Below are 72,089 nucleotides of genomic sequence, written 5' to 3'. Positions count from 1 at the left end.
TCAGTCCTCTTTACAGTACCGGTGAGATGTTGCAAATGCTCTGCCGGTGTTTTACTTCCCTGTGCTAATGCCTCTGAGATTTCCTTTCGTAGAGATGCTAAATAATCCAATCTTGGACTCAGTTTAGATCTCAAGTGTTTTGCCTTGTTTATTATTCTTTCTTTCTCTCTTTCCTGTTTGAGCAATTCTTCCTCAAAATTGCTAACTTTTCTTCAAAAATAGATAATGAATCCGGTGAGTTGACAAAATTGTCTGCAAGCTTATTTATCTCATCTTGTGTCTTGCTTATTTTCTTGTCAATATCTATAGTCAAGAAGTTTGTTTTACATGTATCTTTATACAGATTTTTATACTCTTTCAACAAACTACATAGTTCCGGTAGAAGTGTGTCAAAGTCTCTGTTACACTTCTTTATTTCTTCATCAAAGAATTTTTGTTTCTCTTTTTCTACCTTGTCCTTTACTGATTCTTCCTTTAATTTCTCAATATTTCCATAAATATATTTACATAATGTGTCCAATTGTCCTAAAGAGTCTTTATTATCTATATTACATTTAGGAGCAATTAACTTCAAAAATGGTATTGAATCATCTATTGCTTTATAAGCCTGTGAACTGCAGTCAGTTATTTTCTTTATAGAATCTAATAATACCTCAGTCACATTAGTTGACTTGAATGTTGATGATGATCCAAGAGTCTGAGTGCCGGTGGAAATAACCATGCTTGTATTGACCTCTGGCAGGTCAGTTTGTGTTTGCGTTTCTTTTAGCACTGGTTTCCCTGCTTCACTACTTACCGGTGGCACTATTTCCTTGTGAACTTGTTCCGGAGCCTTTAGCTCTATTGGTTTCTCTATTTGTGTCTCAGATTCTATCTTTTTCCCTGTATCCTTTGGCAGTTTCTCTGTATCTCCTGTTACCAAAGGCTCTTTAGCCATATCTGACTTGTCAGTTGTATCTTTATCAATTGTTATGTTGATCTTTTGGGTATCAACATTTACAGTGTATAGGACTTCAGGATTTGGATTGCTATCCTCTACATCCATACTTTCTGCTGCCCGTTGGTCTTCAGTGGTTATAATTTTCACAGGCGGGGGTAGGTTGTCTTTAACCTTTATGCTTGGAGGTACACCAACTTTGCCTTTCCCTTTGTCCCTTTCCTTTTGATATACTTTATTAGGCTTAGGGTTCCTGTATTCTTCTTGTTTTTCCTTTTCAACCAGGAATATGTCCCAACAATCTTTTGTTTTCTCTGTTACTTCAGTAACTCTTCCTGCCATCAGTGAAATATGTCGATGTGTAGTAGAGAATACTATCTGGTTTGCCTGAGCAATCAAATCATCAATTTCCTTTGGAGATTTTATCGGATATACAACAAGTAGTTTTTCTATTTATTTATTTTTGTCTAATTCAATCACTGCTTGCCTTCTGGCCTCAAGTCTTTTGTACAAATCATCAGGAATTTCATTGACTATTTCCATCAAAAACTTTTTGCAAATGTCCATATGCAATATTACACTTTCCTCAACTTGCCCTTTCTCATCAACAGATAGAGTGTCATAAATTTTCTCTATGTTTTTCAGTTTTCCTTCCTCTGCGATCTCATTTAGCAATATGTCTAGAGGTGCCAAGTTAGTTTTTGTCTCTTTTTTTTTCTTAGGGGTTAGCTTCTTCTTAGGTGTGACCTTTCTAACTGGAGATCTCACTGCTTGTTGCTTCTGCCTTGTCCTTCTAGGTGAAGGATTGGTTGCCGGTGAGGGATCTCTTTTCCTAACAACTCTTTTAAAAGTTGCTAGCATGTCACCTTCTGAAGAAGTACCTACCGGTGATAAATGAGCTTCAGGTTGTGGAGCTGCCAACTCATCTTCTATTATGTCGGTTTTCTTTAATACATCTTCCTTAATGTCCTTTGCTTGTCTGGATCCTTTCCTCACAAATGCCTCTACCTTCTTTACTCTTTTCTTAGACTATATTTGGCTTTCTATGGTCTCAACACTACCAAATACTTCTTCCTTAGGTTCTTTGGGGGCTTCTAGAAGTGCTTTAGCATAAGTTTCAACTATGTGGTCATCTGTCTCATAGCCCATTTCGGTTACCCAGATTGTCCTTGGGATGATTGCTTCCATCCATATTTCATCTTTCTTAATAACAAAGCATATATCATCTTTGTATTTGTCTACAATTTTCTGAGATAACCTTATCCTTTTCTTCATTTTTGTCTTCAATGCTTGAAAAAAGTCATGAATGTTGTTTTCCTTGTTCTCACCCATGGTATTAAACAGTTCTGTCAATTGCTTTCCTACCGGTATGTCATATCCTAGTTCTTTATATCCTATACCAGGAACCTGTTTTGTTATATGAAGCATTAGGCATACTAACAAATTTCCAAATCTGAAAGTTCCTTTCTTATCCTTCTTTATCTTTCCAAGGTTGTCTATCAGTTCATCTTTTAACCATTCACAGATGTCAATTTTTGCATTGTCTGTTACCATATCATAAGCACTCTTAATGCATAAACTTGAAACTGAGTTAAGTCTATTAGCATGAGTGGCTTTGTAACCTAATATCATACTTATGAATCTCACATTGATATCTTTAACATCGTCGACCCTTAGAGATCTTTTATCGAATATTGCACCTGTTAGGTCTATTACTAGGTCATTGGAAACCTTCTTGTTTTTGTCTGGTATTTTATCGGTGGTCGGTAACCCTGTGACAACTTTTACCGCTTCCTTGGTGATCTTATGAATTGCATCTAACCAGAAAAATTCTCCATGAACTCTACTTAACACTATCCTAATCACATCCTTAGGAAATTCAGGAATGCTAAGGATTTCTATGAATCCTAGGGTTTCAATAACCTTGTGTTCAGCTTTAACATTGTCGGTATCATCACATATCTCGGTTTTATACATGGTTTTGATTTCCTCATCTCCTAACTCTTCAATGTTGCAGTGGAGGTACATTCTAGGGTCTTCAACATATACAACACCTTTAGGGATTTGAGAAAATGCACCTAAGGTATCATCCTTCTTTGCTATCTCGGGGACTAACTGAAATACGAGCCTAGGTCTTTTAATTACTTCCACAATAGTAGGGTTTGCTATGTATTCAATTGTAGAGGTGGATGCCATGATTAAATACCTTTTTTCTATCTTGGATGGATGATTGCTTGGAGTGTGCTTGCATCTTGCTCGAAATGCCTTAGCTTGAAATCTTCGTGCTCTCTGAAAGTTTGAAATCACGGTGAAATGAAATGGAGCCAAAACCTTATTTTTATAATGTCTTTTCGCCATCTACCACATTAATTGCATGCCGGTTAAGTATTCACTTAACATTATTTTCTGGTGATAAGTAATTTTTGACTTCTTATCTCTAACCGAGGGAATAATAGCACATGTATCATTAGATTGTCAAACCCTCAAGGAAATGTTCTTCAATTGGATGAAGAACTTCCTGCCGGTGGAGCACTGCTCTGTCCTGCTGGTGAAGCATCACTCTGTCCTGTCGGTGAAGCATTTGTTGGTTCTACCGATGGAGGAGTATTCCCACTATTTAGATCAGCTTTTCTAATTCATTATTTTGAGAATTCTTGCTTAACCTCTTCAACCTTTTCTTTACCTTTCAAGCTAGCACTTTTGTTGTCTACCGGTGTACCTTTACTTCTACAAAATTTAGCAATATGCCCAATCTTGTTACATGCATAATAAGTTACGTTATTTTTTTGAATAGCTTTCCCATAACCTATGCCAGTTTGTGTTCTGCATTGATTTGATAAATGTCTAAATCTTCCACAAACATAACATCTCACATTCATTCTGCAGTTTTCAGAGTTGTGACCAACTTTGTTGCATTTTGAACATTGACCGATGGGTGTGTTGATATTCTGATAATTCTTAGATCTACATTCATTTGCCCTATGACCATACTTATTACAGTTAAAGCATTTTCCATTGAATTTATAAGCATTAGGTGGTCTTACTGGTTTGCTGTGATCCTGAGTATTTGCAGTACCGAAGCTTTCACCAACTTCAAAGCCAATTCCAAAAGTGTCACCTTTAGGTTTTTTATTCTTCAATAAGGTACCAAGTTCTTCTGAGCTTTTCTTGAATTTTTCTTTATGTTGATTTGCAGTTTCCAATTCCCTTTCCAAGATTTCTTTTTGTCTCATCAGTTCATTTGAGTCATTTTGAGTATGCATCAGATCTGTTTTCAACATATCATTTTCATAGCTAAGTCTTGTGTTCTCATTTGCTGCATCACTTAGTCTTCTGGTCAATTCTTCTTCATTCTTCTTCCTATCCTCAATTTCTTTGCAAAATCTCATAGTCATATCCTGCATTTCATTTTTTGTTGTCATGATCTCTTGTTTCAGCTTGCTTATCATGTCATTAAGTGATTCCTTTTCATCATTCTCATTTTGCAATTTTTCACAAAGTTCTCTTCTCTTATTTCTTGCAACAGTAAGATTTTCTTGAAGTGCCTGAATGATATCCTGAGCTGCTCTTAAATCATCTTCTAATTTGATATTTTTCAACTTCTCTGCATCATAGTCTGTAAGAGCTCCTTCAAGTTGCTTCATCAGATTTTTCATCTTTACCGGTGTCAAGATCTTCCTCAAGCTGTTAGGCTTTTGAAAATAGAGGACCAAGCTTTGATACCAATTGTTAGGATTCCCACTGATACTGAGAGGGGGGGTGAATCAGTATCTAACCGGTGATAAGTATTTCTTAAGTTAAAACATGCAGAACATAAAATAACAGTATACCAGTATGCAAGAATTAATGCAATAAACAGAATCAGAAACATCCACATGAAAAGAACACCATAACACAAGACGTTTAATGAGGAAACCCAGTGTGGGAAAAACCTCGGTGAGATTTGTGACCCACAACATTCACTCACTGGCCAATAAGAGAATATTACTTACAATAGGGGCCTGCACGTGCAGGAAGGCCAACTGCCTAGAGGTCACAACTCAATGAGAAGTCACACTGACTTACAATAAGGATTATACTAATCCAATGACTTGTACTGCTTTACAATAGCATCTCTAATGCCAGATTTAGTACCGGTTCTTACTCTGTTCTTTACATATACCCTTGACCTATAATTCGCATATTAGGTCTGCCTAATAATTTTCTTTATGCTTGCTTCCTTCCCTCTCTAAATGTCTACAATGATCTCCTTTATATACAAGAGTCATTTTACAATTTACCAAGTCGGCTTACAATAATAAACAAAATATTACATAACAAAAATCTTGTCGGCTTCTATGTCGGTATACATCTTTTCTTCTGTGCCGGTGCCGGTGCCGGTGTAGAGTGATCTTGTTGATGCTGGTGCACTGTCTTGCCTGTGTAACGCTTTGCCGGTATGATATCTTGCCGGTGCCATAGGATTGCAAGGTTGCCATCAATGACAAAACCTTCAATCACATACAATGTCTCATTGGAGTGTCCATATGCCAACAATTACCTCCCTTTGGATCTTGCTTATCATATCTGCCTCCTATCCAAATCTATTCCTTGATCTTGATCAACACTATGGACAAAATGCAAAAAACATGCTTTCCACAAACCTCTTGACATGGCCACTTCTTTGGACCATATGGATTCGTTACGCTATATCCTTGCTTTACATTGCTAAAATCCTTGGTTTACATTTCTATATTTGGACTCTGTGCTTGGATTAATGTTGTGAGATAGTCCTTGAAAGCATCCACCATCATTCGCTTATCCATTCATGTACTCAAAATTCCTTTTACCTTGCTAGACACTAGGGGCAAACATCAAAAATCATAAAAATCATAAAAAGTCCTGAAAAAAAAAACCTAAAAATCATAAAAAGTCCTTAAAAAAATCCTAAAAATCATAAAAAAGTCCTGAAAAAATCCTAAAAATAAAAAAAAGTACTAAAGAAATTTAAAAAAAAAAATTAAAAAAAAAAAAAAAGGAAAAAAGAGAAAAAATGCCCTAGTGAAAACCTAGTAAACAGGCACCTTGGTAAAAAAATACATGCATCTCTGCCAAACAGGTGAAAACCTGGCAAACAGGCGCCTCTTGTACTCAAGCGCTCCATCTATCAACGCAACGTTGACATTCCCACTTTCATGCATCTTTGCTTTCACTTGTACATATCTTTTGGTCACTTTCGTGACATCCTGGTTCGTTGGAACCCTCGTGGTTTGAAACTGATCATTATCCTAGTCTTAGGTTAATCGACAAGAGCACATTACATGTCCTAAGCAGTATCAACCAAGTCAAACTTAAGTCAGTGAAACCTGGTCATCCACTCTGAGTCAGTTACCTGTCTCCTGACTACTGAAGATTTTTATCGCTAAGTTAACAATCACTAAACAGTTTGAGCTATGCATGAAAATTTTCTTTGTGTGTTGTCTTTTATATTGGTTTTCGATTATTATCCCTCTGAGTAACTCGAGGAAGTCTATCTTGACTAAGAGAAGCAAGGATTGGGGGCATAATATTTTCTTTTTTTTTTTTGCTTGTAGGAATGATCCCAATGATCTGGAAACATCTAAATTAGCTGGGTGTCTGTGATAAGAACCTTCACATTAAGGTGAAATCGTCTCACATACCTCGACTCTGCTTATTTGAATGCTATAGGGAGGTTCCCATCATTTCTTTGTCTATTTTGAGGGCATTTCTTTATTGTGCAATCCAGGTCCATGCGTAATTTGTCCAAGGATATGAACGAAAAAAGAGTCATTGCAGACAAGATAATTAATATTGCACATGAAAAGAAATGAACTCTATTCTGCCTACTATAATTGTAAAATGCTCAATGATGAAAATTAAGCTTTTCAAAGTCCAATGACTAGGTTTAGGATTGCATATCATTTTGTATTTCATTCTGCATCTTGTGAATTTAGAGTGATTTCGGTATGGTAACAATGATATCCTTATTTTCTGAATGAGAGTTGGAAGCATCATCATTTCTCAATTAAGTGGTCTCTTCTTCATCATTTCTTCGATCGAGTACTTGTGTTTTGAGATGTTAGCTGCATACATAAGCATCTTATATTGATTCATACATTTCATTATTACTCATTTATTGCATAGAAAAATGAAAAATTTGCATTGCTCATTACTCATTCACACTCATTTATTTGCATATAAAAAGGAAGAAAAATAGACATTCATGATCATTTGCATTCATTCATATATACTGAAAAGAAATGCATACATATAGAATAAAGCATATAGAACAACATCTCATAATCAATCAACACAAGTACAATGAAATCAAATTATGAGCTTGTAAATCGGTTGTCCTGAGTCCATTTTCGGGATCGAAATCGAAATCTGACATCAATTCTCTCATTGAAATTTCACGATGTTGACCACTTAGCACTTTCATCACAAACTCATTCTCTCTTCTAATTGCGCTCAATTTCTTGCTAAAATTCCAAAAATTTCTTTGATTCAATTTGTGCTCAAATCATTATCATCGCTCAAAATTACCTATCATCATGAACCCTCGCTATCTTTCGATTTCGCTCCCGAGGGGGCATACTCGTGACCTTATGACCTCACATCTTCAAATGTCGAGAAAATTTTCAAATCTTCATCGAAAGTCGAGCAAAAATATTTTTCAACTAAAGAAAATCAAACAAGACCTCATCACTAGGGGCATCTCAACTTCATCACTTTCTATCAAGTTGAGATCTCTCGATCATCTGAATCGAATCAATCACTAGGGGCATATCAGTTTCATCGCTTCATATCAAACTGATATTTGTCTTCATCTGAATCAATCTCTTAACGTTAGTCAGTTTCATCGCTTTTCATCAAGCTGATTATTCGTTTAAACTCAATCAAGGGTTTAAAGAGTTTCTTTAATCACGCTAAATCTAAGCAGGTGTTTAGTATTCATTGCTTTGGATCAAGCTGAATAGTTTATCTTTATCGTATCTTGATCAATCAAGTTCAAGATCGATTTTTATCATCACTCACTATGTCTAGATCAGTAAGATCCGCTTCTTGATCAATCAAGTTCAAGTTCGGTATCTTTTGTTTTCTATCGTTCCTAGTTCAATCAAGTTCGGGAACGGTATCGCTATAATCAGACTTCATTCAGCTTTGTCGCTTTGAATCAAACTAAACACCTCGCTTTCATCTAGTTCGTAATCAATCAAGTTCAAAACTGGTATCTCCTAGACATCAACTATTCTTTGAACCAACGCGTTGCTCGCACATTAATTCAAAGAGGGGCAAATTTAATACCCTAAAAATGGTCATCTAAACCATGGGCCCCTAATCTCGACAACGTCACCAATGTCCTAACCAAAGGCAATTAAATAAATATTGAGCACATAATTAATTCTTTAATCATCAAATGTGACATGGCAAATTAATCAATCAATATTAATTAAATATTTATTTAATTAATTAAATCATTCCAAGTAAATCATTTTAAACAATTATCTTGTTTATTTTATTGAATATCCTTGCATATTTAATTAAATAAATCAATTTGCCATTAAATCATCAAAAAGAGGAATTAATTTAAATTAAATAAATCAATTGAGCACAAATCTTCAAAATGGAAATAAATCATAAAAGGGAATTGATTGACCAAAAAAGAATTAAAAATTTGAGAAAAGAAATCAATTGGAAACAATCTTGATAAACAAATTAAAAATTGATAAATAATCTCAAAGAAAGCAATTAAAACAATTAAATATTAAAATTGAATGAAAGAGAGAATAAATCAGTTTTTTTTAATTTTAATCTTAAATTTAGTTCAATTTCCTTTAAAGCTGATAAAAGCATCCAATCACATCAATTCACCTGGATTGTGCTTCCTCTTGGCAAATCTTGACCGCTCATCATCATTTGATCTTAGACGTTGGTATCTTTCTAAATTTTCTATAAATTCAGGCTCATCTCTCATTCAAAAGAAGGTTGGAGAATACATCATTGTTATACTGTTTTTGCTCTAGGATTTCATTGATAATTGCATATTAATTATTTCATATTGATTAACTCATTTAGCTTAATATTGCTTAAATCTTGTTAGATTAATCTTGCATCCATCTAGCTAACATCATGCTCATATAGATTAAATCCTTCGTCTTGGTGTAGTCTAGTCACTGGTATTGCTTATAATCTGAGAGCAATCATATACTCGCATCTTTTAGAAGGCAATGGGTCGATTTGGTATGGTTTTTATTGTTTATGATATATCTATCTAACCATGCATGTAATGACTTGATTGAAGTGTTGTGCTTGCAGCTTAGTCCACTTTTCACACGCACACAAGACACGACATCTTATCCTCTTAAAAGTCTATAAAAGTAGGAGTTTGAGTTGAGAAAGAGTTAGTCTTCAAGTGAGTTTTCAAGTTAACAATTTGAGAAAACTTATGCATCCATGTGTTTTTATCTTGAATCAATTAGCAATTTAGCATAATCATTTAGCTTTAAATCATTTGCATTTCATATCATAGTATCAGTTAACTATCAGTTATCAGTCCATTCTTCATATGCCATCTTGGAAGCTATCAGTGCTTGACTGAGAGCAAATCATCTACAACTAGGAATAGTGGAGTTAGGACACAATGAGACTTAAATCATGAAGGTAAAAATAATGTTTTCATTTTAATATTCAATTTCATGTAGTTTCATTGGTTAAATTTGGATTTCCTGTAGCATTTCCTTTGTATTTTGTGAAACTAATATGTTGCAGGTAGTATTCTGATGATGAAATTCCAGTCGACACAATAGGAATGATATAGAGGTTGTTTCAATGGGTTGATGTAGGTAGATGGTTGGAAGGTGCTCAAAGATGTGTGCTTTTGTTGATCTTAATTGGATTGTGAGGTAGGGATTATATGAATAGTAGACTGAGGGATGTGGGGTTCTGATATAGATGGAAGGGAGGAAGGCTTTGATTTCAAGATAAAAGGATCCAAAATGGATTTGAAGAGTGAAGGAGGATGGTTATGTTGGGATTTAGAAGAAGTTATGGAAGAAATGACATGATCATGAAGTAGACCGGATCGAGATTCATGAGCAACTTGGATAGATGCAATGAAATTTGGTGGAATATTAGGAACATGTGAGGGATAAGAAGAAATGACGAGATCTTTAGGTGTATTAGGAGGAATATGACATGAAGATAAAGGGAATTTGTGATCTTGACTTGGAATAGGAGCATTGGACTTGTGCTTTGCTCTTGATTTTGAATTATATCGTTGGAGTTTGCGTTATTCTCTTGATTTTGAATTAGATCATTGGAGGGGATAGAAGGGATATCACGGTCTTGCTTAGGAGGTGGGTGTTGAATGGGATTTGTAAGGATACATTGTTCTTGATATGGAAAGGGATCATTGTAAATGGGACACAAAGAGATGTGGGGATCTTCATAAGCCTCTTAGTAGGTGGGATCTTGATCAAAAATAGGATTAGATTAGAGAGTCGAGGTATCCTAATCTTGATTTATGTTAAGAATAATTTCCGTTGACTTTGGATCATCATCTTGACACACGGTAGGAGTTTGGATATTTATAGGAGACTCTTGGTAGGTTTCAACACTTTGGCTTGATAAGAAATGATTTTGAATGGGACTCTCATGGTGTGATTGGGTCTTGATTTTTTTAAGCATGAAAAGGTCTCGCATCATGAATTGCATTAGCTTGGAAACTTATTGTGGATAGCCCTTGGGAGGTTGCATTATTGGATAAAGATGGTGTGGTTTTCTCTTGTGTGACTTTAATGTATGAGGAAATGGTGGAAGATATGGAGGCTACTCGAGGTGCAAAGTCTTGATGGGAAAAGCTAGTGCGAGACATAGGCAAAATTGATTGTGTAATTTTGTAGGACCTTGGTAGTGGTTGACTAATTTGCACAATTTGTGGTGCTGAGAGTTGTGTTGTTTGTTGTGTTGGTTTTTGGACTTGTATTGGTGGATGTGTTTGTTGTTGATATCGGTTTCTCATGTTTATTTGTGTGAGAATAGTTGGTATGTCTGATTGCATAATAAGAGCTCGCACATCAATTGGCTCTAAGTTTATATTGCGAACTCTAAATTTTTGAAATAGTTTGGACATCTGGGATCTACTCTCTTCACTTTTCTTAACTTTTTGTTCCAAGATCTCTATTTCTCGAGCTAGTTTCTCTTCAAGTGATGGAGAAATAGGTATGACAATTATTTGTTCCTAATAAGTTTGATGCACCTTTCGGGACATGTATATGTTGGATTGAGATGATTGATATTTTGGTTGCAGTGACATGGTCCCATGAAAGTTGAAAGTTTGATAAGGGTAAAGTTGTCTCCTAGAAGTTTGAGAGCTTGTTTCAACCATTGCACTATATGCCATTTTTTTTTTTGGATTTTTGAAGTTTAGGGATGAAATGGAATGCAACCAAGGGATGAAAGTGCAACCCTATCTTATTGGATTTTGAGAAATTTGAAAATGGATAAATGCAATTGAGGATGACAAATGCAACCTATTTTTTTGACAAATTGGATTAAGGAATGACAAGATGAAATCCTAAAGAATAACAATGCAACTTTGGACTTGGACTAGGGAACAACCTAATTTTAAAGATGATGAAAAATGGAGATGATGATTTGACCCTATGCATTTTGAGGGTGAAGACTATGCAAGGACTAAATTATATCCTAAGACGAACATAATGGTGACAATGCAAAGGCTATTTTGAATGCAACCGTTGACAAAGTTTGAACTCATTTCTAAGTGTGAAGTGAGGACATGTGCAAAAACTTTGTTAGACACAATGCACCACTGAGAGGGGGGGTGAATAAGTGGTTCTCAATCTTTTCCCTTTAAGTGTTATAGGGGAGCACACCGGTTAACAGATTCTAACTCAATGTAGACTTACCGGTAGTGAGGAGACTAAACACAAATGCATTCACACATAAAGGGACATCACATAACACTATCATATACAAGGAAAACCCAAGATGGGAAAAACCTCGGTGAGAAATGTTGTTGGACTCTACTGATCCAATCCAGCCTCATAATGAAATCTATTACAAAGTTTAGGGTACCAACCCAAGGAGCACCAACCCCTGACTGATTTATGGGCTACAACCCAAAGGAGCTACAACCCCTGATTTAGGGCACCAACCCAAGGAGCACCAACCCTTGACTGATTTATCGGCACCAACCCAAAGGAGTTACAACCCCTACTAGTTTATGGGCTACAACCCCTGCACCGAGCTACAACTCAGTGATCACAATAATAACATCAAATACAAAAGTAGTCATATTGTTACAAGTGAATCTTGTAACCATTTCATATACCTTACTCTGTAGGTGAGACACCTTCTCTGCTACACTGGTGCACCTATCTCTCTATTGTTGTATTGTTGGTAAACTCTACCGGTTCACCTTTCCTTTGTTCTGCTTTACTGGACCTCCTCCTCACTGCTTTGCTCTTTATCGGTACTAAACTTTGTCAGTTCTATGTCTGCCTTCTCTACAACTTCCTTCACTTTTGCTCTGATGGTATGGACACTACCGATTTTGCACTTCTACTGGTTGAACACTTCAACCTCCTTCTCCCTCACACTCAATCTCACCTCTATCTCCTTGATGAGCACTTGACTGATCTACTCTCACATGCAACAGCCATATCTTCTTCTGTTCAGGAGCCCTATCAATATCTTTGGCTTGCATATATATAGCCTGGTTTTCTCGCCAAAAGCTAATTCAAATCTCAAGCGATTAGGGTTTCCTCATCAACCTCAAGGCAAATGAAATCCAATAAGATCCTATCCGATCTGATTGCCCAGACAACTATTTGCATAATACCAACATTAACGTGCCTTCTAATACATGTCTTCTAATCTTAGCAACCACGACCTTGTCTCTCAACCTGCCTCTGTCAAAATGCCATTAATTTTTCTGTCGTTTCCTTCTCAAGGTCTTCTCATAATCTGATTTTCTTGCTTAGATCCAGGCGCCAACAACTCCTTGATTTGTCTTTGTAGCTCATTATTCCATGAGCCGCACTCTTCTGATCTGATCCACAAATCACGGGATCCATATTAAATGCACACCCATAGAAACACCTATCTCTACACGACACTTCACTGACCTCTGCATGCTTGCCACCTCATCTCTTCATGGCATCCCCATTGACATCCACCTCTGCTAGGTTTTATGTGTCAATATGGATTGAATAACTGACCAAGTACATTACCGGGTTCATCTACTAGTATACTAACCCTGCCGATTAAACCCTCAAACCAGTTTGTCATCAACTTTGCACTCTGCTTCTCTTCCGGTGGACTACTAATTCTATCAGCACTCTTGCTAACCTACCTTATGCACATCTTTATCAGATGGGGAGTCTTCTTCATCTGCACCTTGTCCATATTATCGATGAACATTCATACCGATTAAGCCTCTTGATGACATTGTGTCATCAACCCTTAATAGACTCTATCTTTAATCAAGCCATTTTCCTCTATCTGCATCTACTTAGCCTTCCCTTCTCCCCAATAAACTTGGACCATATCTCAACCGGTTTGTCAAAGTGACAAAATCATCATACTTCAACTGCACCGACATCCCAACATGCCTTCTCTTTTGGTTCAGTGCATAACCTTGATTTCATGCACACTAGGCATTCCTTTGTTTCACCGGTAGATCCGGTGTGAGCACATTCACCGTCAATCATCTCTTCACATGGTGACTGCATCTTCATCTGGTGGGAGTCTTGTTGTTCTGCAACCTCACAACATATCGATGACATGTTCATTCTTCTCCTCGTGTGTTGATGTGATTTAGGTAGCATTTTGCCTCTTCATCACAAACAATAGCTCAAGAACCTTGCCCATCCTACTTGTACACTGGTCATGAGCTTTGTCGATTTGCAGCTATCATCTCCATGTCAACACATCACTTACTAGTTGACATCCTTTCCTTATCGATGATACACTGTACTGGTAACCTATCTACCTCATCCACACAAGTCAGGCACTAACTTGCGTACCGGTGACCTCAGTGATCATTCCTCTGAGTGGCATGCTCTTTCTTACCTTGCCGGTGTTCTGCAACACAAGGTGATATCAAAGATATCTCAACCTGTACTCCTCCATAACAATGTTGCACATACATCTCTCATACCAGTAATCATCCCATATCAATTGACATCAATGACAACACAATGCCAACAGACTTGTGCAATATGAAGATGTAAATTATGAGTATGCAAAATGGGAAGACTATGCAATGAGACCTAAGATCACTAGAGATAACATGTTTTGCTCATCATTCTGAAAGTGGTAATCTTGTTTGATGTGTTAAACTTGACAGACTTGATTGAGGTGAGATTGTGTTTGACTGATTTTCTGATTGTATCTTGGATGTTTGACATATGATCTTTTAAAAAATGATTAAAACACATCACCAAGTAAGAAGACACTTTGTTTGTCCATAATCTCAACAAAAGAGTGCATGTTTGATCTTTTAAAATCCCTTTATTTCTAGGATCTTTTCAAACCCCAATGTTTTCGATAGGTTTTGGCTAGATGAAAAATAAATCAAGCAGACTCTTCTAATGTCAAAAGGTCATTCATAATACCATAGCCCAAATCTTGATACTCTGTCAACTCAAAAAACCTTGTCACACCCTAGGGTGCACCCATTTATTTGCCTTTTGCCAAAAGCTGACCCAAAGAGAATTGCTTCTCAATTGGATCATTTTCTTGGGATATATATGGTGAGTATCTTGGGGGTGGATTCTTCCCCACCCTTGCACTATGATGTTATAAATGTTTGCTTACTAACTCAGTTTGGCTTCTATGCTTAAGGTTCATAGAAAGGGTTTCATTCAGTGCATCAAAGATAAACTCCCCGAGGAGGCTTCCCAACCTTTAGAACAAAGGCTTTTTGCATGTCAAGGATACTAGGAGAAGGGTATCAATGCAAAGCTATCATTGGACATGATTTTCATCACATCCATATTTGATTATAGTGGGTTGGATTACTTGTCTTTAGTCATTCCCACTTAGGTCATTCCCCTCTCACTGGCCTTATTGGATTCTCGGGAGGGCAGACATGCTAAAGGTTTTAGCCTAATTGCAATAAAAGAAAGAAAGCACAAATAGTGAGTGGCTTTTTTGGTCACCCAATTAAGGGGATTACTTGTCTTTAGTCATTCCCACTTAGGTCATTCCCCTCTCACTGGCCTTATGGGATTCTCAGGAGGACAGACATGCTAAAGGTTTTAGCCTAATTGCAATAAAAGAAAGAAAGCATAAATAGTGAGTTGCTTTTTTGGTCACCCAATTAAGGGGAGATCATATGCCTATCACTTTCGAAACACAAAAGACAAAGATTGTTCTTTTTATTCCCTCATTGCAATGTTAGTGTTCTTTTTAGTCCAGATAGCAATATGTGAGTGTTCTTTTTAAGCCCAAAGAATTGCAATAAGAATTTGTTTCTTGTTTATTTTAGATAGCACCAAAAGAAATGTGAGCTAATCTAAGCCCATGGTACTTGCAAAACCCATTAAAATGTTAGTTGACATTGTGGGCTGACAAGCCTATATTTTCTTTTGGGTTACAAGAATCTGTTCACTATCTGTCAATGATCTGCTAGAAAACAGAACACTAAAAGACCAGAATATCAGAAAGAAATCGAGAAAATGATAAAAACATAAAGATTTTGAAAACATTCAGCGAATGTGAATCACAATAAAGTCATTTGCGCATTTCTGTAACATCGAATGCGATTTTTTGTCATAGCGATTGCGGCTCACTTTTTGAGCGAATGCGATGCAGTGTCTAATCAAATGAAAATCAATTATAAGACATAATTTAAAAGATAAAAGAAGAATTTACAAGACAAAGGCTTCACTCATAATGAAATTACCCTTGACCTCAATCTCGTCATATATGTCATACTTCTACAGGTATTTGTGCATGATGTTGTAGTATAGGGATAAAGTTGCCTAATCCTCTAGGTCTTGGAGCCTTTTCTGCTCCGAGTATTCGTCGGTAAGCTCTATGTTGTCTTTTGTCTTATGATCTCTTCCTGGCACCTAAAATCTTGAATCTTACCTTTCATTCCATGAGGTTAGACACATTTTATGCAGAGAAATAAAATTTCCAAAATTTAAAAAGAATGATGGGTTAACTATGGAATCAAATCGGAAATCAGAACGACAAAAGAAATTGCATAAATGATAGATCAAGGCGATTGTGAATTGTTATGAGTGATTGTGAATCAAGGTGTTGGCGATTTTGAATTTCTATATAGACAGTTGTGTAGCATTGTGAGCGATTGTGGATTATTGTGTAATCAAATACATAGTGTTTTCCTATGCGTCTGTACAGATCCTACAAAACACAAAAAGTCATGCCAGAAGGTTAGAAAAGTTGTTGTTCACGTCAGGTTCACCATTTGTTTTCGTGCTTAAAATCATATTAGGAATCATAGCTAATTAGGAAATAAGGAACAATTATGAAATCACTTAACTAATTAAGCTAATTCTAAACATAAATCAATAGAAATGAATGCAAAATAGAATCAAATAATTAACAAATAGAACTCCCTATTCTGCATTGTAGCTTCCATTGTCCTTCTCCAAAATTGTGTGGTTGGCTCTTAAATATTGCAACCGACAACCTACATAGATTTGACACAATAATTTCGAAGATCGTGATTGTTGGGAGAAAAGAAATGAGTTGTATTTATAGATTTTTGGGACAGATTGGGTGGGAAATGGAACTGAAGTGTTGATTGATAGTTTAACTGATTTGATTGATCAGTCAACTTATTTTGATTGATTTGTTAAGTGGATTGATTGGATAGATAACTCAATTGACTGAGTAGATGACTCAATTGATTAGTTGGTTGACTGAATTGATTGATTAGAAGACTAAATTGATTAGTTAGTCAAAAAAGGTGATTGGGAGTGAAAAGGGGAGATTGAAGAGTTAATTGAGTTAACTAACTAGTTAACGAATTTGATCAATTAGTCATGATTTTCAACATGTGTTGTAGGATTTTGAGATGAAATTCAATTTCATGTTTATTTGGATTTGAATTTTGATTTTCGAATGTTGAAATGCACATGAAATTTATTGAAATGGGATGAAATTCAAATTTGGTTAAATTTCGATTTGGGAAATTGGAATAAGTTGAAATTAATTGAAATTTGAATTTGGGAGAATTGGAAGAATAAATTAATTAAATAATTTAAATGAAATTATCTAATCATTAGAAATGGAATTAATTAAATAATGAAAATTATTTAATTAAAGGAATTAATCATAATTAATTAAATAATTAGTAATGTGTAGAAGCTGATGATTGAGTCAGTTGAGAAGAATAAGATTAAATTAATTAAATAATTACTTATTTAATAAGACGAATAATTAGTGTGCAATTAATGAGATATTTTTAGGTGTCTACAATGTCTCAACCTTGTTTTTACATGAGGTTACTATTTATAGTAAGTTTTCATTTGAGCATGAAATGGTGCAAAATTTTCCCCAAAGCTTTGGATTGGCTAGATAAGCATGTTAGTAAATTTTCGTCACGAGATAATAACTACTTTTGAAGATATTAAAGTTTTTTTGTTTTTGAAGGGTGTGATAAAAGGTTTAAATTTAATTTTGAGGACTTTAGAGGCTTTGAAATTTCCTTAAAAAGTGGGCATAACTGGAATAGCAAGTTACAAGGTGATAGAGCACTTTGCGAGCTTTCTGATGCTTTAAACGATTCGTCGATCAGATACCTGATTCACAAGTTATGGCCTTTGGAAGTTTGGACTCTTGAAATAGGAAATATAAAAAAACATCAGACACATAAATGAGCTGTAAAAAGGAGGTACATGTGTTGATGTGTGTTTTGACAAATCATAGGGCATCTAGATTAGAGATAAGGCTGGCTCTACTTTATTGTGTGGTTTTAGCCTATAATTTTATAATAACGTTTGGCGGTTCTTTTTATTGTATCTCCTATATATGAGATGTGTGAGATAGAGTTTGTGTGTAAGAGTCTTATGGCTATTGAGTTACCTCTGAATCTCTAATTGGTGGTACTCCCGTGAAGAGATTTTTCTACAAGTATGTTGTAATATGCTATTGATTTCTGAATAATATATTGGGAGACTTTTGGAGTGTGGGTTTTTCTCCCGAAAGGGTTTTACCCACTTAAATCACTGCGTTGCACGATATGCATGTTGTTATGTCTATTTTTATTAAGTTTCTATAAATTGTTGTAATGATTTGTAAAAGTTTTTGCATCACCCTCCTCTCAAGGTTAGTGTAGGAAGTTATTCCACTACTTAACTTCCTTAAATTTTTCTCATCAACATCATTCACTGGATGACACAAATTGTGCATGAGCATGGGATCCTTTGGAGGTCATAAGAAACCAGGTGCTCATTTTTTCTCTTTGACATCATTAACACAACAAGACAATTTATGCACAATCTTGAGGTAAGTCATTAGTCAGGGTTTCAGTGAGTTTCTTTGGGAGTCTGTTGGTGGCTTGATCATTTTTTGTTGTGTTTTATTTCATAAATGCAAACTAATTGACGAGGTCAAACTTGAATTGCCGAGAAACTTGAATTGTTGATACCCTGGTTCACGTGAGAACAAAATGTCACTTGACTGACCCTAATTGTTTGGACAATCATGATCTATAATTGTGAGATCTCATACATGGGTTCACAATAAATTTGTGGTACAATTTGGCTTTCTTACCATGGTACCTAGAAGAGTGTTTATATTTGAATGATAAATGGCTAGAAACTATGTAATATTTGAATATTTGTATCATAAATTTTATTCTCAAGGGATGGCCTTTAAGGCACACTTGTGAATTAGTTTATGTCTATTATAAGTAGCACGAAGCTCATATCAAACTATCTTAGATTTGGTTGGATATTGTTGCGAGCACTCAAAATCTATGTGTTTAGTTGCTTTAAAGATTTGGTGACTTGCACAAATGGGTCATTATCAATTCTGGTAGTTTGAGACCTCATTTTTCAAAATTTTGAGCATTAAGGCCACATGAATTGAAAGTAATTCAAGCTCTCTCTATTTGGGGTTGAAGTCTGCTATGGCTATACCACATTTTTTTGTCTTCCCTCTTTTGTTTAGGGTTTGTAATTGTTTTTTATAAAACTTTTTTTAATATAATTTTGGTAATTTTTATAGCACACGACAAGAAAGCATAGTAAGTGCATGAAGCGAATGTAGTACATGCACATGATGATTGTGCAATTGTTCTTCCAATGTAATATGTTGCAAATTTATGATTGTATATTCCAAATGGCTTTGTGTGTGACTGCCACGCCTTCATTGATATTTTATGTATAGTTGTCCCATTTTCAAATTTTTCATGATCAATGGATTTTAATTTTTGTTTGGTAGTGGTTCTTTGAATCAAATCCAATTTTACTTAGTGAATGGATTGAAATAGTGGTCGTAGGGAGATTAGTTTTGATTTGTCTTATTGTTGTGATACTGAGGGTTTCATAAAATTTTCTTGCAAACTTTGCCCCTTTTTTTCATCAGCATTTTTCACTGCATGACACAAATTGTGCATAAGCTCGGGGTCCTTTGGATGTCATAAGAAACTAGGCATCACAAAAATGAGAGTTGGCAAAAAATGACTCCCATTCTCCTTTGCAAGCACTATACTTACCAATACAGTTTGCAAATTAAAAATGTTGTGATCATGATGTGTGAGCAATATCATACTTTTTTTTGTATATCAATCTCATTAATATAATTTCAAGTGGGCAAAAAAATTCTATGACAAAACAAATATAAAGGTTTTACAAGCATTCCTTTTTTAAATGAAGGATTACATTTAGGTCTTACAATCGAAATTGAATCCAAGTGAAAATACCTCACAATAATTCAAAAGAACAACCAGGCTCACAAAAAATATATTGAAATGTTAGCAAAAGGTTGTTTTGAAAAATTAGCATTGCAAAAAAAAGCGTTTATTCATTATGCATTTATATGACATTACAAATATTTCATTATACCCTTCCTAGAAGCTTGGTTATTACCACCTTTGAGATTTGGGATCAAATTGACTGTAAGGTGTTTTCTCAAAATGTAACTAGATAACAAGATGTGAAGGTAATTATTTATTTTTATTGTAAGGAGACATCTTTCTAATTAGTGTTTATATATTATTTCTTCTCAAATATTTTAGTGCTTTCTTGAAAAGGGTTAATAAGATTTAAAGATCCATTATTGAACTATCTTATACATTAAAATTTTAAAAGGAGATAAATTCTATGCTACCTATGAATAGCATCCCATTACATTTGTTGTTTTTCACTATCATTTTGTCTATTTGCATAATCATCCTATATTTCCATGCTTGTAAATAAAAAATTGAAACTTTCTATAGATGGAAAGAAAAGAAGCTACTAGGACTAAAACATCAATCAATTGAACATGATGAGGAAATCAACATTCTTAAGAGCCATCTACCCCCCACTCTTCTCCTTGTTTGTGCCTTTGTTCATGATTGCATGCATATTGCACTAGTACAAATTGTCTACAAAGTCTAGGAAATGCAAAGTTGCACTTTGAATTCAGAAAAAATAGAAGATAAAGTAAATTACTAAATTAAGGTAGCTTAATTTGGTAAATTACTAAATATAGACAACTTAAATTTGATTCGAATGGCAAAAAAAAACATCCACGGACCCTTGTTTGCATCATATTTGTATGCAAATAAGCTTCATGTAGGTGGACCAAATACCATCATAGCTACATTAAGATGGGATATTCCCCAACAAAGTTTATGCCAATTGTTCCATCTTACCATTAGATCATGGTCCATTAGATTTTAATTTGTGAGTGTCTTCCAGGCTAGAAATGTTTGATATAAAAGTGCATCAGTAGTGATTTGAGCATAATATCAAAATCACTTTAAAAAAAAAAAAGATCTTTATAAAGATGTTGAATTATTTGATTTCAACTATGTTTGCAACTTCTTGGAGAGACACAATTTAGGCCATGATTGGAGTTACTCAGTTTCAACATCTTCATTTATTGTGACTATTTTGTATACATCCTTCAATGTTTTGGCATATTGTGATTGTTTTGTACATCCTATTCACCTTTAATATTCATCAATTGGTTTTAAAAGTAAAATGCCACTTCAAACCTTATAAGAGCATAAATTAGGGGTTTAATTGGTTTTCATCTTTAGTGTATCCAAATAGACACAGTTTAGGCTATGGCTGAATTACTTTGTTTAACTCTGATATTGGTCATCTTCTTATGTGTGATTTTGACAAAATATTATAACAACTTGCCTTGTTTATAGTTTCTAGGTTTTAGGTTTAATTGGAACCAATTTTCTCATACATGGGAGCCTCATTGTATACTCTATCAACCCAAGATACTCTTTTGCCCATCCAAAAAGCAATCAACAATACACTTTCCAACACATCCTTTAAAATCTACATATTATTCTTCAACTCTTCATCTTCAAACCATTCTATGTTATCTCGTATGACTCATAACATCTTCATTTTGAGGACTATTTGCATGGAAAACTAAGGGAAACACTTTTAAAACAAACATGCACATGACACCCTTTGTTGTAGTGCACAAATGATACCCTCTTGGTTAGAATCAAAACTAAAATTAAAAATCATATATTTCAAGATTCAAATAACTTACTTTTGGTGAAATAAAGAGATGAATCAAACAACGACTCTGAATTTTTAGTCAAACTCTATTAATTCATTACCACTAAATTTGCACCAATGATTGATTAATTTGTTTCATAAAGGGCACCTTTTAAGACACCAGCGTGTCTTAGTTTCTCAAGCATAAAGCAATGGTATTAGATTTGTACAAACCCAACAACTGATAAATAATTAAAAAAATGTTTGTTGTTACAATTTTGTTTGCTAAAATATTTAGCCATTCATAGAAATTTGAATAAACCTAATGCTAATTCATATTTTATATTTATGTAGAAAACAAGTTCATATAAAAACATACTCGACAAGACAAACAATAGACTTTCAACTAAAAAGAGCACTTCTTTTAATAAAAAAGAGGACGTGGTTGACAATTATGGTTCTATAAATTGAGAAGTCTCGTGTTTGGTGCTATGTTGAGCAAAATCTCAATGGGAATTTTTTTGACAAGATGTATTTTGGTTGTAGGAAGGAAATCAAGTTCACGTTTTAGAAGTAACAATGCAAGTTTTGATAGTTTAGTTTCTTTGTTTAAAGAACAACAATTTTTTGGAATAAAATGCAGAAATATGGTACAACACCCAAACCATCTAACTCTCATGCATCAGAAAATAGTAGATATTTATTTGGTGGATGGTCAAAACAAAATGAAGATAACAAAGAATTCTTGGATAACATTTTGCAAAAGTTCCCTGTTGCGTTGCATGTATAAATGCCATTTACTTTCTATGATGATAATTGTGAAGACTGTAAACAAAATATAATTTTATTATAATTTGATTATATCTACAACACTGCATATTAATTTTGCTAATCATTCATGTAAAAATGTTTTTGCTTATTAAGAATTTTTTGATTTTTTTATTAATTACTCACATATGAATAATTTATTAATATTATTACAATCAATCATAAATTATATTGTACATTAATAAAATATAATTTTATGATGAGATAATAATAATTATAATCAAATGAAGTCTTGGAGATGAAAAACACATTTCATTTTTTAAGTGTGTCATATTTAATCATTTTCCACTTTTAATTCTAAAAGATAACAAAAATAAGTTCATATTATTATAGTGAGGTTAGGATTAGGATTACCTAATTTAATAATATAGCAATATAATAATAATAATAATAATAATAATAATAATAATAATAATAATAATAATAATAATGAGGTGATAAGAAGTGACATTCGATCAAATGGAAATGGTGTTGCTTGAGCAAGAAGATGGGCAGGTTGGGTTTCAAGGATCTTATGATGCAAGGGATTGCATTAGCCGCCAAATGGATTTTTCATGCTCTAGAGGGTAATGAACCATGGAAGGTCCTAATTAGAAATGATATTAGGCTCGTTGTTCCTAAACAAGCCAAGACTTGGAAGTTGCTCCCCTTTAGTGACCTCATTGTTGGTAGTTTCCCTGTATCCTCAGTTGGCTCTAATGTCTTCAAGGTGATATCGAAGGCATTGGAGTGTATTAGAAGCCTAATTTATCACAATAGAATCTTCAATGATAGTGATACTTTATGTAGTGAGAGTTCTATATGGTGGAACCTATCACACAAAGGTAGGCCTCTTGCCCTTGTCCAAGGATGTTCTACTAAGAGCTGGACTATTAATGATATTTGATGTTTCAATGATATTATTATTAATGGTCAATTAATTTCTTGGAATTTTCTCAGTCAGAAGTATCATCTACCTCCCTCCAATTGGAGAACATAATCTAATCTGAGGGAAGCCTATATCAGTCTACAACTACCCAAGCAATGTTCTATGGTGGAAGATAGGTTCAAATCGTTCACATGGGTGGATGGTGTTATGTTGATGAACACCAAAGCAAAAGTGGTTTATGACACTCTATTTTGTAATAATGATTTGATTGCTCATATTAACTTTGTGTGGAATTTGAACTGTAGTAATGATGACTACCATAAATATTTTACCCTTCTACGAGGCAGTAATATCACACCCAAATTGAAAGGTTTTAAGTGGTTGTTTAATCTTCATAGAATACCTATTAAAAATAAGTAACATATTAATGATGTTTGTAGTATTTGTAGAGTTGCTAAATCTACTATGCATTTTTTTTTTGCTACGTTGTGGCTAAAGAAACATGGAACATCTTTGAGATCAATTGTTTTAATAAATTCTCTTATTATGATGTTGTTTTTATAAATCTATTATGGTCTCTCTTATCATGTGAGATACTTTGGATTATTTGATTCATTAGGAATGAGGATAGGTTTTAAGGTAAGGGTAGGTTGCTTACTAAGTCTTTAAGAATACTCATTTATTTACAATGTTGAAATGCAGGTCATCGTTATTATGAGGCTTGCAAAGAAGAAATTTGAGAGCTTCATCGAGGATGCCACAACTAGAATCTACCTTTTAGAGTTGTCTCATAGGTACACATGGTCTGGGTTCAAGATAGAGAGATCTCCATTTGTTAATGCTTTGGAGGCCTTCATGAATGAGCTTAATGAAGCCAAGAGAGTGGAAATGTGTCACGAACCCTATTTTCCATAATTATTTAATTAGGAAAATAATGTTTATTTTACAAATGAAATTGAAATGAAATGAAAATAGAACTGTTAATGAAATAAGATAGGAGATCGAATGTACTGAAATGATTTATATGCAATTGAATGATCAGTAATAATTTTTATTGGGATCGTCATTGCTGATGAATTATTGAGTGTAAGTGATGCAGGGACGGGTGAACGGAGTTGAAGGTGAGAATATGCAAAGGTGGCGGGTTTTGAACTAGACATAATTCAGCGACTGTGTCGCATGTTAATTAGGAAGTCGATGTAGGTGACTGACTAGGCACGTAGACCTCAACTAAACACAGACTTATAGTTTGGATATCCATCGACTGGATAATCAAAGCGTAGACTTGGCAACAAAGGCGATAATCTTGCACATAACAAACACTTAAGTATTTGTAGTTGGATTTAACATTGCCGACCTCCCCACAAAGCAAGTGATCAGCCACGTAACAACAGACACTTCTCACTCTTAGCTAGTGATTGTAGTCGATTGATAGTTTTCCACAGTGATAACTTGGAAGTAGTCCACGATATTTGGCATATAACCGTAGAGGGAAGAATTAGCAGGCACGTGGTGCCATAGAGTTAGAGGTGCCAGCGATAGGAAGCTGCAAACTCCTCGATGCATGGTCGACTCATCTACTCCAAACTGCAAAATATGTAATTAAAACTGCCATCTCTCCAAGACGTGTAGACTGGAGATAAAGATAAACTGATAGCACAATGAAGACTTGAGATAGTTAAAATTGAAGACCTATCGTAATGCAGGAGAAGACTTCAATTTAATAACCCCAACCGAGCCTTAAATTTGGGAGAGATCATAAGGGAATTTAGAATAAATAGAGGCATAGGATAGATAGATGGAGACACACTGAGAGAGGAAGATAGGAAGGAAGAACGTCAAGAAAAGATTAGAAAGAATGGAGAGAAAAGATTAGGAAAGGATTGGAGAATGGAATATAGAAGAAGATAGGAAGTTAGTGGGAAGCAAGACAGAGGAGAGCAAGAATGTAGAAGAGCGACAAAGAGATTAGAGAGAATAGAATAATAGAGATTTTGATGTGTTCACAACCGAGTCGTAAAAGATCAATGATGATCATCTCCAATTTAGTGTCAAACTTAGAGGTTTCGCTCGTGAATGAGTGTCAATTACTTTATTATTATCAAAGGAATTCTTAGAATATAGAAAGGATAAGGACTAGGAATAGAGAGCTCGTGAGATAGAAGAGCGTTGAGGAGGAAAGCATTGGAATCCGGACATATTGCAGACAATTTGAAGTTATCAAGGATCGTAATAGCCATGGATCACGCTTCTTAAGGTAGACTCAAATCTAGTATGTTTTGTTGAAGAGATTTAAGAGATAAATAATGATCCAGATTTAGATTTATGAAATATTCTAATGGAAGAGTTAGAGTCACAATACAAATCAATTTATAATTGTTTAAATTACGATCATGCAAATATAGATGCAATAATGATATATTTTATGAAAGTTTGTTGATAAAACTTAGTGAAACTCTTAGAAATTAGATCACCCAATCCTCTAGAAACAGAGTAAGAGGATAGAGAGAGAGAAACTCTAAAATTGAACTGCGAAGAAGATGAAATATTAGGATTGTGACTTATTAAATAGTGAAGTTTATTTTGATATCATAAGAAAAGACTTACACTTTCAAATTAAATCCTTGCACAAAGAGAAAAGAGGGTTATCAGGTGTCTCATTAAAAAGGCCATATAGATAGGCGCTTTATGAATTTTCATCATGTTAGATTGTTATTATGGTAATTAGTAAAATTAGTGAGTTGAGTATTTAAATCATGAAAAGTTACATATTAATATTAAACTAAATATTTTTTTTTGAGAAAAGAGGTAAACAAACCAAGACACATGGAAAGATAGAGAGCTTAGACGATATAAAACTTAGATTTCTAAACCATAAGAAATGGAATGCATGTTAATGATTACGCTATTTAAATGTTTTGATAATTGAATTAAAGAATGTGTACTCATTTTATTCAATTTATATGTAAGATACATACATGTGTTACACCTTATTTTTACTTTGTATTTATTAGAATAATGTTGATGAAATTATACTCGCTTTTCAAATTACGAAATATTGTATTCATTTAGGTGAAATAAATGAAATAGTGTTTAATTTACGAAAGTAATAGGGAAGATGTTATTTCAATTAGTCAAAAGATTGTATTCGTAAAATGTATTCTTGTTTGTGGGAACCAAGCTATGGATAGGCTTGTGTAGATAAAGTTACATTCCGGGACGGGTGCCGAATATGGAATCTTAGAGAGAATAGTTGTTTTTTCCAACTATTTATTTTTGCTATGCATGGCATTATACTCGACTGAGTAATGATTTGAATTATCCATAGAAATAGATGAAATTTTTTATTTTATACTCTCTACCATATCCTTGATTGATAATGAATGCTTGTTTCTTAAAATAATTAGAAAAATGAAATGCTTGTATCATCTAGGCATGCACCAGATTCCCTCTTGTCTTTCAAATTCTTTGGTTAAAACAATTCGTGCAGGGTCGGGTATTCTTGATTGACCAAGAATTCTGAGGAAGCACAAACTTCAAGGTTGGGCAGAAAAAGCGCCCGAATCTTGTTCTCGTCTTCATTCGATGGACTTTAAGGAAGCGACTCAGATTGGAGATCGACGGATGTATCTCACTTTCTTTATGATTGTATATTACTTAAGGCAATGTGAAAGCCCAAGTAGGCTATAAGGATATGTAATGAGAAACATGTACCTTTAACTCTTGGATATCTATGATTGTTTTATCAACTTATTGATATTTCTTTATATTGTGTATGAAATATACTTCTTAATTGACCTATGAGTTTATTTACGAATAAAGAGTAGATTATGTCTTATAGAGTAATTTATGTCTTTACAAAAGGTAGTATCAGGATCAACAAGTAGTTGTAGTTAGAGTCGTGCAGTGGAATAGGAGTATTGTATGGATAGAGGGACCCCTTGGGTGGACATCACGTATAAAGGATTAAGAAGATGTTAACAGTCTATGCTATAGTCTCTATTAATAGCTACATACAGTGTCTCAAATATATGATGTTAATTTCAATATTTTGTATAGGAATCGACTGGATGTATACGTGCATGGTTCTTTATGTATACGTTCCTTATACGCACATGGCTCTTTTTGTATATTAGTCAATGCATATGGCTTTTTTGTACTCGGGTCATTGTATATGTTTTTTTGTTCATGAGCATAGGGCTCAGTATTGTGATAGTATGTTAGTCGTGCATATTGTCTCCTTGGGATAGAGTGGTTGATACTGATATAGTCTGAGATGTTATTGTAACTGTTTTCTCTCAATGATGACGACGACGACGATGACGACGATGATGATGATGATGACGAGGAGGAGGAGGATGATGATGATGATGATGATGATGATGATGATGACGAAGATGATGACGATGACGATGACAAGGAGGAGGAGGAGGATGATGATGATGATGATGATGATGATGATGATGATGATGATGATGATGATGATGATGATGATGATGGTGATGACGACGAAGATGATGACGATGACGATGACGAGGATGATGATGATGATGATGATGATGATGATGATGATGATGATGATGATGATGATGATGATGATGATGATGATGATGATGACGACGACGGCGATGATGGTGATGATGATGATGATGATGATGATGATGATGATGATGATGATGATGATGATGATGACGAAGATGATGACGATGACGATGACAAGGATGATGATGATGATGATGATGATGATGACAAAGATGATGACGATGACGACGATGATGATGATGATGATGATGATGATGATGATGATGATGATGATGATGATGATGATGATGATGATGACGACGACGACGAGGATGATGATGATGATGATGATGATGATGATGATGATGATGATGATGATGATGATGATGATGATGATGATGAGGAGGATGATGAGGATGAGGATGATGATGATGATGATGATGAGGATGATGATGATGACGATGACAATGATGACGACGACGACAACGACGATGAGGATGATGATGATGACGACGACGACGACGACGAGGATGATGATGATGATGATGATGATGATGATGATGATGATGATGATGATGATGATGATGATGATGATGATGATGATAAGTGATAAAATTTTAACAATAAAATTAACAACATAACGATAAAATATTAAATGTTGATATAATATAACAATGATGATGATGATGATGACGATGAATGATAAATGATAAAATTTTAACAATAAAATTAACGACATAATGATAGAATATTAAATGTTAATATAATATAATAATAACTACAATTATGGTTTAATTACAAATATGTTTGTAGTTAAGTTTATAAGGTTATGGTTTATTATTATTTTAATTATAATAATAATAGAGGGGATCATTTCACTTAAGATATTATTAATAAAATAATAATAAGAATACAACAAGAATACAATAATAATATAATTATAATATAATAAAAATTATTTTTTTATTTTTTTATATTTTTTTGCCAAAATGTAATGCGTTGCTTCTACTACTAGGATATGTATAAATATCTTTAGACATTTGCAAACACATCCATCACTCCCTTGTAGGCTGCCTAAAAATGAGCATGCCTTGAATTGTCATCCAAACATATTTTGTAAAAATGAGAACGTAAAAAAATGTTACACAATTTATGTACGCATTCATGTCTTCTATGTTTCAATTCATTGCAATTGTAAAGTCGCGTTCTCCATACATGCATATTTATTTTAAAGCAAATAAGATGACTCGTGCTTCAGGTTTACTTTATAGTACAAAATGAACAAGTCTATAAACTATTCTTCTTAAAATTAAATATTCAATATTATAAGAGAAAGATATCTCTTTACACTCTATATAAGTGCACACTTGTGAAAAATTATATTTAGATTTAGAGGATTTGCTTGGATACTCGTTGAACATGAAATTAAAAAACAATATTTCAATTTTAATGACATTACATGTTAGAAAGTCTATAATAAACCACTAACATAATAGGATTTCACTATACTCTCAGAAATAAAGCTATGAAATGACTTACCTGATATGTTAGACTGGAACGAGATAAATCCACCACAAATATGTACACATAATTATCGTTCCTCTTGACAAGGATCCTACCGAGATATCAAAAATTAGACCAATCAAAATACCAAGATAATAGTTAATGATCTAGTAGTAGTATTGTTCATATGTCATAAAATGTAGAGAAGCATATGGGACAATTATAGCAACACTAGCCTTGTTTCTTTTAAAATAATCATAAAAGAATCTCATAAAAATCATCAATCAACAAAATACTTATAGCTATTGATATCAAGTACATTAGAAACTCACGAGATTCCTCAACCAACAAAATGCTTATAGTTATTGCATATCGAATTTAACACCAAAATTCAAGTTGCATCTAGCCCTCTTGACAAATTTCTACTTCTCATTTGTTATGATCATTTCCAATGGAAAATTGAGGTGTCTAACATTATCCCAAGCATTACTACACAAAGAAATAAGTAGTATAGTGTTGTTAACTTGGATGAAAATATCCTAGGATAACATGCTTGAGAATACAACTAAGAAATAACCAAGAAAATATTTAGATTGATTACCTTTCTTTATATAGATTAGTTGTAAAAAATATAGAAATTGGGCTTCTAACATGCATTGATCAATCCATTAATGAACTTTGAGGTATAATACTCTATCAAATTAAGATATTTATATCAAAATAAAACTATTACTACTTTATTTCAACAAATAACAAAAACTCATGTTTCTTTTAACTTCATTTATATAATGGACCCTTTGTAGTGGTTTTCAATTAAATTTTACCTTTGATTTCCTATCGACGTATCTCTTGAACCTCCTATAGGTACAAGTGTTAGTTTTATATTATTCTATATTCACTTCCACCTCTCATCTCCCACTTACTCTAAGTTTAACTAATTAATCAATTATGTCTATCTTCATCATGCAATCAATTAACTTCGTAATTATCTTAATCAATTCATCTAATAATGACGACGATGATGATGATGATGTAGTCTTAGTAGATTTTATTTGCTTTGATTGAGACTTTAATAGAAATATAATAAAACAACAAATTTTTAAGTGGAATAATGAACAAATATGATGTCTTGTTTTCCTAGGTAGGTATGCTAGTACATATTCACTAATATTCAATACGTAATATAAAAAACAAAAAACAAAAAACAAAAAAAACAATAACCATGAAACCTAAAAATCTAATTACTAATTCATATAAAAATTAGATCATAACCCCATTCATTTAAGTTTTTATTGGCTAGAAAAGAGGCAAAATGAGAGGAAAAATAATTGACCAGTAGTTACCTTTAAAGGGCATAATTCTTTTAACTCGTGTGAACTTACATTCAAGAATTCTCTTAAGAGGTTATTTAAGGAGAAGAATCCCCCTTTGCAAGCTATCCATAATCATGGGCTAACATATTTGATTCAAGGTGCACTCAATCAATGCAAAAGAGAAAAAAACAAGAAATCAATTTAAGAATTTTTTTTGGTTAATGCTTGGTTTGATGAGGAATTTAAAATTTCTAGTAAAACATTGAAATGGTCATGTTGGCATTTGATCATTTGGTCAACCGGTAATGTAATGTGATGCTTGGTGCAATCGGTACTTGTCTGTAGATCAAAGAGGTTAGACTTATGTGTGATGACTATTCTGCATGTTGTTATTGATGGCAACTATGTTTTCTTGTCATCCATATTATACAATGCAACCGGTAAGAGTTAACCGGTAAACAAAGACAATTTCATCAAAACCGGTAAGAAGGTCCTCAACCGGTAAATTGACAGACAGAGTCTCAAAGCGATAACCAGTACAAGAAATCCATGAAGGATGAAAGGATGCGGTTTTGAAAGAACATCAAAGACTACTAGATGAAGCTGTATTCATGACCTCACAAGCAAATTTGATCGGGTGTATGGATTTTTTTTGACAAAACAATTGTGATGGCATAAATCTAACTGGTAGTGATGTAAGTCATTGAGATCAGAAAAATGACACAGATTCAGATTAGTTATGTCGGTGGTTGACCTAATTAATGTGTTCATTGCAAGATTGTCTAGGTTCATTAAACCTAGGGAATTGTAACAAAGTTATAGCTGACCTAATGACATTTTAAAAACGTGTGATAAAGTATGGAGGAAAATACATATAACGAAGAATGAATGTGAATGAATAAATGTGTGAACAAAGATAACAAATCTTGTATTTTCTGATAGTGCGAATATCAGAGGAGTTGAGAGATGAAATCTTTGTGATATTGTAATATTTTGAAATGGATCTTATCAAACACGTAAGGTGTTATACTGAGATCATCTGTACTTGTTGTCTCCCTAACAGTTGCAGCAAGAAAATCATCTTACAAGGTCACTCCTAACAAGGTGCAGTCAGATCCTAACGGTTCTGGTCATTAAATCCTCTAACCAGGCGACACATTAACTTGTGTTTGCAAATCCTAGTAACTTGGGTAGCTCCTAACAGGGTTGGTCTTCACAAGCCTTATTGTATATCTCTTAACCGGGCTTAAACACTTCTAACAGGGTGTTCCCCTAACCGGGTGTTGTAGACCTTGACCGGTCAAATCTCTATATTGCAAATAGTGGATCTTGTGGGTACTAACTCCCACCGTGGTTTTTCCCATTTGGGTTTTCCACGTAAATGTTATTGTGTCATGTGGTGATTGCATACTTGGTATTATTTCTTTTATGCCTATTGAGTTTTAAGAGTAAAGTTGTTAATCAATTTTGCATTGTTTTTACTTGTATTGATTCACCCCTCCTCTTAGTGCCTTGTAAGTTCATCAGGTCACTCAAGAATATCAAGCTGTATAAGCAGATTTTGAGGAAGAAAAAAGTTGATTTCACAAACACAAGATGTGAAGAGCTAATTATCTTGGAAAGAATAATCCCAAGTCTTTTTGGAAAGAATTCCACCCTAGAATGAAACAAATTGAAAATAAAATTATAGATACACAATGGTTTGAATATGTAAAGGGTGAACTCACAATGCTAGTTCCCACTTTTTGGTACATCCTGATTTTTGCTGAAATCATACATTTTTTAGAAAATATAATGATTTAAACTTTAAGAGGTCCCATTTGAAGTAATTAATTGAAGAGAGTTAGATCAAAGGCTCTTATATCAAAATTTCTTGGATAGAACCTCTCTACTTCTAAATCATACTTGCAATGGAATCTCCTTTGCATCTATCAAATACTGATAAAAAACCAATTTTACACTAGCTTTTGGGGGCTCAAATGAATTCATTTAGAAGTTTTTTTTTTTTAAGTATTTAGTCCTTGTTATAAGCTTTCCAAATAGTATAATTTTTTATATATTTAATTTTATTAATATATTTTTATTTTATTTCTTATGAATGTAGGTTTTTCATCGAACATGAACTTCTTTGTTCAATGCATTGGGAAAAATAGTAAAACAATTCAAAAAAATTCTCAAAAATATCTATGCACTAGGTATTGATGTCTTCTTTCTAACAAAAATAAATAAATTGAATTTATATATATATATATATATATATATATATATATATATATATATATATATATATATATATATATATATATATATATATAACAAGTTATGTGTTCAAACGTACACCTATATCTAAATTATAATCAGTTGGACTTCAAAACTTAATAAAATGAAAAATATTCAACATATCACTATCAAACTAATTGCATGCCCTGGGTGTTGATGTTACAAACCAAAATTCAAAAGAATTAAGTTTTTATCATTTATAGAAAAAAGTTATGCATTTCGAGATGCACATCACTCTTAAAAAATGTTGTTTGCTGTTAAAAAATAGTTGTTGAGGGAGATGGAAAAATCAATAAAATTTTATTCAAAAAAATTTGAAAAACATATTTAGAATCTACAAACAAGATGTTACAAATCACTAGTTTACATCATCTTCGAATTCTTAACGGTTTAAAAGTTATAGGTGTCAAAAAGTGAAGGTTTTTTTCAAAATATTCATCTAAGTGTCAAAGTTGGTCAAAAAGTGGGAACCAGTATTGCGAGTTCACCTTAAAACATCTCTATAAGTAGAAATAAGAGGTTGTCCCTCCTCCCTTAGTCAACACCACAATAAAGGTTTTCACTGTAAAAGAGGTAGAGATGGGTATTAAGAAGTTGAGGGCTGATAAAGATAAGGATTTGACAGAACTTTAAGTAGAATATCTCAAGTGGGGGATGAGATCTCTTGCACCTCACATAATGAGAATATTCAACATCATCATTCAAAAAGGGTTTCCCAAGGAATGGTTAACTAGTCTAGCAATACTTCTTTTTAAGAGTCGTGACATCATTAATCCTTTCAACTATAGAAACATTATGATAAACCCATTTTTTGCAAAGATATTTGGTAGCATGATAGAAAATGGAATCAGTGCATGGGCTGAAGGAAAAGATAAGTGTACAAAAGGACAAGCGGGTTTCAGGCGCAAACACTCTACAATTGACTATGGCATCACTTTGAGGCACTTAATTGAAAAGGTTCGAGAGAATGAGGAAGAAGCATTTTGTTGACTTCAAAAAGGCGTTTGCCATGGTCCATAGGGATAAACTATGACATAGAATGGAAGAACTTGGGATTCCTTTGCATCTTAGGGTAGCTATCCACATGCTTTATGATGAGGTTAAAGTTAAAATCAGAACTTCAATAGGTGTTTTAGAAAGTTTTCAGAGCCACATTGGGGTCAAGAAAGGGCACCCCTTATCCCCTACTCTTTTTGGTCTCTATATTGATAAACTTGATGAATGGTTAAATTCACAAGGTGGTGATGGGGTTAACTTGGGGGAGTTTGTGATAAGGTTTCTTCTTTATGTTGATTATCTTATTTTGATTGCAAATTTTGCTTGAGAGTTGCAATAACACTTATTTGCCCTTGAACGTTTTTGTGGTGTTGTGGGGATGAAAGTTAACATTAACAAGACTAAAATCACAATTTTTTCTAACAAAAGAAAGACAAGTCAAGATAAGTTTCACTTTGAAGGCAATATTCTTGAAGAAGTTTAGTGTAGTCACGGTCAAAAGGGTCCTCAAAGAGAACAATCTAGACTGTGCAACAAGAGTATACACAACATAACCAACACAATGTGATGGAGGCAATGTAGAACAAACTTAATTATATCATGAAAATCAATTACAATCTGCCAGCAACACGTGGGCTACAAGATTAAGCTCACAGGACTGAGTACATACATGCTCAAATACATTATCGTTCAACTCCAGACCTCTGAACCTTAGGATTTATCTTCTATGTCCTAACTGATTGGTTTATAATGCTTAATTATAATGATTTATATGATCAAGAGGGATTCGTGTCGGTCCAAGATGAATCAAATGCTGATGAACAAGATGAAACGTGTAAAACCACTAGATCGGCCTCCACCAAAGATATTCCTTTGAAAAATCCAAAGAATGAAGTGCAGACCTAAGGGAAGGTCGACCACATGCCAAGGAATGTTGGAAACAACGAACTGAAGTTCCACAAGCTATAAAAAGGGTCCACAAGATTCACCAATAGCAAAATAGGTCCAAGCAATTCTGGTGTCTTAAGCCAGAAAACCGTCTCAGATTCCGAAAGTGATAACTTGCTGGAAATAGGTCCAAACGTCCTGCAAACTTAGGATAAGGTAGACGAACATGTCCATGAACAAAATCCAACTCCACAAGATTCGGTGAGCAAAAGCAAGAAAATGTAGAAATAAATGTTGAAAGTTGTTAACATGAACTAAACAAAACACAAATTGAAAAGAAAAATGTTTTTGGTTGATGCAAGATTGCCAAGAACCAAGGATGCTCCTACATCAAAGTTAAGGAGTACAAATATCTTGGATTTTACTTCAACAACAAGCTAAACTAGGAAGGTTGCAAAATAAGAGAATTTTTGGAGGATGGAAAACATTATACACTCCTCAAAACAGATGTAGGGAGGTTGAGATTTTGGATTGGAAAACTACTTAAGTTCTTTTTGGTCTTCTCGTGCTCCCAATTGTGCTACACAAATTGAGAAAATTCAAAATCACAAGCAAGTTTAAAATTAAAAGTTCAATTAATTATGGTATTTTGTTGAGTGAAGTGGGGGTAGTTTGTATCGAAGCAATTTCCCCAAAAGTGCAAAAGATGGTGGAAAGGCCAAAGGAAACTTGTGAAGAAAGGATTCGTATCTTTTGCACTTTTGGGGAAATCGAATCTAATAGACACTTCATTTTGGAGTGTGATGCTTATAGAGACATTAGGAACAATTATGATAATGTTTTGACAACTAGTTCTTAGTTTAGTCTTTTCAATGAGAACGCTGTTGAGAAATTGGAGAAGCTCATCATCGACTTGTATAGAAAAAGAACTGAAATGCAAAAGTCAATAACGACAAGACTGGTTGTCCCATAGACTTTCATTGTTTAACCCCATATACATTAATAGTTGTTATTCTTCTTCTATACACAAAATTAAATAAAGAATAGCATAACCCCATTGAGAAGAATACATTCTCTAGCATTAACCAAAGTTTGTACGCACTAGCTTATATGCCGACTTTTCTTTCCCCATTTCGTTTTTTGAAACCCTAAATATATAATAACAATACCATTTTCGTCCAGGTTATCACAACCTTTTGTTAAGCCACAGCTTATGGGTCGAAGAAACCCTCGACAGCCGGTCATTTACAAGCGATAGCCGGTAACCCTACCTCTACCCTATTAGTTCTCTTCCGCTTTCTACTTTGCATAATATCCAGACTCTCCTCTCCTTCCATTTGCTCCTTTCTCTGGTTCGATCCTCGTCACACGTAACATAATTATACAATTTTTCAGGTATGTTTATATGTCTACTAGATATGCGTAAATTTTCGTTAGTTTTTTTGGTTTTTTTTGACAGAGAATGAAAACAGGGCTCTTTATTGTATTTTCTTTACAAATATCTGTTTATTATCAATCAATACAAAAGATAGGAAGGTAAAGCCTTTATTATTTCTTCTTGTTGTGCGCGCAAATGCTTTGTCTGCAACTTTTTTTGGTTCTTACGGCAAGCTTTTTTCTTTGTTCTTTGATTCCCTCTGTTGTCTGTCGCTGTATGCAAATTCTGTTCTTTTATGATACAACAGATAAATAAACGCTTGCTTATTATTTTTACAATCCTTTGCCATTCTACCAGGGTTTAGTTTTATGGCTTAGGGTTTTATATATGCAGTTGTGGGTCTACTCACCCTTATCGTATAAGGCACCGTTGGAGTTTTATTCAAACGCTGCTTGGATTTTTTTTTCTGTGATAAATGAGGGCTCTGGGATATGTCATTGTGTTTTTCTTGACATAATTTTTCTGTTTATTTATCGAGGATAATGTTTACACTTGTTGCTTTTTATTCCATACAAATGTCGCCTATTCCCAAGGGGCATACGCGCGCTTATATGATTACAGGTGTCTACCAACAACATGCCTAGCATCCCCTACACTGAGAATTGAGCTCAGCCTTGGTCCTAGTAATACCTTGTCTTTACAAACTAGTGTCATCTGAGTGGACAGCCATGTAAAAATAAATTAATTGTCAAAAATGTCTTTATACTCTGCAAAAAGAAGTTTAGTAAATGAGTTTAATTATTGTGGGGTTTCGATAAAATCAGTAAAGGCTGCTTGGGGATTTGCATAACTTTTAATGGAATAAGGGTCCACTAGGCGTTTCTCAGTTTTACTAATGAAATGTTGTTGGCTGAATAATCATTATAGCATGAAGCATTTTGTTTGAGAACTTAATTGATCAGCATAGGTTTTGTGAAAATTCAGACATTTTTTAGTCCTGCGGGATAATCAGGATAATTTTTGGCTTAGATTCCACGAATACTTATCATGTCTTCTCTTGATTCTATCTCGAAAGCTTACCAAAGCATTCTATTAAATTAGTTTATTTAGAATTTGCAAGTTTTGGAAATATCTAGGAGGTCATTTTGTTTATTGACAAAGGACTCAATTTATTGTTTCCGAGTATAGTTTACCCTTCCCCACGGGAAGTGTCTAATTGGCTGCCAGAATGATTGTTTGGCCTTGAATCTTGATATTCTAGTTGATTTAAAAAAAAATTGTATAAGCATGTTTTGTTCAATTATGAAGTATTTGAAGTAGTATTTTGAATATAATTTGCCTCACTAGGAAGGTTGTCTGGCTTTGATGTTTGTTAAGTTTATTTTAACAATGTTTTAATGTTGTATATTATTTGAGGATACTGAAATTACTAGTATTTGTAGCCAAATAAGAACCCCCCTCGGAATATGCCTGTTATTAGAACTTTACAACCAGTGAGAATTTCATTGCATGCAACCATCAAACTTGGTCTTTCTAGTAAGCACTGGTAAAATTGAAATCTAACTGGGCCAGTCCATTCTCTTTCTTATTAACAAGTAAAATGACACTGTACAGAGGCCACATCAGCAGGTTAATGGTTAATTATTTAACCAATATTAATGTTTTGCATTGTCATATGTACATTTGTTTAGGGTCTGAATGTGTGCACTGTAGTGTATGTAATTAAAATATCATGCAAACAATAAAAATGATATAGGTTTTGCAGTTAGAGAATATATGTGCTTTTAAAGATACTTGAAATTGCACGAGATTTTTAAGAAATCGTGCTGTTAGGGCAGTAATCTGAAACTCATCTCAATCTTTATAGTGGTGAAATTGCTTTTGCTAGTGGACACTAGTAAGTAATGCCAAAATCATTCTTCTTAGACACAATCTTTATCAATTATCATGGATTTAACATGCTATTAATTAATTGAATCTAAATTATTTTTTGGCATGCCTACTTAATTACCAAAGTGTTCTCATATTTGTAAATGTTTTATTCACTAGGTGATTATGGCTGGAAGAAATCGCCTACCTCGTCATGTTTTGGATGGTCCCCGAGGCTACCCTCCAGGTCCTGGTCCAATTCGTGATGGTCCCTACAGTAGAGGGCAAAGACCTCTACCTCATCCTGCAGTAGTGGAGGAGGAGCTTGAATTGCAGCATGAAGAAATCCAAAGGCTGGTTGCAGAGAACAGGAGGCTTGCAACAACACAAGTAGGCCTGCGCCAGGAGCTTGCTGCTGCTCAGGATGAAATACACCGTCTGAATCAGATAGTGGGAAATGTCAAAGCTGACAAAGACCTTCAAGCCAGGGATTTGGTTGATAAGTGTATGAAGATGGAAGCAGAATTGCGTGCAGTTGAGCCTTTGAGGGCTGAGGTTATGCAATTACGTTCTGATGCCCAAAAGCTGAGTGTTGCCCGACAAGATCTGGCAGTTCAAGTTCAAGCTCTACAACAGGAAATGGCTAGAGCACAAGCTGACGTGCAGCAGGTTCCTGCATTAAGGGCAGAGTTGGATTCTTTGCACCAAGAACTCATACGATCAAGGTATTTAGCAGTCCATTATCACTGTTTTCCCATAATTTAATGGGGTTATGTCATTGTTGTATTTAGTTTTTTATTTATATTTTTGAAGGGAATTTAAATCAAAGGAAACCAATTTCGTGGAGAGATTGATCATTGGAATATCAAGATTTCTCAACCATTTATTGTTGCGTTTGATTTTTATTTTCTAGGACTGCCATTGAATATGAAAAGAAGGCAAACACCGAGCAAATGGAGCAGAGACAGGCAATGGAGAAGAATTTAATTTCTATGGCTCGTGAAGTTGAGAAACTTAGAGCAGAACTTACGAATTCAGAGAAAAGAGCCTGGGGTGCTAGCACTCCAGGTGCGTTAATAATATTGACTGGAATGTGTGTATGCATCAGTTTGATTTTTCTGTGAAAGAAATGAAAATATACTAAATGTTGCTGTACTCAGATGATTGGTGTGATAGAAAGCATATACTATGTACACAAAAATAAGGTCATGAAAATCAAGTTAAATTGTATAGAAATGATAAAATAACTTTTAATGTCCAAACAACATTTTTCCTTGGGAGAGGAGAAAATTACTTCTCAATGCCACCATGTTCTCTTTTGACTATGCATGCTATTCTGTATGGGGTTTATGAATGCTATTGTTTTCTATTTCTCCCCTTTGAAGAGTTCGTGAGGCACCAATCTATCAGAATTGTATTAGATTGGGCATACTATTTTTTATACTGTAGATGGTATGACGTTCTCACAAAATTGTATAATGGTAGGTGCTTGTAGATTCTTTACACTGTGGTTCTGGTTGCATTATCTGCAACGTATCTTTTGATTTCTTTCTATATTGAACATATATAACCTTTTTATATGTTATTATTGAATTAAATGTTGCTCATTGTGGGTCATGTGGTTTAAATTTTTATGACAACCATGTTTTTTGATAAGATGTTGAACCCCAACTTTATTTTCTTACAGGTGGGCCATACAGTTCAAAACTTGGCAGTGTTGCAGGATATTCAGGGCCATATGCAGAGACATATGGCATGCATATGGTGTGTTGAGTTCTCTATTTACAGTTTAAATTCTCAAGTGCTGTTTGAATATTTGGCACAATGACTTGACCTGTTATATGACATTATTTCTATTTTTTTCCCTAACTTCTTGTTTGACTCTAAATTATCTACAGGCTCAACCTGGTGTTGAAAAAGGTTCTCAATATGGGGCTGGACCTGATCCTTGGGCGGTGTATGAGAAACCACGTTCTCATGGTCGTAGATAAATTGAAGTGCAAGTTTTCATCTAAGCAATTCAGATTTGCTTGCTGATTTCATATTTTAAACTGGTATTTTGTGTGAGCTTCTAGTGTCTGAAGCATTGACACATGCCATGTGGACATAATTAGAGTGATTAACTTTTTGAACATTTTTTACAATTGACATTTTGTCATTTTATTTAGAACGTGAAAGGTTTAATGTTGCTTTAGGGCTATAGGATGCATGTAGGTCATGTAGTTAGTATTTAGTTTTGGCATCATACTCTAGAAACTTACCTTAAGTATGTTGATTTCAAAACTCACTTGATTATATAAATTTTCTATGTTCATTTGGAGTTTTGGTTCGTGTGTTAGCAAAATTTCTATTCATTTGAAAATGCCTTTTTGTACTGTCTAAGAAAGGATGGAGAAAATGTTACAACGTTTTCTTAGCATGGGTAGTGTTGTTGCATGGAATGTAGTTTAGAATAACAAGAATCGTTCATTTTTGTAAAATTTAAGTCTGGTAATTTTTTTTTATTGTGAGAAACCTGAATGTTATTTAGAATTTTTCAGTTAGTATGAATTAGGACTGTATGGGATTTAATTTATCTTGTTATTGAAAGAATCTCAGCCTTAGCTATGTTGACAGAGCTGTTCATTTAATTACTTATGGTGTTAAAGCTAGAAAATACTTGTACGATCCATAATTGGATGATGGATGTGACAATATAAAAACCAAGATGCTTTTATTGTTGATTATATATTGAGAATGTGGCTAGTGTCTTGATGATATCAATAATGTGTTCTCTTTTGTAGGAAGAGGTATATGGTTGGTTATTTATGTGCACTCCTGAGTGTTTTAATTCTGTTGTATATCTTATTATTTAGGCATTGTCTTTTCAGTGCACTGTGTAGATTAATACTCCTAGTCCTTACAGTTAAGGTATAGCTATATTGAAAAGTGGGATTCCTAGGAATAACCTCCTGTGGGAACAAAGGTAGGAAGATCATGCTCAAGTGCTATCTGTCATTTTGACACATTAGAAGCTGTCTTGGGAAAAAATGCATTTTTTATGTGATCGTTGTTGGTAAGTATTAGCCTCAAACAAGGTCAATTATGTTTAAAAAATGCATGCAGAAAGCAAGACTAGACGATGCACATGGTAGATGAAAGCTACAATTTGCCACTGTTATAGATAGGAAGGGTAACTTGTGATACACCTTATAAACATCTGATGTGTACTGTACACGTTTAAGACCTTGAGCACAATCTTATTTGGCAGTCAATCATTTGCATTGATGATGGGATGTACTGTGAACGCCTTTGCAGATACCAGATGTTCCGAGTTTCATATTTACATGGTGGAATATTCATGTGCCTGAGGAGTCTTTTTGTGGGATTATAACACATTTCATTGTCTTGTTTTAGGTAAGATTGGGGTCTCTATACGTATTGGGAAGTTGTTTAGTTTGAAGTCCCCAAATTTTAATTTATATTTAGGAGTAGGAGCTATACAGGTTAGCTTATGGGTGTGTTTGAAGATGAATATGGTTTCAGATTGATTCCTCTAAATTTTGTTGCATTGTAACTGGTGATATGGATAAAGCAACTGGTTCTAAAAATGACAATAACTGAACTGAATGGTGTCAAGTAAATTCTGGTGCGTTGCTAGGTAAGACTAAGGTCTATACATATTGGGAACTTGTTAAGTTTAAAGTCCTCATATTTTAATTTACATTCAGAATTATGAGCTATATAGGTTAGCTTATGGTTGTGATTGAAGATAAATAAGGTTTCAGCTTGATTCATGTAAATTCTGTTGCATTGTAACTGGTGATATGATTATGGATAATGCAACTGGTGATATGATTATGGGTAATGCAACTGGTTTAAAAGAATACGATAACTGAAGTAAATGGTGTCAAGGAACTAGATTTTCCATTGTGAGGTTTCTTGAAGAAGTGATGAATGAAAAAACTTGATATATTAATTGTTTGTGCAATGTCAGATTTGTGAAAGCTCAACAAAGTAGAGTTTTTTGGGAGTCGATGGTAGCCATCCTTTGAATGATTAGCCATCCTTTGAATGATTATGCTCTTAATGATGGGGTAATGATTATGCTCTTAATGATGGGGTATTGTATGAACTATATGTAATATTCAAGATGCCAATAATATTTCCTGGTATCTTTTGGTCGCAAGCACCATTCTTTTTTCAACTCTATATGAACTATTGCATGAGAGAACATTTCAGGAGTAACTTGTGTTTAAAAGTTGTGGAAGGCAGAAGTTAGATCAACTATTTGAAGAGATTGAAAATGTTGTTTTATTTTTTTCAAATAATTTATTTCTGGCATGCTTTTGCTCTCCTCTTCAGATCAGGTCATCTGGGATGGGTCAGCTACACAGCTGTTCAAAGCTTATTTCATTACCAGACTGCCTTAGCTACTCATCATGAATTCTGACGATATTGGTTTGGTGGTTTAACAATGTAGCTACTCATCGTGAATTCTGACGATATTGGTTTGTCGGTTTAACAATGGTTTCATTGTATTAGTTTATACTTTTTGCTGGTGGATGACTTATGAGCATGTTTCATCATCAGTCACATTTCATTTCTAATTGTGAGATTTCTTGCCACGTTTATGAGAATCAACTGGTCTTTCCAGTCATTCTAGTCTGACTGGGGAGTGAACTATAAATAGAGTTTCAACGAGTTTCTGAGCCGGGCCCAACTCTAGTTATATTTTAAGCTAAAATATTACAGGCTAGATCAGATTAGAATCAGTGATATGGGAATTTCAGGATGTAGAATTTCTCTCCCATTATTCAAGCTTATTTTTCAATTTGCAAATAACATGATTATGTTTTCTGTAAATGAAGATTTTTGCAGGAACACAGTAGTTTTTCTGAAGAACACCATGTTAGTGATTGTGTTGGACTACAAATGCTAACATAGACTAATTATCAACTACGGTGATTTCATGCTATGTGGTTGAGCTTAGTTTGTGAGCTTCCATGTTTGGATTCATTCAACTTATACATGGTGAGAATTTGATTCTGTTGGGGTAGAGGAAGTATCAAAATATGAGATCATAGTAACTTGTTGTCTTTTGAAACTGTTAGGAGTTTGTTGGGCATTGGAGATGACAACATAATTTTAGCAAGTAACCATGGTCGGAATGATAGCAGCAACTTTGTGATGCTAGTTGTAATTGAAATCCTTATTACAGATTATCTAATAGCATATTCATTTTTTTTGATCAATATACGATTTGTGACTACATGATGCAGTAATTCTACCATTTTGGTAGATTCTCATCTGTAAGCTTTAGAGTACATGGTTTCAGTTGACATTGATTACCATCCTTAACAGCTTTCTATTGAAATGGATATGCATTATCCTTGTTACTAGGTAATGATATATGTTAATTCCTTATCCTATGCCATCAAATCTAGCACTTGGTGCTTGCAGTATAGAAGTTGAGCATTGGAAAGTCAGCTGTGGTTGGCCACAAGAGTTTAAGCAATTATCATAGAATGCCACAGAGAGAGGATGAGTGCTCTCTATGACTAAGATGACACGTAGTATTTGTGGCAGAAAATTTAATTGTTTCTATGGATTATTACAAGCTTATGGTGTATTCAATATAGCCATGGAAGTTAGTCTTGAAATGAAACTTAATATTGTATCTGTTTCACTTTATACATCTCCTTGTATGTTTTGAAACTATATTTGATTCCTAACAATCTTTATTTTACAAAAGATGATAACAGCTTGGGGGATCTGAAGAAATAGTGACCTTAGAATCAGTCTCATAATTGGCATCCCCCATTTTGATAATCTCATCAACAATTACCTCGTGTCTAATAATGGTTAGCATTATAATGCTTGGACATCTTATAGCTCGTCAATGTTGGTAGTTGCTTTACTGCATCTGGTGGTGAGGAGCTGAGGCTGAGCTGCTATGCTCAACCACTTTCATATCCATTCCTTTTTGCCAAAGCAAAATAGTTGTTTTCTCCATACTTGAAATGAGTGTAAGACATCTCTACTATGTCTTTGGTGGCAGCAGGCACTTAACATAGATTTTTTCAGTACCGTTTGTGATATGGAAATAGTCTTACTGATATACAGTTGTGGTAGACTCGAACTTTGACAACCATAGACTACTGCATTAATGTTCTAATTCAACTTCGGATTCTCTGTTTGGAGACCTTCCACTAGTTGGAACATGGTGCCTATGCCATTACATTTATTAGCATATCAAACAATAGAAATAATGTGAGGTTAGGCAGGTTGAGTATATACCTACTCTTTTGATTCAGAGTTAGCTTTGCTATCGCATCATTGGCTTGATAATCCCTCACTATCTATCATAGGCAGTTGAGTCACATATTCAGTTGGTGAACTGGTTTCCCATGGTTGGAAACCTTAAATATAATTGCTCTTTTTGTGATTTATCCATTTGTCTTCATGACATCCTGCATTTGAATGTTATTTTGGTTCCGGTTGTCAAAATACGAAATAGAAGCTTGAGTAAGAGAGAGAATCAAAGAAGTTATCTTTTGAATTCTTGGTTCATCATTTAAAATCAAACATGAGCTGGAAGTGTGAGGGTAGACAATAACAAGAAGTTAAATCTTCTCTCATTTCTTTGTATACCTTTAATATAGAAGTTGTGTATGTATGTAATTTTGAAGTTGAACACCAAAAACCACGGATGAAATCCATAAGCATTCAGCAGTGAAGGTTCTTTTCCTGATTTGTTATTAGTACTTGTCTAATGCTGGATACGTCTTATTCTGTTGCAGCTCTTTTGTCTATGTCATTATTGTGTATTATATGAAGTGGAGCCAATACCCAGAATTGTTGCATGGTATGACCATGCGTCTAGGACATTGGCATTATCTAGTTCTACCATTACAAGATATGGCCCATCTCCATCATCGAATTTGAATTCTCCTGATACAGTTCTTTGTTATATAACAATTCTAGTGTGAAGCAACTGTTGTTTTGCCTATTCACACTCTTATGTATTCCATGTGGATAATTATTTGTAAATTCAACACCTAGGTGCATCATATGCTAATACAGCAATGCTTTTGCTAATCCTCATCATTAAAGGTGGATTATATCGGTGCTGTGCAACTTGGTCGTGCTATGAAACTTGGGAAACTTTTTGGGGGTGACTTTTATGATCTACGGATATTTAGGATGTGCCTAGCGTCAATAGTTAGGAACTGTTTTTATCCAATGTTTTATTCTTCACTTTTGTAACTTCTTTATGATGAGCATTTCCATTCAAAAGGGTTCTGTGAAGTACAAAACTTCTGTGACAAGAAATTTAGTATAAAGTTACATGTTCCTGTGGAATCTGGATCACTAGAAAATTGTCTACCAAGAAGACGTTGCTGCAATTCAACTAGAGAATTTTAATCTGTTGACAGCCTGTAATGTTGCTGGCTTCTTCAAATTGGTACCAGCTTTCAGATTCTCCAATCTTATGTGTCTTCTTTACAGTGGCTCTGGTTTATAGGAATTCAGTGAGATGCAGATGAAATTTTCAAACCATTATACTGAAATGTGATGCTTGATGCTAGAGATAATGTTGTGAGACACTTCAGATTCACAATCATCAGCCCTCTGCTTATTCTCAGCTCACACTGATGTTCAAATTCAGCAAGGTTTTCAAGGAAAGGAATAAATAATGAGGAGCAGGTGAATTTCATGAGTCCAATTGAAGAACTTCCAATGATGAAAAGAATCTTGTTCCTTAAAAAACATCTTTAAGCAACTCACTTGAATTAGTGTTTTTAACTGCTAGCAAGAGGAACCACGACTATGTTCTTTTTCATTATATGGGTCAAGGTATATAAGCCTCCCGTAGGATATCTGGATCTGATTTGCATTGAGCACATCTCCAAAAAAATACATTTTTTGGCAATGGGCTACTGAGTTTCCAGTGCATTGTATGCAAGTTAGCCAAACAAATAACAGTTTGGGGCAACATTTGAGAGAGTAAGTTCAATTATTGAGTATAACAGTGTACATCCTTGATTTTGAGTCAGAACAGTGGGGTAAACTGAAAACGAGTCATAAAGCAATATGAAGTAGAAGCGGATCATGGCCAGAGCAAGAGAGATGCCAGAGCATTACAGCGGCAAAATCATCATTGCCTTTGGTTGACAGTCATGGAGTTACTGTGTAGAAGCCTGCAGGAGAATGTGCGTAGCTTCCTTTCAACCCTTGTAAGTGCTTATCATCTTACAACTGTCCCTACAATGATTTGGTTTTGTTGATTCAATTTTCCAAAGGTACGGCAGTAGTTTGTTGGCTTTTTAAACTAGACTTAATGTAATTAGCTGTTGTGACATGCTAATAATTTGAATTTTTTTCTTTTAGTAGAATTCTGTCATCATTGACAGTGTTTTTTATGTTTTTGACCATAAGTGCACTCAGTCTGAAGGATTGCTTTTAGAGGTTCTGTGAAGGACTAGGGCTTTGTATTTAGATGGTGGAATGTTCTTTTGTATTTCTACCCAAGGGCTTAGCAAGGTATAATTAGTGAATTTAGTTTCGATGAAATTGGATTTTTGTTGGATTTTACAGTTCAGTTTACCAAACAATTTAATTTATCTACATTTAATACTTGGTCAACTCCAGCAGGATGGTTGACAATGTTGTATGTTCTTGTGAACGAGGGTATTGGTTGATGAATTATTGGGATGCTAGAATATTTGTATCAGAAATTAAGAGTGCAAGGAAGAATATGGGCACATGGGACAGGAATAATAAGCTTGTAGCAAAAGATGTTTGATAAAGCCAAAAGGAACATTGAAGTGACTTATACTTTTGAATTAGGCATTTGCTTTGCAAACAGAATTTTTTATAACTGATACACTGATTAGACTATTCAGTGTGTTTGATATAGAGCTTATAACTCAAATATCAAACTGCAGTTGTATTTATGCTCAAATAACATTTTTTAGAACTCACATACTGATTAGACTATTCAGTGTGTTTGATATCGAGCTTGTTACCAAAAAATAAAACTGCAGATGTATTTATACAATCCAACAAATATTTGAAAATCAGATTGCACAAGTACAAACAGGCATATAAATTGAGACAAGAACAGTAAGCATTGTTACCAAATCTGTCGTGGTTCTGATTTTTCAATTGCTTTGGAGATTTCTTTGAATCTTTTTGTAGATTCTATAGCTTCGGAGATTTCTTTGAATTTTTTTGTAGATTCTATATCTCCCATTTTTTGGCCTTCGGATGAGATTGAATTTTTCAGATTTGGCAACATATTAAATTTGTCAAGGAAACAAAAAATGCCTCTAGGGCACCTTTAGCTGAGATACCACAACTGATGCGGGTATTTGTTCTGAAATATTCTCTTTGGATTTGCACTGTTTTTTGACCACAAGCAAGATTGGTATGTTCCTTGTTTACTTCGAAGTATGGTTCCAACTGACAATAGAAATGATAAATGAGAAGGATTAGATCCAGAGGGTAAATCTGAAAACGCACTACAACTCTTATCAGAATGTCTCTTTAATATGAGCACTTTGAATTAACAGAAGAGATCTTAGTTGTGGGGTCAAGTAGAAAGAAAAAATCCAAGGCCTTAAACTCATTTTTTTTTTGACAATATTGACTGCAAGCTTCAAGGAATCAGTAACTAACCACATTACTTTAGGATATCACTAGTAATGTCGTGTATGTGGTCAACATTATTTAGTTTCAGAGCTTAAACTCCTGAAGGCTGCAAGCTTTGGATGTATTGATTGCTAAAATCATTGTATAATAAGAAAATCTATTGTCTTAATGAAGGTTTTTATAGCATGCCAATGGACTGCTGAATATAACTTCTGCTTGCAAGGAAGAGATGCTCCTTGTTTACAACATTCAGTTTTTCAAAGTGCACTTCTGTGACTTAAATCTGCTAGGATGTGGACAATTTAAGGGTGATGGTTGCACTAGATTTGGACAATAGTGAAGACTTCATTAAAACTATGGGTTTTGGAAGGATCTTTATTATTATTTGCAGATGACAGAAAAAAAGATAAATGGCACTTTTTACAAGGATGCCTGTTTATAACAAGTGGACTGTAATAATAATGTCGACTTCAAATAGAGTATATTTTGTGTAGCCACATCCAAAGCTGCAAGTATTTGAATTTTGCTATGTAGAAAATAAACAGTTCTATATGGAATCTGGATAATGAGATGACTGAATGACGTAAATGAAGAAATTCACATGCCACTTGGATTGAGTTTGCACAGGTTCTGTGAATGGTTCACTCTATTTCATTCATGGAAATATTATCATACTCCAGTACATCAACAATCCAAGAAATTGTGATATCTTGGATATGTAAATTTCTGATTAAACTATAATATTCCAAAGAATGTGAAGTTTGGCTATTGTGTTGAGTGCTGGAACTTAGATGGTGAAATTACTGAAGCCTGCTTTGTTCTCTAGAACTTACAGCTGACAGGAAAAGAATGGAGAAAGATGTGTTTTTGTTTCTAGCATTAAGCTGAGTTTATTCAAGATTGAGAAGACGCACAACTCAATTCCAAATTCAAGAACTTGGATAGAGGATGAGGGACACTGGATAATGTTTGCTTTTTTGTTTCAAGTAACTAACTATTGCCAGAAACTCATTATCTATGTTAGAAAGGTGTGAATTTGTTGTGATCTGTGCACTTATACAAATGTTTTTTTCTTGAGGGTATTAAATAAGATTGGATGTTGAACATGAGAGAACTTACGCACCTGAAATTACTGTGCTGATTTGTAGACAAAATGATTTATTTAGGACTCAAAAGTTGTGCAGAATTCAACCTAGCTTGGAAATTTATATATGCTAAAATAACTGTACATCATTATAATAATGTGGTACTACAATTTACTTTTTGATTGCATATTGCAGCTACCTTCGTTACCAGGTTTTACTGATTACTGTGTTTTTAAAACTCAGAATGCAATGGGAGGGACTTCGGATACCAAAAGCATTCCAGTATTCTGCTTCACAAATCACTTGCTTAGGGGTGTATTGGATGAACATTTAAAAGGAAATGCAGCTATTATGGTTGTGGACTTTGTTTTCTCAAAGATCACACATGCTTTTGTGGTATGTAAGGTCTCTCGAGTCATTCATGATATATAGTATTGCTGTTTCTAAAAGGAAGTTTACAACAATTTTTTTATAGAACTTACTGCTTTGCTGAATTCATAATTATTTGCTCTAGCTATTATATTTTATAATCAATTGCTCTTAATATGGTGTATGGTACAGAGTCCTTTTATTGAACTTTGAAACTGTTGCTAACTTAAATTAGCATTTATTATGCATCGTCATATTAAAATTGCTCATATAAGACTAGGTTCTTTTGTGGAATGAAAATGTATAATGCTAAAATATGAATTTCTGTACATTATGAAAATAATATATTTTATAATTATAAATTTCACTTTTTGTATTCATAAAACATCAAACCTTTCATTTCAGTTTTTTCTGATTATTATATACTTTATTTCAGAATGCAATGGATACCAACAGTGCTCCAATTTTTTGCTTCACGAGTCACTTAGGGATGTAGTGGATGGAAAAGAAATGAAGCCTTGTGGTTGTGAACTTTTTTCTCCTGAATTCCACACTTGCTTGTGTCGCATGTAAGGTTTCTTGAGCCATTATTATTTTATTTTTAATCAAAGCCATTTTTTTAGGTTATTGATATACTGCTTTCCTGCATTCATAAGTACCTGTCCTACTGTTATAAGTAGCTTTCCTTAGTACAGTGTCTGGTACATAATTGTTTTGAAATTGAACATTTAGAAATTTGTATTACCTTTCTGTTTTGAAATTGAACATTTAGAAATTTACATTACCTTTCATTGCGCATAGTTATTTTAAAAGGGTTTATGTAAAGACTAGATCTTTTGTGCAACTGAATTTAATGTGAAATGTATGTGCTAAAATATGAATCTATGTACATCATGACCACAAGATGAGTAGAAATAATTACTTTTAAGTTCACAAGGCATTAACTTTTGCTTGAAGTGGAACAACTTCAGACACCAAAAACATTTTTTTTTACTTCATGAATCACTTTGTTAGGGGTGTAATGGTTGTAAAGGAATAGCAGCTGTTGTGTTTGGAAACTTTGTTCTTTGAAATTTCGCACATGCTTGTGTGGTACGTGTGAGGTTTCTCTATTCATTGACGAACCATTATATTTCTGTTTCTCAAAGGAATTTGTTTGTTCAGCCATTTGTGTCCCCCGCATATGCCTGCTTTTGAAATAAACTTATTTTTTGACAAATGCCATAGAATTAATTGCTTTTCTGCATTCATAGTGTTCAGTTTTTGGTTTTATAATTTACTATTCTCAATTCAGCCTATTTTACAAAATCAGTTTTTTTGTAATTGCAAAGTCTTGGTAATTTATATTACCATGCATTTTGCAGTGTTATAATCATGTTGCTTTTAAAATAAATATTGGTGATCTCAAATTTTAGATCTCTAGATATTTGATTAAATGTAACGGTTTAAATTATGTGCATGTGCTTGAATTTTGTTTTGATTTAGCTTTATTCACGTGTTTAAAAACTTAGTGTTTTATTAAAGAGGTGCTCCACCTGATTAAAAAAAGATTTGTGCTGTATGGGGTATTGAAAAGTCAACAAAATCGTTGCAAGACTAAATAAAATTGTTATGTATTAGCCTTTGCCTAAATTAAATCTTCCAAAATAAAAAGAAATATTCCATAGGGTTTCGAGGACTGGAGATGGGGGATTAGGGACCCAAATTTGATGATGGTGAGGGGACAATGGTTAGCAATGCATATATATTCAAAATTGCAAAAAGTGCAACGGTTTATAAATATAAATGTTTGAATTTAGAATAGAGTTAGGGTTTGGGCATAGAACTCCTATAGGGATTGAGGGGCAATTTGTGTTAATAATTGAAAGTAGAGTAGGGGTTGAGGGACAACCCCAACCCTTGTAGGGTTTGGGGGTTGCACGTTTGTCATGATACAAGGTAGGCTTGAGCGGTAGAGCCATTGTCACCAAGTCCAAATCATAGGGTTGAGGGGTGGAGCCCTTTTCACCAAGTTCAAGTCAAGGCCTTTTTGACATGTGGACCTTCTTGGTGCATGCTATTTTGCATAATTTAATTACTATGTTTTTGCCAACACTAAGTTCTCTTTATTTTTGATCAAATTTTCATTCTTCATAGAACTCATAGTGAAGCTAGAGTATGTAAATGGTCTATATGATGAGGGTTGTGCAATTGAAGACAAAAATATTACAATTCTTGAATTTCTTAATTTATTTCCTTCGTGGTTTTCTTGTGGGTTAATTTTTTTTTAAAACTCCTTACAGTAGTCGGGAAGAACTCTCAAACATTTATGAAAATTGGATAATATGCCCCAACTCCTTTTATGCGCCTTTTTCTCTACTCTTGGGTGTTAATGGTGTATAAATTAAGAAATATTTGAACACCAAGTTCCTTTAAATAAGAGTGTGCTTCCAAATAAACTAAAACTGTAAGAACTGTTTTAATAATTTAATACCATATGCAACCATTTGTTCATGTTGTCATGTTGTCTGTTTGGTCAAAGCTATGTTACTAGTTTGGGCTTTGGGGCCTATCAGTGCTGGTGTGACTTGGGGGTTGTGGGCTTTCCAATGCCCTACCCTAGGCTTGTGTGTCTGTTTAGGATGTACTCAAGTGAATCCACAATTTTTTTGGCAGCCTTTCACACCTAGGAGGCAAATTTGATAATGTTTTATATTTTCTCTTAATTTTTTGACTTTCAACTTTGACCAAAAAGCCAAAAGTGGTCCCCCACCCGCCCCACCCACCCCACCGAAACTGTAAAAATGGATCCAAATACACATTTTAAATACAAAAACAAAGTCATTTCTATTATTGTGAATGCAAAACAAAATGATCATTCATTCTCGTTGAACTTTTATTCTTGCTTGCCATGGCATTAATAGAGTTGAAGATTGATCAGTCAATGTTCTAAAGTGGTGGGTTTACTATTCCTATGCATTTGCAAGAGCCTATTTATCGCCAAGCAGATTGTAGAGGAGGTTTTTTTGCAAAAGAGGTAGTTTTTTCAAGTTTTCGGTTTTCGTTTTTCCTAATTTTTTTAATAATGGACTCTATTGCTTTGTTCTGTTTTTACTCTTTAGTGAATCAATAACACATAATGAGTTAAGTTGTATTTATACTATTTTGTTTTCATTTGTTTCAATTCTTCAAATTTGTTGTGCTTCAAAACAGGTTCAAACTCTCCCCTTTGGAAATATCATGATATGCTACAAACTACTTCCAAGTGGTGGTGTTATGGTTGGATTTGTAGCGAGTGTGATGTTAGGTATTCAAGCTCATACACTTTATTGAAAGGCCATTTGTGACACATCCTTGGACTAGTCATTAAAGCTTGCCTAGGACAGAATGGTGTAGCCACCCCCATATCGCAAGTTATGATATATGTTAATTTGCAAGAAAAAGTAGATAAGTAGTAGGCTGCAAATCAATTCAACCTTTTTTAAATAGAGGATCTTGAGGAATGAAGATCCCCTCTCCTGTTGTCTAATCTTTAGCTTGAACAAGAGCCAACCATAACACCACCACTTAATTCAATCAGAGTCAAAAGAAGATCAAATTGTGCCTCGTCAAGAGGCAGTTGATGCTTGTGGAGAAATTGAAATGATTGAGAAAAGTAAAGAGCTGAAGGCAAAAGAAAACTCAAAAGTTACCATTGAAGAAAGGATAGAAAAGAAAGAGGATTCAATTGCTTATGATCTGCAGCTTACAAATGATCACGAGATACACAACAATTAGCCGTATGAGGATATGATCAAGTGTACTAGGCAACACTCTACAGATTGTTTGTTGATACTAACATTTGGATCCAGGGGATTGAGTTGAGTTCATGGATTTTGTATGGTGGTACTTTCATGGCAAATCATTCACACACCTATGACATCTTGTAGTCAAAATTTTATTTTAAGCTTTATAAAAAAATTTAAATCATTCACACCTGCACAACTTCTTGCAATCAAAATTTACATCTTGTAGTCAATTTTATTGTAAGCTTTATAAAAAAAATCAAATCATTCACACCTGCACAACTTCTTGCAATCAAAATTTTATTGCAAACTCTTCACTCTCTAATTTGTGTTAATAGGTTGCTAGTTCATTTACATCTGAGAGGAGTTGGATCACATACTCTATCCACTCAGTAATGCACAATTGACTACACTCAAATAAGGCAAAGGCCTTAGTGTATGTACATTCAAACTTGCTCTTTTCACACAAATAAAGTGGCTACAAGGGGATGCAAGGAAGTGGGATGTCTAGCTAGAGCATATTGACTTGGATGCTTCAACTTCACATGTTGTTGCATATTGATGTTGAAGATGAGTCACCTAGCAAACATGAGAATGCAAGTGCTAGTTTTAGAGGCACTCTTTGTGTTTCTTCGAATTTAGCAATACCTACATCTAATATGGATGGCGACAATGATGTACTTGAAGACCCATATGATGATGCCCGATCATTAATGGTTGATTGTGGATGCTTGCCATTATTTTTAAATTTTAATATATAATATATAATATATATCATGAAATTTAATTTTGACGCATTGTAATGTTTTTAATTTTAATGGTGGTTTTGTTCATTACACAATATATGATTATGTGTGTAGTATTTTGAAATTAATTGTTGCTACAAATTTTTGGTTTTAATATGTTTTTGTATGGATGAACCCAACTCCTTTTTTTTTTGATTGAATTTGTGAAACTTAACCCAATCTAGTACTTCGAGAAATGACTTAGATAGTTGAGAAACTTCGAGAAGTCTAGGGCATCCGCCTAATGTTTGCAATAAGAGGGATGCTATAGAGACATCCTTTTGCTTTTGCATGGTATCCCAAAAATATTCCCTTCTTGTGGTTTGAATCTAAGTTGTTGGTTCGGATTTGGGTTGGAGAACCTAGTTTTGCTCAGATGACAATTTTGAAACAGGTTTTGTTTTTGTTAGTACAAAAACAATGTATATATATATATATATATATATATATATAACGTTATATTATATTATTATATTATATAATATATAAAATATATATTTTATTATATAATAATATTGTATATATTAATGTACAACCCAGTTTGCTTGGATGACAATTTGAAATGGGTTTTGGGTTTGTTAGTACAAAAACAATATAAAATGTTAATATATACACATATTCTATTATGTAATAATATTATATATATTAATATACAATATAATATAATATATCTTATCTTCATTACTATGCTCTTTTTTGTGACCATTTCTTACTGTTGCTACTTTTTGTTCTTCATGATCATGTTCTTGCTGATCAACTTCTTCATCTTCATTGTATTATATTGTATAATATATTATATTAAATAATAACAATATGTATAATAATCAATGAATTTATGGTTCGTATTGAGTTTAGAGTTTGTAATTTTTTTTATATAAAATCATTCAATATATATAAACCTTCTTGTTGCTCTCATAAATATCACAATATAATTGTCCTTTAAGCTTATATGCAATTGAATACATTATTAATGGCAACCATGTTACATAGCGAATAAAGATATATTTATAAATGGAATAAAGCTATAAAGTAACATGGCAATTTTTTAAATGTACGAATTGGACCCCGTACGCGCACCTGGACCCGGGTCGATCCTAGATTGGTATTTGGGTTCCGGGTAATGAACCCGATAACTTAGGTTGGAATAAGTATAAGAATTACAAATGTAATTTAGAATAATACTAAAGTTTAAACCATTAAACGTTAAAAGCATTGCAATGATTGCATTGAACATTGACAATGTTGGATGGAGGTTTAGGGGTTGAGTCCCTAGTAAGGTGAAGGGGTGATGCCTTTTGTGGGGGTCTAGGGGTAGAGCCTTGAGTGGAGTTAAGGGGTAGTGTGCTTGGCACATTCCCTATTGCAATGCAAGGCAGGTTTGAGGGGAACTCTTGCCACTATGTGCAAATTAAGGCCTTCAAAATCACTCAAACCTTCATGCTGAACCTCATTTTCACAATTTCATCACTTTTTTTTTTGCAACACCATGTCCTTACCAATTTTGAAACTTAGATGTGATTTGAAATGAGGCTTAGTAGGTAGATGTCTCTATTTATATGTTTTTTGTGAGTGCTTAGAGTTTGGGTGGAGCCCATGACCGTTAGGTTTAAAGTTTGAGGGATGCAGATCAGAAACACTTGATTTAAAAAAAATATTTATATTTTTTCTTAACATGGGGGACGCTTGCGCATTTTGGGAGACTCCTCGAAGTCCCTTGGATCTCTTAGAGTCCCTAAGCTGGACCAAACCAAGGGGTCGTCATTGAAGTGTCCTTGAGCCTTGAGTGATAGTGGTGAGATGTTTGAGGGAGTTCTCTCCAAGTAGAATTGTGGGATATTGATTTTTCTATAACATGTTTTTCAAGTACTATATGTATTTGTGAGATCCCTTTGCAACCTTGCCACCCCTTGCCATTGACCCCCTAATGTCTCCAAATTTAGGCCTTTTGTCTTCCTATTTCTAAAACCCGTCCCCTTAGGAAATTGCATGGAACATATCTTTTTAGATATATAGTGAAAATTTTATTGAGAGGATAAGAATAATGGCCTAAGTTGCTGATATGGGGGAGCCTATACATCCATAGAAATGGCATTTGAAATGGGGTTTTGTAGAATATGGTTACTTCCTATCCATTTGTTGTTTATGCTCTTCAAGTTGCAAAACTTTTCGCTCTCATTACAATTGCACCCTATTTTTGGTCCTTGCTCAATCATCATTTTTGCTTTGCGTTTAATAGGTGGCCTAAAAGAGGCCTATCTCAGTTTGTCATTTGTGAACTATGAGCATGATTTTGTATTAGTCCTAACATTATTCCTAGTTGAGTGTCTAGTTTTTTGTTATTCTCGTGTCTTGATTTCCCTTCTTTTGATATTTGTGATTTCCCTAGGATCGATCCTCCCTTTAGTTTGTGATCAACTGAAGGCCTTAAATATGCGAGCTTCATCATTTTAAAGTCATGAAATCTTTGTCTTTGGAGCCACACTTTCTTTTTCTTGCAACGTAGTCATTCACATTCTGATTTCACATCTATATTTGTTCAAGGCCCAAGTCTGCTATATGTGGGGTCCTCTTAGGTTTTTTACATCCAGATTTTAAGTTTTGCCTCTATAGTCCCCTTGTTCCCCCAAAGCTTAATGAACATCCAGGTTCTATGTTTTGCCTCCATAGACCCCTTGATCCTCAAAAGCTTATTGAATTATAATGGGGTGGAGGAGGATAAATTCCTGAAACCATGTTTAATCTGGATGTTCTTATAATAAGTCTATGGGGCTTAATATTGTGGATCCAAGCTAAACATGGATCATATTATAGAGGTGTCCTGCATTTGTTGGTTATGTACTCTCATTGGTGGACCCGAAAGTTTTTTTCATTTACAGTTGGGCAATATACATAGTCTGTGGTCAAATGTTTTTCTTATTGCAAGTTAATTCACTATTCATTGTGGACGAAGTGGTTATACGTCACAATTTTTGTGAGACTTTGTGTTTTTGTATTTTTGTATACCTTTCATGCGCAAATGTCTCCTGAACCCAATGTTTTGTTGACTCCAGCATGATGTGTTGTTCCATGCACACACAAGGCAATCAAACTATGCACTATTGCACAGCCATAATAATCATGATGGCAGGAGGTGTTGATGCAATCTATCACAGGATGGTGGGGCAGATTTAATCAAATCCATGCACATCATCTTTAAACAAAGGCACAATTCAATAGAAAGGTGCTTCCATAAAATATGATGCAGCATCTTAGTGATTGATGCAAACACATATACTTCAAAATGTTGCACAGGCATATAAGTAGCTTCATGACACATAAATTATAGAAAGCTGTGTAAATTATGAAGGGTAAGCTTGTGCAGCTCGCTAGATGGAAGTCCAAGATGGAGCTTGAATGGTGTACATCTGGAGGAGTTCCAAAGCTGATCAAACTCAAGTTCAACAAGCCTCAAAGCAAGACAAATGCTAAGCACATTTTGGTTGGGGGCCTTTGCATAGGTAGGGATCAACCCAGTGCAGAAGGAGAACAATTCAAGCACTTTACATAGGCAAAGGGATGGTGTACAAAATGAGAGGCAAAGGTCTAGACTCAAGTCAGCACAATGTGACAGCATCTGGTCTAGCATTGATGGAGTGTTGTGCAAAGATAATAGGGATGCCACACTCTTGGAGTGCTGAATTTATCTTTGCTGCATTGGGCAATGAATGCGTGCAAATGGCAAGAAACAAAGAAGCTAGCAATTAGAAGTTAGAACTAATAGCTATTGTCCATCCATCAAGATCTAACAGTCCTTGGGAGAAAGAAGATGGAATTTGATGTGTCATAAGATGTTTGTGAGGTCCGTTCGTCTAATCCAAGATGAACAGCCCTCACAATTCTTAAATAATTTTTTTTTTGTGTCAGCCTGAGGAATGTAAGATTGGCTAGGAGTTTGATTTTGAAACTAAGAGGCTTTCCACACCATTGGATTTTAAGGTGCATGTGTGATATGCATAACTTGAAAAAGGAGGGATCAAAGGATGTTAGAAGATGCTCAGTTGGCTGCTAACGTGTGGTTTGACAAGGTGGGCTTTTGTCCCCAAGGTGATATGTTTCAAAATAAATTTATCCGATAAAGTTCCCATGAGTTATGGATTCTAATTAAAGCTAAGATCAAATTATTCTTACGGAGAAATGATCTCGAGTGTGGGCCCACTTGGAAGTAAACATGTAAAATTCACAACTTTGAAGTTCACCAAGTGACAACTTTATAGGAGTCACATCTTAAATTTTTTATATGGTCCTTATCTTTATTGAAATAAGCTGCCATACGACTTTAGAAGCGTTCTCATAAAAAAGTGGGGTTGCCTAACATTTTAAGGATGAGCTCATTTTACAAGAAAGTGAAAAATGGCTGCCATTCTAAAGGTTCCATCATGCAGAAAGGGGAGTAATGTTGGAATAAAAGGGATTTCTTTAAAAACGCAGGCTGCAGGTGGCTTGATGCAGGAAAACGTGTCAGAAATTTGGAAGCAACCAAGATGATATTAGATCCTGTCTCCCCTTTCCGTATTGAAGGTAGCTGAAATTATAAAAGCAACATGGTCAAATTTTTCAAGGACTCAAATATGATTTTTAATTTTCTGGTATGTCTAGTGTGTGACCTGCTGGTATGTCTAGACCCAATTTAATTCCTGGATTGATTACATATCAGATTTGTCATGTGAATATCTTCCTAGAAATATAGGAGACCATTTGCCTTGAGCTTATTTTTGTTTATAAATAGAGTATGGCTTCATATGTCTCAGGTTGCAGCAGTTTAATTCTTATTCTTTATGGACATATGACTCTTCCATAGCTGAACTACTCGTGACTCGGCTCGACTCGTCAAGCCCTTGAGAAAAAAACTCGGCGAAAACTCGGGGAAAACTTGGAAAAACTTGGCGAAAAACTCGGCAACGTAAAAACACGCTTAATTTTAATAAAAATGCATTTTTTTGCAAAATTTAATGAGAAGATGCATCAAATGTGTCAATAAATGATAACACAAAAGAAACAAGCTGATTCTAGATATATTTAAATGCAAAGTGTCTACAAAATCGCATCCTCGTGAGAAATGCTGATGGCTGGAAGCAAAATAGTAAATAGTTTTTGTAAAACCAAAAGTAAATACAACTTCCTCTTCCTAGCTCTAGCTAAAACTAGTTTCAAACTTTCATCATATTTGAAATTTCATCATTCATACTCATAGTTTCAAACTTTCAACTCTAAAGTATAAATATCTTTCTTATACTTGAATGTTATATTCCATATATGAATCCTAACGGAGAGACCAAATTATTTCACATGTTTGGGCCTCTTTTTTTAGTCTAGCCGAGTTTTTAAAAGAAACTCCCTGAGTTTTTGCTGCGAGTTCAAAGTCAGAAAAACTCGCAGAGCTCAAAAACTCGGCAAGTTTTTGAAACTTGCCGAGTACTCTGTGAGTGCGTCATCTATGGGTCACTCTTCTTTGTTACAGGGTGGTCTCTGCTGCATTTTAATGATCCTATCAAATTGTGACCCAATAGTTGAACAAATAGGATTGATGAGACCTAGTTGATTCTAGGCTCTTTCTTAAAAATCTTTTGTTGGGAAAGGTGGTGGTAAGTTTTTTGTGGCTTGTGTGTAAGCTTTTTTGTTTTTTCTTCATTCTGAGATGCATGTCTTGGGTGTCAAATACTTTAAAGTAAACTTGGTTTTCTTTCACTTTGAGATGCAATTCTTGGGTGGAAAATACTAAGTAATGCTGGAATGATTCATGTATATTTTAAATTTCTGAGAAAGGATATAAGTTATATAACTATTCGAGATTACATTAATTTTGGGTGTTTGTAGACTAGGTATTATTTATTGATATGAATATTGATTGTAATTGGTTGGCTTAAGCAAAAGTTGTAATGTTCCTTTGAGGTTTCTCAAAGAATCCACTGTATTGCAATATATGGAACTTATATGATAGCCTATGGATTGCTGAAGTACTGCCTGATTTCTGATTTCTTCCAATACATTTGGAATGCATTTCTAACAAGTATACAGCCATACTTATGTAAGTTTAATGCTGTATATTTTTTAAAATATGGAGCTTACGTGATAGCCTATGGATTGTCAAAGTATGGCTGATTTCTGACATCTTGCAATACATTTGGAATAAATTGTAACAAACTATATAGCTAGACTTATAAGGGGTTTTCCATAGCGTTTTCCATAGTGAAGTACATGTCACGTAGCTTACTTGGTTTTACGTTAACGGATAAATAAACATTATTATATTTAAGAATCTATTTTTTGAATCTAGAGAAGTGTGGCTAAATATCAAGTACAGCAACACCCCCTTTTAAGCTTACTTGTAACAGGAGAGAAGAAATTACAAGTTTGTTCCTTATTGACAACAATTTCCTAGGTGACAAGCTGAAGCTGATGTGAAACTGCCAATGAGAGGGAAAGGTTGATGTGCAAAGTGCTTCATAAAAGTGGTGGTTGGTTGTTTTGAAAAATGCTTCATTCACAATGGAAGCAAATGTCAGGATTCAGTCATTCGAAAAAATTATAGAGGATCAACAACATCTACTTTAATGAGGTGTCAGTGCCCAAATCAAATACTTTACAAAACATGAAAGTGATGACGTCAATTGTTAGGGGACAACTGTTGAGAGTGATCTGTTGAATTAAGTCCATTGTTGGTGTCGTAGGTTCTAAAATGAACCAATACAGCCTCTAATTTGTGACTGCTCTTTCATTAAGGTTTTCCAAGAGCAACAACTGGATCTAATTAGACAAATTACATTGGATTTGTAACAATCTGAGAACATGTTTCAAAGGATTTGGTGATTTAATGTTGCAATTTTGGTAGGAATGCAAACAAAACACCCATCTTGAAGTGTTCCTATGGTGACATTCCATACCATCTTGCTAGAATGTGGAAACTAAAAAATGGAATTACTGAAATCACTTTGCAAATCACTTATTCTCAGAACATATGGTTCAGAAAGACACACATGGAAAATGCTGTGACAAATTTTGTTGTTTGATGTTTCCATAGGATGACCTGAAAGTGTGCAAAAATATACACGAATCCCTCGAATTCCAGCATTACTGAGTACTTCAAAGTGGTCAAGATAAAAGTACGGTGTCGAAAATCTTGACCAATATATCCAAGTGAAGAGCACAAGTATTATTCACCAAATTCCAAGAACCATGCACATAAGAACACAATAACACAAGGTTTTATATGGAAACCCAAATTATTGCTTTTATATGTTTCTTCTTTTACAATGTTTCGTAGGTACCAACCTACTACAGGCACCAACCCCTGTTTGTGAGCGCCAACCCACTTCACATACATCTGAATTTCCACCTTGACAATGTTGCTATAACAAAAGGTGATGGACATCTAATTTCCTTCATCATTCTCCTCTTTCTCCTTAAAATCTACATATACTCTCCTTCCTACTTTCACATCTGCATATTCTTATATTTACATATACATCTCCTTTATATCTGCATAAATTCCCCTTATATATTTTCATATATTTCTCTTCTATATCTGCATACATCTTTTAAATCTGCACATGTTCCTCTCTTATATCTGCATATACACATCTTTTATATACATATTCATCTTTTACCTTGCACAAACCCTTTTCAGAAGTCTGCTTCAATCTACTCATACACAAAAGTCTGCCTTCAATTCCTCTTTATATCTGACTTGATGATCTTTCTATTATCATGTACAGATCTTGAATGTGTAGATGATGCAACAGAGGGTGGAAAACTATCTCTCACCATTCACCTAACCTTTCTCACAGGGTCTTCTGACTTAATTGTCAGCAGTAATCTTCCTTACCTAGCACACAAAGATGCTAGGTTAAGTTTTGAAGGGAGACAAACCCCTCTCCATCCTCAGCTGCAGAACACAAAACTATCATGAAACCTACCTTAACATTACCCATTCCACCTGGTTATATCTTACAACAAGGTGGAATGGTGGACATTCACATCTTAAACTCTCAACCTCACAAACCACTTGGGTTCAAACACTTCCTGTCGCAGAAATGACAAGCTTCTATCTTCCTTACTACCCGAACTTCAGACAAATGCAAGAACAGGTTAAATCATATCATCACTAACAGAATCTGAAATACTTCTACAGAGCAAGACCCTACAGGCCGAGCAATAAAAACAGAAAAGAAATTCAGAAAACACTGAGTAGAGCAGCAGAAAATGAAAAGTCTTTATTCCTTCTTCCTTCAGTCTTCTTGCAGCAACGAAACATTCGACAACAACCTGCCTCATAGCTTTCGAGGCATATATAGACTTCAAATTCTGTACACCAACACTCATACCATGGCTGTTGGCGTTCCAGTTACAACCGATTGAGCATCTTTATATTCCAAAACAGACCTTACAAGAAATGGCGTTCCAGTTACAACCGATTGAGCATCTTTATATTCCAAAACAGACCCTACAAGAAACATATTAGAGATAAATACAAAACGGTCATCATGGACCTTTATTCAAACAAAAAATAAATCAAAAACCTCTAAAACTCTTAAACCACACTTAGACCAAAAATGCCGAGTCGGTGCTCCTGCACCAGTAGATGTGATATTTCTTTTATTTTTTCATTCACTACACTCTACAATATATTCTTTAATATTTATCTCCACACAGCTCTCTCTTCTCTCAAATTGCAATCACTTTTTATATTTTCTTTTAATTCTAAAGATTGTACCTCTTCAAGAATCAAAATGAAGAAACACACTTATAAATAGATCACATCTCTTCTGAAGATTAATTAATAAGCCTTTATCTTAATCACTGTCTTAGTAATTGCATCCTTACTAATCGTATCATTGCAAATGTTGACTTTTCTTTATCGAATGATGTGGCAATTATTCTTGCTTACCTGTCCTCATTGTACTTAGTCTGATTTTTAATTAATATTGCTGCATTTTACAAATATAAAATATAAGCAATGATTATTAAGTCGCTGTCATAATATTCAAGTCGGGCAACATTCTGGAGACTTCAAAAATAAACCTTGCCATCTTTTTTGATAGACATGATACACCTGCAATTTTCAATTTGGCCAAGAAAGCTTGAAGCGGAACTTAAAACTCTTTCATGAAATCTAGAGTCTTAATAATATTGGCTTTGATGTTAAATTTGTTTCTGTTTGAAGCGGTTTGCAGAACTGATTCGATATAATCATTGTTGTGAACTCTACTTCGATCTGCCATCATAAGAAATTTTTTCACATCGACTCTGCTCAAGTCGTCGTTCTTTAACATCGACCCTTTAAGATGATATTTTATGTCTTTAACATAGTCACTGATATAATGTTCACATGGCGATGTCGTTAGCTGGATACCAATACTCAATACTCCTTTATTTTAATGTTCACTTATTTCTCCATCTAGTCGATTTTGTCTTCTTACATAAGATGGTTGTAAATAAGATGGCCAATATTTCCAGAATATGTTCTTAATAACTGCAATAGTTTTCCTTAATACATTCATTGTTTGTGTTTAGATTGCTTCTTTTGTTGGTGGATATTGTAATCGCACCATTGACAGACTATTAACCGTTATTTGTTAAATGCTGCATTACATAACTGGTTCAAAGTCTTGTTCATACAAATTGTATCACCTCAAAACAAGCCATTCATAGTTTATGAATTTGTTTCTGTCATAACCGATGGTTGAAACCAATCTTTGCATCCTTCATACTGCTCCGAAAGATCATCTGAATCGCTGCACACAACCTGATCACTTCGTTCAACAAAGGCAAATCTCTTTTCTGTACCGAAGAGAATGAATTGAAACTACTCCTCTCTATCGTGAACTAGTATGTTAGAGAACTTTGATAACACATGCTCAAGACCATACATTATGTGTGCGAAGTAATCTCCTGCATATGTATATTTCAACAGTGGTAGTACCCAGGTCCATGCATGACATCCCATGGGAACTCTCTGTCATGACCACTGCTATCTTCACAAGTTTGCAAATCCATTTTCTCAATCTGCTCTAATGGAATAAACGGTTTGGAGATGTCTCATTTTTTTCACGATTCCTCTTAGGATAAAATGCTAAAAATTCCTATGCATAAAAGGAAGATTGTCATTGCAAATGCAGCGCATTGTATTTTAAGAAATTTTAGTTTTTTTGGTTTGTTTGTTTCATATCTATAATGCAAGAAATGGCTTGATGTGATATAAGCTTCCCTTTCCATAAGAATTAGTGGTTCTCTTACAAGATAATATTTCTGCTAGAAATTTGCGTAGATAAAAAAATAAATTACAAAGCATACCCACGGGAATAGTAGGTGTTTGATTGTCAGCATGGTTGAGGGGTTCCCACTTTGAAGATTTCCAAATGTCAAGGGGAGATGCAAGTGACAAAACCATCCATAATGTCTGCGATTGCTATCTTTTTAGCTAATATCTAGTAGCCGCGGTATCTACTATAAGTCTAGAAACAATGACTAACATAGCTAAAATCTGGTTGAGGTGATACATATTGAATGAGCAAAGTTGTATTAGAATATTGACAGTGCTGATAGGGAATATCTTATTAGTTTAGATTGCCTTAACCAAAAGCCAGCACAGGCGTTGAAACATATATGAATTTACGGTTCTTGTTATCCAAATCTCATGTCATCTTTATTTTTTCCAGCACCCTTTGCTCCATTATTCCTTAGGTCAGTTTTAGCTCAATTAGTTATGCTATTTGAGATTCTAACTCTGGCATGATAAAATTTCAGTGTGCTTGTTTTAGGATAAAATAAAATGTAATTTATTTTCGTTAACTTATATCAACCTTCATATTGAAGCACTTCAGTAACTACATATTTGATAATTAATTGTACAATGAACTTATTTTGATTTTTTTGGCGTTCTAAAATTTGTAGGTATCATTTAGGATTAAAAAATATCGTTTGGCAGAATATATGAAACTTATCGGGTTGTTCTTGATGCTGATTATCCATTAAGATGATTGTTATATTTAATGGGTCAAAATCATTACATCTGTTCTGTTGTATTGAACATGTCAGCATGCGTTCAAATCAATTAAATATTTAGATAGAATGTACTGGCCCCATGGTTTATAAGTCAACACATACAAATACTCTATGGGAGGGTGCATTCTATCGGCCCTATAGTCTAAACCCAATTAGAGAAGTATATGTTAAGTGGTAGTGATTTGATTTGATGATAGGGAATACCAAAATGAAAAAATGATATGAAAAGCCACTTTATAATTTTAGTAGCAAATTAGAGAAATATAATCATAATGATTTTAATTGGAGAAAATAGCTTCAAAACAAGGTGACATAATAAACCAATGTCTTATATAACTAGATAACTAGGAATGGTTGAATGAATGAATGAATGGTTGAAATTAGCCTCTAATTAAAACAATACAATGTAATCTTATAATACTTAATGAAAATAAATCTATATAAATCTATTGTTTTTGACTGATTTGATACTTCTGTAAATTGAGATTGTCTCACTCATCAACGATGAAAGATGAAGGAAAGATTCTCAATGAACGAAGTAGTATTTCTTTGAAATTGGGGAAAAATGTTCATTTGAATTGTGAACAAGTTAAAAGGAAATCTTGTGACGCTTATGAAATTCGATTTTTTTTTAAAGCTTGTAGTTTGCATAAATATTTTAGTGAATGATGAAGTTTAGTTAAATGGACTTATTGATATGCTTATTAAATTTAATATTTTATATCCATTTACTACGTTGACATAGCATTATTACTTGTAATTGGTGACAGGACAAAACAAGAGCTTATACACGGCGAGAGATGTTATGGATCCTTTTTATACAAATAATAGAGGATAATTAGTCCTTTGCATTTGTAGTTGGGTTAAATTATTTACTAAACAAAACATTTGTAATTTGATTAATAATTCAAAGTGGTGTATGGTATTAAAGATTGAAAGGTATTTTGGTTAATCAACTTCTATGGATAAGTGTATAGTTCTTTGTAAAAAGTTTACATATGGCATGCTTGGCCGAGTACATGAAATATACGACCTTAAGTGTTCTAGTAAAGATTTATGTTCGCTTTTGTATTATTGGTGGAATGTTTGAGCTATATTCTACATGAAATGCTATCAAGGGAGAAAAACTTGATTTATAGAGAAAAAAAAATGCCAAGGAACCTTTTTATGCAAATAAATTATTATTATTATTCCTTTGCATTTGTAAATGGGGTAAAAAAAATTGAGAATAGAACATTTGAAATTATTAGTTGTCTAAAATTTGACATCTTTGTGAAAAATATTTTTTTTGGCCAACTTATAAGGGAGGGTATACATGGCATGTCTAACCAATGATGTGTGAAATATATTGGAATTATGCGATTAATGTGCACTAGAGTGTAATTGTGGATTAATTTGCACTTCAGAGTAATTGGGTTTTTCTTGGATTTTATTTACAAATTTATAACAGTATGTTGGGGTTCTAATATATTGGTGTTCTATGGTGTGACTATGTTGAACCACTCTTTTGTAAAAGACAAAATGGACACTTTGCAAAATTTTGCATGGCAAATTACGTTAACAAAGGTGTTGTATGTTATGTGCAAACTTTGGGAAGTCACGTGGAATTTGGTTTGTGCACCAATGATGGAAAATGATAATCACGAGTTGACAAGAGTACAGTTTAGAATGGTTAATGAATTTGAAGTAAAAAGGACTAGTGGAAAATTGTGTAGAGGGGGGTTAGGTGGGTCAAAATTATAGTGCATTGACTTAAAGATCAAAGTCTTTATAGTTAAGTGCGGTTGGTTAGGGTGAGAAATAAGTTGTTTCGAGGCATGTATGGGTTTGATGCATGCTGGCACTAAAGATGGTTGATTGAATTGTATTTTGTGAGGGGAATTTGGTTAAGTGGCCAGTGAGGTTGCCTCCAAGAAGAATGGGTAGAGGTGGAGCTCGTTGAAGAGGCATAAGAGGTGGTGATGATGGGTGGTTGTAGCTATTGATGGAGATGATGGATGCCTCGTAAAGGGCATAGAAAGAGGCATAAGAGGTGGTGATGATGGGTTGTTGCAACAAAGTGGTGATGAGACAGATGAGGAAGAATAAGACCAAGAAGGTAATAGAGAAGGGCAAGGAGAGTAGGAAATTTTTGAGGGGATATTGTTGAGGACAATCATAAATGTAGGTTCCAAGCCTAAAATAGAAGTTCCTACCTACTCGAGAAGTCTTAATGGAGAAGACTTGGTTGATTGGATAAATGATTTAGACAATTTTGAGTATGAGGGTGTAGCAAAAGATAGGAGAATGAAGTTTGCTTGTACCAAATTGAAAGGCCGCATTGCAATGTGGTGGGACTTTGTCCAAGCCGAGAGAAGGCAAAATAAGGAGATAATTCACTCATGGGACCAAATGGTGGCTAAATCGAAAGCTAAGTTCCTCCTTGTTGATTGTTGGACTAATCTCTTTAAGAGGTTGCAAAATTTGAAGTAGAAAGATATGTCTGTAAAGGACTATACAGTGGAATTTTACAAGTTGGTAATTAGATCAGGGTATAGTGAGGAAGATGGGGAGAAGATAGCCCGTTATATGAATGGCCTAAAGTATAGTCTTCAAGACGAATTGAGTCTTGTGTCCCCTAGAAGTCGAAGGAGCTTATCGATTTGCTCTAAAGGTAGAAGAGAAGTTGCAAAGAAAGAAGAGTCAACAAAAGAAGAGAGGAAGAGGATATAGAGGAAGGGGACAACAAACAAGTAGAGGGCAACACCATCACTAATGAGAAGAGGCTGGAAGTTTTAGTACAACAACAACTAATGACAGAAGAGGTTTCCAAAATAAAGGTGGCAGGTCTTATGGTAGAGGTGGTTTCCAAGGTAGAGGCAAAGGGTTTGTCGGGAAGTGTTAAGAATGCAATCAATATGGACACAAGAGTTGGGAATGTGTTGAGCCACCCCAAGGAGGATATACAAAATTTGAGAAGATTAATTTTATTGTGCATGCTGATAAAGGAAGTGTGGGGTCTCCAGTACACCACAAGAATGAACCCGAGTCAGGAGAATTTTTGTTGCTCAAAAGAGTATTGTTGAAACTTCAAAAGGAAAGTCAAGAGCCATTTCAAAGGAGATCATTGTTCAAAACCAAGTGCAAGTCACAAGGTAAATACTGCAAACTCATTATAGATAGTGGTAGTACGGATAACATTGTTGCAATTGAAATTGTAGAAAAGTTAGATCTTAAAAGGATTAAGCATCCCTCTCCCTACAAGGTGTCTTGGTTACAAAAAGCTCATCAAATATTGGTGAATGAGCAGGCTTATGTTGAATTTCAAATTGAAAGTTATAGCGATAATGTTTTGTGTAATGTAATGCCCATGGATGTGTGCCATGTATTGCTTGGAAGACCGTGGCAATTTGACAGGAAAGTGGTGCATGATGGAAGGGAGAACGCATATACCATTGAAAAAGTTGGAGAGAAGCATACCTTGATTGCAATAAAAGAGAAAGAAGAGGGCAACAACTGAACGGTGATGATGGTAAATGGTAAAGATTTTTTGTATAATTCGAAGAATGAAGAAATTGGTTATGCTTTGGTTCTTAAACCTAGAAGTGTTTTGCCTTCTTCAAGATTTGATGTCTTGCCTATTGAAGTGCAAGGTATATTGAATGAGCATAAGGATATCATTGCATTTGATTTGCCTAGTGAATTACCTCCTATGAGGAGCAATAGCCATCATATGGATTTTATTCTGAGGGCCAGCCTTCCTAACAAAGTTGCTTATAGGTTAACACTTATGGAGAATGAAGAAATAAGGAAGCAAGTGGAAGACCTTTTGAAGAAGGGTTTGATAAGGGAGAACCGAAGTCCACGTGTTGTTTTTATTGTGCTAATTCCGAATAAGGGAGGAGACTGGAGCATGTGCACTAACTCAAGGGCTATTAACAAGATTACAATAAGATATCTATTTCCCATACTAAGAATAGAGGATCTCATGAATTGTTTGAGTGGCTCCAGGTATTTTTCCAAGATAGATTTGAAAAGTGGCTACCATCAAATAAGAATTACACAGAGGGATGAATGGAAGACAACTTTTAAGACTAGTGATGAATTGTATGAATGGCTAGTTATGCCTTTTGGATTGTCTAATGCCCCTAGCATATTTATGGGATTAATGAATGAGGCTTTGAAACCATTTCTTGGTAAATTTGTAATTTGTATATTTGGATGACATTTTTGTGTTTAGTAGGTCTAAGGAGGAGCATATAGAACATTTGAGGATGGTATTGAAGAGGTTACATGAAGAAATGTGTGTTTATGCAGATGGAGCTAATTTTTTTGGGCTTTATGGTGTCCCAAGATGGACTAAAGATGGATATGGAGATGGTTCAATCCATCCTTGACTGGCCAACACTAAGAAGTGTAATGGAGGTAAGAAGCTTTCATGGTCTTTCTAATTTTTATAGAAAGTTTATCATAAATTTTAGTCATGTAGTGGCACCTATTCTTGCGACCATGAAAGAGAGTAAAATACCATTCATGTGGGCTAAGGAGGTTGAAGAATATTTTAGATTTCTTATGAAGAAGATAAGTGAGCAACCCATTCTTGCTTTGCTTGATTTTGGCAAGGTGTTTTAAGTAGAATGTGATGTTAATGGGTTAGCAATTGGGGCAGTCCTATGCCAAGAAGGTAAACCGGTTGCATAATTCAGTGAGAAGCTTAATGATGCTTAAAGGAAGTACTCTTCTTATGATTTGGAATTCTATGCTTTGGTTCAGTCCCTAAAGAAATGAAGACATTGTTTAATGCCTAAGGAGTTTGTTGTGTATACAGATAAACATGCTTTGCAGTTCATTAATAGCCAACGAAAGTTGAATTAGAGGCATGCTAAATGGGTTGAGTATCTTTAGAGTTTTAATTTTGTTTTGAAACATAAGAGTGGCCAAATGAATAAAATTGTTGATGCTTTAAGTAGGAAGAATTTGCTGCTATGCGAGATACAAACTAATAGTGTGTGTTTTGAAGGTTTTAAGGAATTGTATATAGAGGATGTCAATTTTAAGGAAGCATATGAAGCTTGCCTTGATCTTATTTGCAGGAATAGAGAGCCTTGGATGGTCTACATGATTCAAGAAGTTTTTCTATTCAAGGGGAACAATTTGTGTATCCCTTGAGGCTTTAAGCGAGATAATTTGTTGAAGGAAAAACATAGCGGTAGTCTTGCTAGTCACTTTGGGTAGGATAAGACTTATTTGCAATTTAGTACTCATTATTTTTGGCCTAGGATGCAAGAAGATGTGAGAAAGTATGTAGATTAGTGCTGAATTTGTCAATTTGCAAAGGGGAGAAGCCAAAATGCTGGGCTTTACCAACCATTGCCGATTCCAACCAGACCTTGAGATTCCGTATGTATGGATTTTGTGTTGGGTTTGCCTCGTACACAAAGGGGAAATGATTCAATCTTTGTGGTGGTAAATAGATTTTCGAAAATGGTGCATTTCATACCATGTAAGAAGACTATTGATGCCACAAACATTGCTAATTTGTTCTTTAAAGATGTTGTAAGGTTACATGGAATTCAAGGAGTATAATTTTTGACAGGGATACAAAGTTTGTGGGTCATTTTTGGAGGACCCTATGGAAGAAATTGGGCACAAATATGAATTTTAGTTCTCCATATCATCCACAAACGAATGGTTAAATCAAGGTTGTCAATAGAAGCCTCAGTAATTTGTTAAGATGTCTCATTGGTGGCTCACTTGGAAGTTGGGATCTCATGTTGGCACAAGCAGAATTCACATATAATGATTCACCAAATAAAAGTACAGGTTTCAGTCCTTTCTATGTGTTGTATAGTATGCATCCAATGGGTGTCTTTGAACTTCGTGATCTTGTTGGCATGGAGAAGACTTTGTGCAAGACATTCACGATATTCAAGAGAAGGTGGAACAAAACATCGAAGACAACAATCAACAATACAAAAAGTATGCTGATAAAAAGAGGAGGAAGTTGCAATTTCAGGTTGGAGATCTTGTGTTGGCTCATCTTCATAAGGAGAGGTTTTCCACAAGAACGTACAATAAACTGAAAATGAAGAAAATTGGTCCCTGCCACGTCCTTAGAAAATTTTCTACCAATGCTTATGAGATTTCTTTGCTTATAGATCTAAATATATATCTCCCTTTTTCAATGTAGCAGATCTATATCCATATAAGGGGGATGCAGAAGAGGATGGGATTGAGACAACAATTTCATCTCTAGAAATTCAATCTGTAACAGTCTCTACTCCACCACCAATAGAATGCATTCTGGATAAGAAGTTGCTGAAGAAGACCTGTACACATGAGTATTTTCAGTATCTCGTCAAATGGACCAATTATTATGTTGAAGATGTTTCTTAGCTCATAGAGGTTGAGATCAGTAAACTAGGTCATTCAGTTGCAGATATCATGAGCAAGAGCTCATGAATTCATTCCACCCGGGGAGTCTGATGGAAGGGCATCTCGCTCTTGCAATTTTTGATTTTATTTCTATTGTTGAAATTTTGGTTTTTATTTGGTTTTTGTTTCTTGTTCAGAGTTGGGTGTTATTTATTTTCTGTTGTAGCATATCTCAAGTCTCTGGTTACTCTTGTTGCCTTGAAAAACAGAAAGCAAGGGAACGTCCTGTCTCCTGTCGCTTGAGTGACAAGAAGTTATTTTGAAAGGGGGTTTAATTATTTTTGGTCGTTATTCTCTCCAAACCCGACAATGTTACTTGTCAATTTTGCATCGATAATTAGGCGGTTGTTTAAGGATGGAAGTCAAACATTCCAAGGAGGAATCAAAGAGACCGATAATCAGGTGATAGTTGGATCCCAAGCGATTGGTAAACTATATGAAGGCGACCAACAGTTGGAGGAACGATTGGACAATGAATGTCTTACCAGGGAAGCCATATACAGAGGAAACATTGTTCGTAGGAATAAATGCCTTAAAGTTTCGATTGTCTATAAAAGACAATTGTTAAATGTTGCCAATGTAATGATTGTGGAACCTCTGTAATTGATAAAACATATTGGGCATTTGTTTGATTTCCTGTCACCAATCAATAGTGGACTTTTGGACTTGCGATTCTTCTTGTCTCTCTGAATGTGTATGAAACTACCGAGCATTTGTTTGTTCTTAATTTTGGTTAAAATAAATCCATTGTGTTTCTTGTTAAAATAATTTGTTGGCACTAAGAAGAGTTGATTGAATTGTATTTTGTGAGTGAAATTTGGTTAAGTGGCCAGTGGGGCTACCATCAGGGTTGGTAAAAGGGAATATAATCTTAATAATCTAATGAATAATCTCTAATTAAGTTCTTTGTTACCTTATTATATAAGTTAAATTT

General features: G+C 34.4%; 1 protein-coding gene and 1 long non-coding RNA gene across 3 annotated transcripts; both read left to right on the top strand.

The window, feature by feature from the left end:
- The first annotated feature begins 35,960 nt into the window (after window positions 1-35,960).
- On the top strand, window positions 35,961-40,382 carry LOC131051904 (protein FLX-like 3). 2 transcript variants are annotated; one of them, XM_057986503.2, is made up of 5 exons: window positions 35,961-36,076; window positions 38,243-38,787; window positions 38,976-39,130; window positions 39,750-39,826; window positions 39,961-40,382. In XM_057986503.2, exons 2-5 carry the CDS (start codon window positions 38,249-38,251, stop codon window positions 40,051-40,053), a joined length of 864 nt encoding a protein of 287 aa, XP_057842486.1. In that variant the 5' UTR covers window positions 35,961-36,076; window positions 38,243-38,248; the 3' UTR covers window positions 40,054-40,382. The 2 variants fall into 2 exon arrangements, with proteins under 2 accessions (XP_057842486.1, XP_057842485.1); XM_057986502.2 differs by having other exon boundaries at window positions 36,006-36,210.
- A 1,088-nt stretch (window positions 40,383-41,470) lies between these two features.
- On the top strand, window positions 41,471-65,792 carry LOC131051905 (uncharacterized). Its single transcript, XR_009107234.2, has 4 exons — window positions 41,471-46,281; window positions 49,027-49,179; window positions 49,589-49,721; window positions 65,512-65,792. It is a non-coding gene; the product is annotated as an uncharacterized LOC131051905 (long non-coding RNA).
- Window positions 65,793-72,089: the final 6,297 nt, after the last annotated feature.

This window comes from Cryptomeria japonica, chromosome 3 (genome assembly GCF_030272615.1).
Source record: "Cryptomeria japonica chromosome 3, Sugi_1.0, whole genome shotgun sequence".
NCBI lineage: Eukaryota > Viridiplantae > Streptophyta > Pinopsida > Cupressales > Cupressaceae > Cryptomeria > Cryptomeria japonica.
Note: the sequence above shows the minus strand (reverse complement) of the source record. Positions and strands in the feature narration are given on the sequence as shown.

Excerpts from the sequence above, each read along its gene's own strand:
- LOC131051904 (XM_057986503.2), top strand. The coding sequence starts at position 38,249 with ATGGCTGGAAGAAATCGCCTACCTCGTCATGTTTTGGATGGTCCCCGA. Across the intron at positions 38,788-38,975 it reads CAAGAACTCATACGATCAAG|GACTGCCATTGAATATGAAA; the intron begins GTATTTAGCAGT and ends TTTATTTTCTAG. Across the intron at positions 39,131-39,749 it reads CTGGGGTGCTAGCACTCCAG|GTGGGCCATACAGTTCAAAA; the intron begins GTGCGTTAATAA and ends ATTTTCTTACAG.